The sequence below is a fragment of the Lygodium microphyllum genome, chromosome 19, assembly GCF_053477565.2.
Source record: "Lygodium microphyllum isolate KBCC chromosome 19, Lygodium_microphyllum_v1.1.10, whole genome shotgun sequence".
Lineage (NCBI taxonomy): Eukaryota > Viridiplantae > Streptophyta > Polypodiopsida > Schizaeales > Lygodiaceae > Lygodium > Lygodium microphyllum.
The window spans coordinates 59,105,581-59,177,669 of record NC_141153.1 but is presented as its reverse complement, the minus strand read 5'-3'; the positions used below and the strand labels follow the sequence as shown (position 1 = coordinate 59,177,669).

General features: G+C 40.0%; 1 protein-coding gene across 1 annotated transcript; it reads right to left on the bottom strand.

Annotated features, from left to right (window-relative positions):
* Nucleotides 1–22,249: 22,249 nt before the first annotated feature.
* On the bottom strand, nt 22,250–71,699 carry LOC148019924 (uncharacterized). Its single transcript, XM_087700137.1, has 9 exons — nt 71,370–71,699; nt 43,889–44,132; nt 43,616–43,765; nt 31,595–31,652; nt 31,386–31,478; nt 31,219–31,284; nt 25,752–25,843; nt 24,497–24,556; nt 22,250–24,118 (listed from the first exon to the last, which is right to left on the bottom strand). The coding sequence occupies exons 1-9, from the start codon at nt 71,600–71,602 to the stop codon at nt 23,807–23,809; spliced, it is 1,308 nt and encodes a 435-aa protein (XP_087556263.1). The 5' UTR covers nt 71,603–71,699; the 3' UTR covers nt 22,250–23,806.
* Between the last annotated feature and the right edge of the window lie 390 nt (nt 71,700–72,089).

The window sequence follows — 72,089 nt, the reverse complement described above, 5'->3', positions numbered from 1 at the left end:
TCAAAAGAGTGGAGTTTGTTTCGAATGTGTTCTATGTTCACGGTGCATCCTGGGGTCAATCCCCAAGGTGTAGGAGAGCCGTAGTGGAGCCGCGCTGATCAACCAAGGGGCACTCCCTTTATGTGTATTTGCACGGTGTATAACACCAAGATGTTTAGGGACTCCCTTAGCCCAACACTTGTATTTTTCACCAACAAATTACTACTAGTTAAACTAAATTTCTCATAATCCCTTTACATTGTCTCTAGCATGCTTATCATGGAGTTCTGTAACAAGCGGCTCTTCTTATGATTTCAACTCTTGTATGTCAAGTCATATGACATCTTTCTTGTGAACCTATTAGTGGTGGGGGATTTTTCCATATCCACACATGGGAAAAGAGCATGGGGGTGAATAAATTTTGCCACGTTGATAATTTGAGAAAAACAAGGGAAAAATAATTTCCAATAAGCATTTCATTTGTCCAAATAAACATTTCATCTTCTTAATGATTTCCATTACCATTCAACCATTTTCATCTAGTCATTTTGTTTTTTGAGGTGGGTGTTGTTTTTGGAACCTAAAATAGGTTTGACAGTGGCTCTAATGGACTAGCCGGGCATGTACTACTCACTTTCCCCACTCCTTGAAGAGGGAAAAGTAGTCAATCATGCTGGAACTTGAGGTAAGTCAAGTATGCTTGTTACCTGGAGTAGGAGATTTAAGGAGACTTAAGGATAGACTAACCTAGAGTAGGAAACTTAAGGAGAGATTAGTAGTGGATTTGGAAAATCTTTATGGGGGATGGTCTTTAACATGAAGAACAAGATCATGTGGACAATGCATGCCAGGAAAAAAGGAAAATTTTGCTAATCTAGGGCTACTTGCTTTGTGGGGAATAGGGGAAGAGAAGGGAGAATATTGGAGAAGGAGACAAGAGGGGTACTCCGAGGGACCTTCTATGGCAAAAGGTGAGCCATATCTCTAATGTATACAAGGGTTTTTATGGGCCAAAAAATGATAATTCATGGATGTAAATAGATTAAAACAAGGTCAACACTATTGCTATCCACATTAATTCTAGATCCGTAAGGTTCTCAAGCTTGTTCTCAAGCAATTTTTGTACTCGAGAAGAGGGTATTTGTGAATAGATTTGAGGATTTCTTTACCTACTATTGTAGGTGATGTTAGAAGGAGGGTTTTGAAGAGACTATGGCCTACTCTAGATAGGGTTGAAACAAGGTTTGTTGCTATAATAAATTTTTGTATACTTCTCTTGCTAATAGGGCTCAAAACATGAATCATACTCTTTGTATACACTCGATAGTTGCTTTGTATGTGAAAGAGGAGTATTTGACTGAATTTTGGGCATCATAAGCTTGAAGATGTGTGTAGATCAATGAATAACAAAGCTAAAGTAATTGCTTGAAGCAAAGAGTGGGTTTAACGTATTTCTTGTACATATAATCAGTTGGAATCATTCCTTATTATTGATAGTATCTGGCATATGCTAAAGTGAAGATTTGGTCATATCTTGTTGTATGAAGTCTTGTTTGGAATTGGTACTTATGTATAGAAAATGTTTTGATGTAAATAGAGTATTATTTGAGCCATTGACTAAGATTGGCTGTCATCCTAGTGGATAGATTTTGAGCTATTGTCTCAAATACATGCATGTAAGGGTTTCTTGACTAAGATCTAATTCAATGACTTCAATACAATTGATTTGAGGTGATTTTGCAATTTCAGATAGATTTTCTCTTCTTTTTCCTTGGACTTTCTTATCCCATTTTTTTGTAACTCTTCTCTCTAAATCACTACGATTAAGGCCTTCAACCTAATCTTCCCCAATATTTTTGGAAAACCTGACAATAAGACCATTAGAAGGGTTGCAAGATAAGTGATGCTTCAAGTTTCTCTACAACATCATCTAAGAATGTGAGACTGTTAGTGCATAGGAAGTAGAAATCTCTTATTACAAAGGCTTTATATGTTGTTTAAAGCCAATTGAAATTGTTTGATGATTGGAATGTTTTAGCCTATCTAAAGTCATGTGCTAAAAATATGCCTTTTTTGGGGTTCTAGAGATTATTTGGAGCACTATTTTGTATGGAATAACATAGTGCATAAATTGAAAACATGCATCATTGAATTGTGTATAAAAGATGCAAACTAGGCCAAATTCAAGAAAGCATTAAGAGAAGTAATTTGTATTGAGGTTGTATGCTTCACATTACTCAAAGGACTTTCATGGAGTAGGTGACCAAGCCTAATAAAGGACTTGCAATCATTACAGATTTCTTACATCAATTTGAGCACAGGTCTTTGAGCAATTTGACAGCTTTGAGTGGTAAGCTCTAGAGTGTGAGGTGTCCGCTAGGCTCATTCCAAGGCGCACCTTTTTGTAGTCCATCAGTAGGGTTTCCAAATGACGTTGCCCGGTGCTCCCTTGGAACATCATGGGGTTTGTCACTTAGACCCTGAGTCTACATCGCAATAGAAGAGTTTCGACCTCGAACCAACTAGGATCAACCTGAATTTTCAGGTTCATAAAATCATACGAGTCTCCTAACAACTAGCTAGCATTAGTAATTTTGAGCTCCCACTTCCTATAGGATTACTCAAACTGAAGCGGACTTGCCATTGCACTTGGTTCAAAGAGAATGGGAGACGGCGAGGAGTGTGGTATGTCAACCCTCCTGCCCATAAGGAAAAATCCCATTCCGACCCCCTAAAACAATGCAAGTCGGTTCTACCTAACGACTAGTTGGTCAATTTATCGTCTTCCTATTTCTATCACCGATTTAGAAAAGCTCCAAGCTAATTGGGACCGCCCTACCCAGCACACCCACCCACTTTCCTTTGGTGACGGTATCATCTTTATTTGTTTTAATTACCTATAGCACATTTATTGAAACATATACAACCAGCTTCCTTAATTAGTCCATTTAATCACAGCTTCCTTCACGTAATTTATTTCATGGACATGCATACAATTCAAACAATCCTTGAATAAAACAAACTCTTTTGTTATATTGGAAGTTTATTACAATTTCCATCTTTCTGTCTGTGCGAAAGATATACAGAATTCCATGAGGGTATTCTGCCTACCAAGATTCCACCCTGGTAACTAGTATTTAGGGTTCTAGGATCCCATGCTGGGTCACAAAGGGGCTTGACAAATTCTAGGAGTAATGCAGAATTTATGGTCGGAGATTCCCATGGCACCCACATCTCCTACTGCCCGAGGCTATACCTACAGAGGATAGACCTTTCACTACAAAGCCGTTCTAAGTCTCTCGAAGCGATAACCATGACCCCCTTGGAGTAGGGTCTCGTAGCTAGCTTGGGGGTAGCCTAGCACGACCTTTCCTTTTATCATGTTTTTCAATGTTTTTAATCAGAGATCTAGATTCTAGCAAACACAAACAGTCCTTTCAAATGTATATCAAATGATGCAATGGCAATAACACCATCATGCAGTTCACAGCTTTGCAGCATAGCCAAGGTAGACCTTATCACAATCTAATGAGAATTTTTCTCCCCAACGAGAAGTGTTAAGTATATTTTTTTCAACTTGTTAAGCAAGGCATGAATTTCCCATTTAGGCTATCTTACCCAACATAAGCAAAATTCCTTAAAGAAATATATTGCCCTAATAACTTAACGAGATGACTTACAAGTCCTTTAAATAGAGTTTCACTTTTTAAGAGTTAGTCAATATTTAATCTTATTGTGTTCAACAATAATTTTATCGAGTTATTTTACTAATCTTGAGTGTGCATAAAGTCATATGTGCAATAACCTCTTGCAACTATTTCCATCATAATTCTACCATTTAGAATCTCAATTAGTCTAACTACAAATCATAGCGATTTATTGTTTATGTGTGTACTAGTATGCTTCCTAGATGAAACTATTAATTCACGTAAGTGTAAAATATAGAAGCTAATATTTTATGTAATTAATTATTATATGGATGCTGTTCATGGTGCAATCTAACAAGTAACTCTTGTACCATTTGATGCAAAGGTTAACATTTTTTGTAAAAAATTGGCATAAACCTTATTATTTTATGTGGCAAAATAGTAGCAGCCTAATAGTGAATAACTTGGTTTGGTACGACGACATTGGGAACTTTGTCTTTGCTCGTGCTCGCATTCGCCACACCCCATGTTCCATTGGTAGTGGTAACTCCGACAACCTCAAGCACTCTTGTATCTCTGGTAATACCCATTCCTTGACCTGTTGTAGTGGTTTCCATGGTCTTTTCACCTTGTTGCTTTGGAGCCATCGTCCACCACGAGCATATTCGAGAGATAGGGAAGGCGGAATAAATTTGAGATGGGAAAGCATGAGAGAAAATGGCTTAGACGAAGTCCACAAGAGAGGGGGGTTTGAGCTAACTCGCTCCCTTTCTAATTTTCTCACTAACTCTCTCTCTCTCACAGCTTCTCAGGGTGTCTCCCTCTCTCTCTCTCTCTCTCACTCTAGCTTTCTTCTGCATCCTCTTGAGGTCTCTTGTGCCTCTAGATAGAGTAGAGGGCATGCCTTTTTATAGGCTTAAGGGAGTGCAGGTTGCCTCTCCCTTCCCCTCTCTTTTTTGCTCTCTTTGGGCAAAAGCAGCGGCTCCACTCAGAGCAGGGAGCTTCTTTCTCTCTTTTTTATTTTTCTTTAATCTTTTGACTCAAAAAAAAGGAGGGTATATGTGAGGCTTAAGGCTCTCGATGCTTGCTTATGGATATTAAAGGAGATATTTTTGTGCAAAGAGGATTTTGATGATCGTGGCGATGAAGAAGATGAAGAGTATGATGACATTGATGATGAGGATGTCAACGGTGAAGGGGATGATGATGTCGATGATGACAATGGTGGGGATGACAATGACGCTGATGAGGATGATGATGACAATGTGGAAGATGATGATTAGGAGGGGGGTGGCCTTCTTTTCGATGGCCATCAATTCAATGACTACCCCCCCCCCCCTTATTTCTTTAGTTAGTTTTTGTAAGCACATAAGCACATAGCCTCTAGTAAGGTGATAGATCTTATGGATGAATTAGTCAAAGGGATGTGTGAATTGTAGCTTAAGGTTGCAAAGCTTGATGAAAAGAGGTGGGCTAGAGCCCCTAAGGCTTTGATTAGAGAGGGATTTTTTCGACATTGTATTTGGTGTGATAGCCATTTGCATGAGTGACGAGAGTGTGATTTGCAATGGAATGCATTAGAAAATATTTGATTTTTTAGAAAGAGGGTAAATTTGATTCGAGGTAGACAAGTTTTCCACTTGACCCAAAATTTGAAAAAGGTGGGACATGGAAACACTTGAGGATATGGCTGCCAAGAATGCATATGCAGCTATGAAAGCTACCACCAATTTTGGACTACAAATTGAAAAGGCTCTTGGAATTGGCATTTTTGGTAGTGAAGCAAATATTTGGGCTCATGCAATGCACATAGTTGAAAAGGGTAAAGTATCTACAATTGAATTAGCTAGTACATGAAAAAAATTCATGAAATCATAGGATGGGACTCACCAATGATTCTTTTTCAATGTATGCTTATCTAACTAAGTTGCAAAACATGGATGTGATTGTGAAAGAGAAAAGAAAAATGGATGAGGATAATGTACATACTTCTAATAGAGTGAGTCAAGGAAATATGTATCAGCCTAAGGCTTCTGCTAGGCCTGCTCTAAGGCATGTGATGGAAGATGCATCTCAAGAGGAAAGGCAACATGGAAAGAAAAAGGGAAAACAACCAAGGTACAAACTAAGGGAAAATATTGAGATTGCAACCAACTTGAAGAAAGTGCTTGAAGAGTGCATCTTAAATAGCAAGATTGATTTTACTCTTGGAAAAGTGTTTGGCATTGCAAAACTATAATTCCATTATTATATTATCAATATCCTAAAGAGAAAATGATTGTTTCTTGGTGAAGCAACAAGTGCTATGGTACAGAAGGAAGAAAAGTCTAGTTTGCAAGGCATACAAGTAGACTATAAGGATGATACATGTGTTATTTTGGAGCTTATTGATGCTAAAAAAGTGATTGTTGAAGGTGCTATAGCTTATGTAATGGCTGAGAAAGCAATAAATTACAACTATACACATAGGAGAGTGAGGCAGATGCATTGTATTGAGGATGCTTCAAGATTGATTCCTAGAAGTCATTACACCTATAATCATTTGGCTTGTGCAATGATAGAAATAGTTGTGAAATTTGGGAATCTTGAAATTCCAAGTATTGTGCTTATTGACCATGGCTTAGAGATTAATGTGATAGTAAAAAGTTTATATGCAAACGGTTCATAGCCGATTGATTGCCATCACAGATGGAGGATGCAAGCAACAAATAACTCTTCACAAAATCTTTATGCAACTTGCCCAAATGTGAGGGTAACTATTGATGAGGTACAAGAATATCAACATTTTTTTGTATAGGAAAGTTCTTCTTATCCAATTATTTTGGAACTATAACATTGCTACTCTCGTATGGAAACAAAAACATTGAGTTAGAAGTAAATATGGGAAAATATATGTCCAATTCTTGATTGTATGTGTGATTCATCCCAGGAATTGAGATACATTAAGGGATTCTCTGTTTCCACCAAATGCAGAAGAGTTTAAGGGATTCTCTGTTTCCACCAAATGCAAAAGAGTTTAAGGAATCAAGTTTCCAATGAGCACTACTATAAGGCAGGACTATAATGGTGTTGTATGAATTGCAAGTATAGATGGCTTATCTACTAGTTTTACTAAACTTACTGCAACAAGTTCCATATGTTTTCAAAAGACTGAGTCCATGAAGAGGGCTGAAAGATTATATGTATTTAGAGATGAAAAGGGCTGAAAAAGCATGTGTTATTGGCAATAAATAAGTGCATTGCAAGCATGTTTGGTGGAAGAATGGTAGTTTAAGATTTATCCAAGATATGCAGCCAATTAATAGGACAGCCATTCAAGATGTTAGTATGGGACCTATGGTTGATGAATTTTTAGAAGAATTTGCATGCAAAGCAATCTATTCTTTGGAAGACTTGTATTCATGCTATGGTCAATTTTAATTGACATTGGAAAGAATGGATATTGCCACAATAAAGACACCCTTAGGTTTACTACATATGTGTTCATTTCCTCAAGGGGAAATAACTTCAATGGTACACATGATAGAAGCTATGAAAAAGGTATTGATGGATTATATTCCACATTTGACTATGCCATTCTTGGATGATATACATATTAAGGGATGTGCATAGGGCAAGAAAAATGAAGAGTTAAATGAGCAAGGTTGCATGAAGTTTTTTGCTAGTCACATTGCCTACTGTGACCAAATTTTGGATAGACTAGCTTATTCTCTATCAGACTCGAATGGTACATAGTTAAGGATACCTATTGTTGTAGGGAAGCGAATCAAATTATTCAAAATAAGAGAGTCTGATACTTATGAGAAAGAAGACTTTGGAGAAGTGTCGCATAGGATAACAAAGAGGATGATGAGGATGACTTTGTTGATGATGTATAGGGCTATGAACCTATTGAATACTAAGAAGTTTCAAACGATGAACCAAGACATTTCAAACGATGAGTTGGTTCATAGTAGCTATTGTAAGAGTGTTGTAAGTACAATACATACAAGTTTTGCAAAGTAGGTTATTGCAATTTGCATTTTTTAACAACTTTAATTATTTGAAGTTTGGTGTTTATTAGGAAGCCTATGATGATGTGCAACATATCTAAAATATAGTTTCACACATAAAGAAGATCCCTACCAAGTTTGGTAGCCAAATGAGGAGGTATGCCAAAGATCCCTACTAAGTTTGGTAGCCAAATGAGTATGTAAAAGATACATGGTTTGAAAGGTCGATGTCAAAATTTCCCTAAATTTTCCCCAGCATCCACATACTCTTATTCTTCAAGCTTAAAATAAGTCCCCTTCAAGCTTTTCCAAAGCTGCAACAAGTCTCTCCTCAAGTCTCCTACTCCAGGTTACAAGTAGACTTGACTTATCTTAAGTTCCAACATGACTCACTACTTAGCCCTCTTCATGACCAACCCAACATTTGTATTTTTCACACAGAGTACTTCTTGATGCGGTCAAATTCATCATGAAGCCCTCCTATACATTGTATTGTGCATGCATATCACTAAGTTCTCTGAGAGTGGTTCTTTTTATTATTTCAACTCTTGGATGTCTTGTTATATGACCTCACCCCCGCTAAACCTACACATCCTCTAGCATGTACCACATTGCTCAATCTCTAGGCCAATGCTTTTCAATTGGTGCTTTTCACCCAATTTGAATAGTCAATCCCTACTCTCAAAAACTTGTTAATTAGGACATCCATGTATTAAAATGCTCATAACTTTCTAATCACAACTTGGAAGTTTGAGCTCTCTAAATGAAAATTATAGTCCCAGTTCCAAACTAGAACTTCCCTAAAGTAGTAGTTGGATCTTGAATTTTGTGGATCGCTTACCCACATTTGGTTTTGGATTTACTATTGTATTTATTTTAGCATGCTATAATTGCAATTTCCAGCATTGTTTATGAGATCAAGTACTTTATCTTGACAGTTCATTGGTTGCAATTAGTGGGCAACTCGCTAATTTTGTTAGGCTCTCTTGCTTAGCCATTGTGTTGGTTGTCATTTTGGGGTTGATTTGCATTAATTTATAGTAGTGCATCTTCTTGTACTACAAGGGACCTTTTATGACAAAAGGGTGAGCTGTATCTCTTATGTACATGAGGGTTTTTGAGGGCTGAACAACAATAGTTCATTGCTATAAACAAAGTAAAATAGGGATAACACTACTATTATCCATATTAATTCCAGATATGTAAGCTTTTTGTCCTTGTCCTCAAGCAATTTTTTGTACTTGAGAAGAGAATATTTGTACATTGATTTGAGGATTTATTTACCTATTGCTAAAGGTGATTGAAAGGAGGGATTTGAAAATTCTATAGCTTGCTCTAAACAAGGCTAAAATAACCTTTACTGCTTTTTAATAAATTTTTGCATACTTCTCTAGTTCAAAATAGAAATCATCCTCTTTACACTGGATAGTTGCTTTGTACATGCAAATAGGAGTCTTTGGGTGAATTTGTGGCATCATAATCTTGAGGATTTATTGTTGTAAATTAGTAAATAATAGAGTTGAAGTCAGTGTTTGAAGGAAACATTGGGTTTTGCCTATTTCTTATACATACTATCAATTAGAATCATTCCTTATTGATAGCATCTTGCATACACGAAGTGAAGATTTGGTCATGAATTTTATGCTTGGAATTGCATCATATGTATAGGGAATGGTTTCATGTAAATAGAGTAATATTTGAGACATCAACTCAAATCATGCTATCATCCTAGTAGATGGAGTTTGAGTTATTCTCTCAAATACATACATGTAAGGGTTTATCTTTGCTAACTAAGATCTACTTCAAGGACTTCAATACAATTGATTTGGGATGATTTTGCAATATCAAATACATTTTCTCTTCTTTCTCCTTAAACTTTATTACCCCTATTCTCTATAACTCTTTTATCATATGCACATGTAGATGTTGTGCCTTGAGCAAACACAAAAGTTAGAAAAAAATCAACAGTCAACCCCCTGACACTAAAGATAATAGCCTCTTTTAACAGCACACTAGTATCTTTAGGTAGCTCCATGGACTATTTTTAGACAAACTTTAAGTCCATTCACATTGATTACCTATCCTTTGACCCTCTAGTCCATATATCCTTGTGCCCTAATTTAGACTATCTCCTAACCCCTTAAACCCATCAATGCCTTAGCATAGTGGCTCATTACCTACTATTAGCATTACGGTTGAGCTATCCTACAAATCGTGTCTCCTCTCAAGACCCTTATTCTGATACAATAGAGTTTTCATCCTTGAAAAAAAAAGTGGAACGTCACTTCTTGAGTATAGTAATGTTCTATGTTCTCTCAAGTAGAAACTTCTTCACATCTATCTTTCCACTTGACTAAAACTTGTTTTTAAATATGATGACATGTTCTATGCTCATGGAAATTCAATATTTTTTTAGTTCATGATGTTGAATTGATGGTTCAATAATTTCTATTAATGCTCCTTGTTCGACCAAACTATCATCATTAGCAAGTTGCCTTCACAATTGGCTAACATGAAAGATTGGATGGACTCTACTAGAGGATGATAGATCTTATTTGTATGCAACTTTACCAACACGTTTTAGGATTATAAATCTGCCACAATACCATGGAGATAACTTACAAATAGTTCCAAACTTTGAACTTTTTGAACGTTTGGGGAACACTTAAGTAGACATTATCGGAACACTTAAGTAGACATTATCACATTTTTCAAAAGTGACCATACATATATTTCCACTAGTATATTTTTTATGACGGTCATGAGCTTGCTTAATATTCAAGTGTGCAACTTTTAGCATATCAAAATGATCTTGAAGAAAGTCCTTGACATGTTGCATTTTCTCATTAGCTAATCCCACTACAATTGGTGATCAAGGTGGAAATCCATATATAAGCATGAATGAACTAAACCTTGTAGTCACATGCTTAGCACTGTTGTTAGCAAACTCTTATATGGGCAAATAATCTTCCCAATTAGATTGTTTTTCCTTACATATGCTTCTAACATATCTTCTAGAACTTGGTATACCCACTTGATTTTCCCATCTGTTTGAGGGTAATCCATAGAGCAATAAATATTCTCCACAAATAGCAAGGCTAATTCAAGTATCTGTTGAAATAAATCTATACATCTTACTGACTCTATCTACTACTATCCAAATGGCATCATGACCACGATAGTAGGAAATCCAACAATAAAATCCATAGGAAGACTTTCTCGTTGCCATTAGAAATCTCTAAAGTGTGTAAAATTCCACCTACCTTCAAGCTCTCGACTTTGTTCACTTAACACTTTTGGCATTGAATAATGTATTTCTCTATATTTTTATGCATTCCACACCAATAAAAGCATCTATGTATGTGTGCATAGGTCTTTCTTATCCTTGGATGACATGCACTAAGAATATTATGACACTCATAAAGATTTTGGTACCATGTGTCTAAGTCCAAGGATACACATATTCAACCTTTGTGAAACAAGTACCCATCATTAATGGTAAAGTTCTTCCATTGATTCAGCTCTTCACTAGTAAGAGAGGAGCCTTGTGTGAAATTCATATATTGTGTATGAGTTGGTGGAGCGATCCCTTCTTTTGACCACATTCCATACATTCTCACAAGATTGATCATGCTCACATTTGCTTCATAGGTATTCTAATAGATCACTTTCAATATTGTAAATGAGAGAGTGTCAATCTCATGTATTCTACTTAGAGCATCAATTACAACATTATATTGATCCTTGCGATATCGTAGCATGCATTCAAACTCTTGAAGATATTAAGCCCATCAATCATTTTTTTCCTTCAAACCCTTTTGGGTAGGAAACCATTTGATATTCTCTTGATCAAATACTACCTCAAATGTAGCAACATAATAATAATGGCACCACTTTTTCAAAGCATAGACAATTGTGTAGAGCTCACATTCATAAGCAAAATAATTCTACTGAGCTTTATCTAGCTCTTTGCTTTCAAAATCCACGGCTCTATCCTCTTGGAGGAGCATGTCTCCAATGGTTGTGGCACTAGCATCAATTTCCACCTCAAAAAATTTGGGTAGATCTACTATATCTAGGATTGGAGCAGTAGCAATAGCTACTTTAAGTTTATCAAAACGGCATTGTTGTTCCTCACCCCAAGAGAAAGTGTGATCTTGACCTTCGAATTGATTTGTCCTAAGAATAACTATCTTAGCATAATCTCTAATAAACTTACAATAAAATCTTGTCAAACCAGGGAATATTTGTAGCTCCTCTAGATTTGTAGGATGAGGCCATTATAAGATAGTTTGGACCTTTTTTGGATCCATTCTAATATCTTGTGCAAATATGACATGGCCAAGGTATTGATCTTCTGTCTTAGAAATTTACATTAATTTTTCTTAGCATAAAGTTTGTGTTGCCTAAGCAACTCAAAGACTAAGCAAAGATGTTCCCAATGTTCTTCTTCAAAACAACTATAAATAAGAATATCATCAAGGAAAACAATGATAAATTTTTTGAGATATGTGTGTAAGACACTATCTATAAGTGTCATGAATGTGGCATGAGCATTAATTAGATCAAAAGACATACCCTAACCTCAAGTCAATCTTTGTAAAGTATCGTGCTCCTTTAAGTTAATCAAATAACTCATTCACCTAGGAAGCAAATACTTATTTTTTATTGTGGTCACATCTAGACCATGGTAGTCTATGCATATATGCATGGACCCATCATTATTCTTCACCAACAATATTGAGAAGCCCATAGGGAAGAAGTAGGTTGAATAAATCCTTATTGGAGATAATCAATCAGTTGCTTCTCCACTTCACTAGCTTCACTAGCACTAAGTCGCAACTAATGGGTTTATTTCTTGGTAAAGCATCAATATAATATACTACATTATGTTTAGGGGTAAAGCTGGAGGCAAACTAGGAGGAAATATGATGTTGTATTCATTAAGCAATTGGCACATCTTCTTATCCACATGTGGTAGAGAATGAGAGGAAGAGCTTGTAAGAGAATGCTATGGTGAGGAATTTTCTTTTAAAGAGAGAGGAGAGAGGGCATGTACTTAATTTATCATTGAATTGTAGTGAAGAAATATCCACAACATCATTAATAGAAAACAAAAACTTGTATGAAGAAACTAAGTCTACATAACAAAAATAGAGATCCTCTATTCCATTATGTTGGCCAAATAATGAGGTCTAGCTATACATATAAGAGGGGATGGTGGAACATTCTCCTCACCCTGTAACAAAACATGCACACCATTGTCCTCAAATCCAATCATGTTATGCTAGTAACTACATGTTAAATCAGTCACCTAGATTGTAGAACCATTCACGGCCCAATTCCACATTTGTCCTATTCATGTTCATAACTTGAAATTTTATTTTCATAGTATACTCTTGTACTAATGTAGCATGGACTTTTGTATCCCACACATCTCGAGAAGAACCTTCAAAGGCATCACAAAAGAGATGGATCACATGGAAACAAAGAGAGTTATGATGCAAAAATAGAGGAAGGGACGAAACAATAACAATGAGAGGTATATGAAGAAATGGTCAATGTGCTCAAGGAACCTATGTTAGGAGTGGTGGACCATCCTCTCTTGACATGCCCCAATTCTCAAATGTAACACAAGTGGAGGTGCGAAAAGAAATCATTTGACATTATAATGGATGGTATGGAGTTGGCATCCCTATTATATTTGGCTTCAAGTACATGAGAAGATCAACTTCTAGAGAACACTTCCCTTGTGGACCACAGACCTTCTCGTTGTGATAGGGGAAAAAATAGCTCATAAGTGGCTTGCCCAATATGATGTTGAGGTCTTCTAGAAACACTGCCAATGCTAGGGGTTTAGGAGTTATTGTCTTAACTAGAAGCCTAGGGATACATGGTCAAGGTAGCAAGAGTGTTGATATCCTATCCTAGAAACTAACAACATCACTTGATTCACTTTTTTTTACTAAACTAGTCCTTGCAAGCAAACTAATCCTACTTACTACCCCTACCTCCATTATGACACAACTATTTTAAGTAGGAGCAACATGCGTGCCTACAATTTTTCGAAAGTGCCTGATATCTATGATCTCTAGAGGGATAAGGCCTACATCTTCCAACCTCTTGATTTGTTACCCTCTTTTTGCCATTTCGTGTAAATGTTTGCCAATCATCGTGATCCAACCTTCAGAACAACTTGTAATTACATATGGATGTTAGTAGAGCTCCTTTAATAGCTTGTTACCCCATATAAAAATGGATCCCCACCCCTATTTTGTGATGTAAATAATGGAATCAATTAGATGGTATCGGTGTGACTCCACCTTAAGGAGTTCTTGCTCCCATCTTTTTGTAAAATTGTGCTAGAGGACATGGTGAAAAATAGGTTCACCATTTGTACTCACCTACCCTACCAAGAATCATCCTTCAACCTTCTTAACATTGTGAAAAAATATATATTAGCACAAGATCATCTCCAACAAATACCATGCCCCCTCCCCAAGTAATACCAACCCCATTATGTACTATGTACTTTTTTTAAAATGCTTAAGTGAAAGTACTATCATGTCCATTGACCTAGGGCATGTGGTAGTCCCTCTCCCCACTCCACCACCCTAGGGCACATCAAAAATAGACACTAGGGCTCCAATCATCAACCTATCACCATGCGCACTACATTTCACCAACAATGATAGACCAATCGAGTCTTTAAGTGTGGGACAACACCCAGGCCACCAAGGTTCGATCCAACTCTTGATTACACTAGAACATGCATTGTAGTGCATGGTGAACTAATCATACTCCCATAGAGTGCACATGATTCTCATAAACTAGTTCAAATCCTTTAAAGTGCACATGATTCTCCTAGAGAATGCAACAGATGATTCTCCTTATCAATACATCAAAGACTCCAAGTGCACCCAAGGCAACCTTGTAGCAACACTATAGCTCAATGTCACCCTCAAATCCCTAGTGATGGAAACAATAGAATAGTTGAACACTAGAATATGAATCTTTGACTCGTTGAACCCATATGAAACCCAATGGAATCGATCTGATGAACCAAGTCTATTTGTAGGGTGGCCTTTTGTATGGGACCCCATGCTTTTCTTTCAATCGGATCCTAACCCTCCTTCCTCACATAGTAGTTTTTAAATGAAGCAAGAATTCCTCTAGAGGCTTTATGTGACTTACAGTATGAGAAAGAAGCATAAGAAATGCTTCTTGAATTCAAATATTAAAAATATTTTTCTCAATCATAGGTATGATAAAAAATTAATCAATATTGAGTTATTGAAGAAGCAATACCATAATGGTCATTCGGACAAGGGGCAACATTCCAATTGAGATACACTTTTCTTTTCCTTGCCAAAAGCATATACTCCAACAAACTCTTACAAGCTAGGAATTTCTCACTTTTGCTTCGGTATTATGTAAACAAATTTGGGATAGAGGGACTCGAACCCTCATGGTTCTACAAAAATCAACAAATTTGGGATAGATGGACTTGAACTCTCATGGTTCTACAAAAACCAACAAATCTTCCTTCTACTGCAACTTGCATCAATGTTTCCATGAACAATGTAGAATTGGACTCTACCTCAATTTGTGGCAATTTTCTAACAATCTTCACCTTTTCTAAGAAACCATTCTCTATTTGCAAAGAAAACGAATGAAAAATAACAAAACAAAACAATATAATGATCAATAGTAATTGGAGAAATTAAATATTTATTTTTTATTAACCAATCCTTTCTAAGAAAAAGTTTTTGCTTCTTCCTCTTCTTCCTCTTCTTCTTCTTCTTTCTCTTCTTCCTCCTCCTCTTCCTTCCTCTTCATCTTCCTCTTCCTATAAAGAAGAGGAATCTTCTTCCTCCTCTTCCTTCCTCTTCCTCTTTCTCTTCGAAAAGGAGGAAGAAGGTGATGATGATGATGAAGATGAAGAAGATGATGATGATGATGATGATGACAACGACGACGACGAAGATGATGATGATGATTACGACAATGATGATGAGGACGAGGACGAGGACAAGGAAGAAGATGATGATGATGATAATGATGATGATGATGATGACGACGATGACGACAATGATGACGACGAAGATGATGATGATGATGATTACAACAATGATGATGAGGAGGAGGACAAGGAAGAAGATTATCATCATCATCATGAGGAAGAACAAGAACAAGATGATGATGATGATGATGATGATGATGATGACAATGACGATGATGATGACGACGACAACGACGACGACGAAGATGATGATGATGATTACAACAATGATGATGAGGAGGAGGACAAGGAAGAAGATCATCATCATCATCATCATCATCATCATCATCTTGTTCTTGTTCATGAGGAGGAGGACGAGGACGAGGACGAGGATGAGGATGACCACATTAGATTCTTCAATTTCCGAATCGTCATCTCTTTTTTTCATCAATTACAATTGTGGCAATGGCCAATATGATGATCACCTTCTTTGTTGGGTGGTCCTTCTATTGTAAGAGGTATTGTGGTCACCTCTTTCTTCTTCCTTTGATTCTGCTTTAGGTGCCAGAACCTTGAATCCAACAAATTTCAAACCATGAATGCTTTTCTCACTGTCATCCTCACAAGCTTCATTCTCCATTATTACATAAGAAAGAGCATGGAAACCCCAAGAAGGGAAGATTAATCAACTCCTAACCACCACTTTTTCTATTCTTTTGATATTTCACAATACAATTTCAAACTAAGGTCTAGGAGACCCTTTTATTTGTATGAAAGAAAAAAATTGTCCCTATATTCTTGTTGGTAACTTTGAGCATACATCCATAGGGCCATGACTTTATAAATTTGATCCATGTCCTTTTACAATGATTTGAAGTGTTCATAAGTAAATACATAGAATAAATGATTAATGAGTTAAACATTTATCGCTAAAGACCTTGAATTGTGCTTTTTTATTGCACAAAAAGATGGGTTAATAGACTCTAACATGATCATCTTTGTGTCACACATATTCCCCATAGAAGTCCAACCCATCATCAGTAATAACCAGTCATCCACCTTCACCAACAACCACCTCACATTTCATTCACTCACCAACAAGCTGTCTACAATACTACACTTCCCCACCAACAATCACTACCAAAGGGATTGGCACCCATTTTCCATGTAATTTGTTGCAAGGTTGTTGGGGCATAAACCCATGCAAATTCTAAAATTTTCCCATGAAATCCTAGGAGGAATATAGTAATCCTAAAACAAAGAGTCTCAAGGCCAAGAGGCCACTCAAGAGCCAACTAGAAATGGACACCCAATGTAAAATAGAGTTCTCCCAAAGTGTCTTGTATATAAGCTTGGAAATTTATTAAAAGAATCATTCTCGTTTGTGTAGCAAAGGCTTCTTGCTCTCTTCTACTCTTCCATCATGTTCCCTCTTGTCGACTCCATCATGTGTGTGTGTGTGTGTGTGTGTGTGTGTGTGTGTGTGTGTGTGTGTGTGTGTGTGTGTGTGTGTGTGTGTGTGTGTGTGTGTGTGTGTGTGTGTGTGTGTGTGTGTGTGTGTGTGTGTGTGTGTGTGTGTGTGTGTGTGTGTGTGTGTGTGTGTGTGTGTGTGTGTGTGTGTGTGTGTGTGTGTGTGTGTGTGTGTGTGTGTGTGTGTGTGTGTGTGTGTGTGTGGGACAACACAAAGAGGGAGCAATTGAGAGAGGAATTGAGATTGGGAGAGTGTGAAGCATGAATGAGAAGTATTCTTTTACTTCTCAATCCCCATCTTCTTTGTCTTCTCCTCGTCTTCTAGATCTTCGTCTTTTTCTTCCTCTCACCATGTGGTTGGAGTTTGGAGCAGACTGAGAGGAGATCGAGCTAAAGAAGACTAGGATGCACAACAATCATGAGACCATCTTACTCTAAATCAGATGGATAATGACAACATGGAGCTCAACAAGTATAATCTTAGAACCACTAGTTTTCTTACTTGCTTGTGAACTTGTTGGATTAGAGACAAGAGGAGAGTGGCAAGATGAGAGCTAGTAGCTGGCCAAAGTAGGTTGAACTCCTAAAGTAATAGGAGGTCTAGTCTTGTCCCATTATTGAGCGCATGAATTCCTTAATAGTTATTTAATTAAGGTCCTACCAAAATATGAGGACACATAAAAATAACTTTGTTAATTAGCTCATTACACAAGGGTCATTCAATACCTTTTGGGCACAACATAAAAACATTTGAAAACAATATTGTCCAAATAGCTTTTAAAGTAATATTTTTATTTGATTAATGTTAATTGGCCTCAATCTGAGATTAAAGAGATGGATTAACCCATCCCTATTTCCAACCTTAATCTAACCCCTTCCTAAGTCCTAGCCTCAATCTAAGCACAGATATCCGACCCCATTCCAAGTTTCTCATTCTTACCCTCATCCAGAATCAAGGTCTCTCTAGTGCCCATATGCTGCACCCACCAAGGATTTCCTCTCTCATCATAGGACACACCTAGCATTATCGTTAACATGACCAAAGTCCCCATGTATCCCCATGTTTCCATAAAAGGGAACCTTTCTTATATATTTTACCTCATCATCCTAGGTGGCGATCTCACATTTCAATAGTAATATCTCATTAGGTTATCTCATTAGGTGATAAAGTCAACCTTAGCAAGTCTTAAGGGGAAAATACAATATTATTCTCACTTGTTCTTCATTTATAGTAGCCAACCTTTTGATAGAGCCATTACAATGATAGCTCTTGGTTGCCATCTTTACCACTAGAATAAATGTCTCCTCATAATCAATCCCATAAGTTAGTGCATAATCTTTGATACCTAGTCTTGTGTTATACCTACTTACGCTTCCATCTACATTGTGTTTTACCTTGTAAACACACTTGTAACCTACAATTTTTTTTCTTTTATACAATAGCACCAACTCCAAATGTGATTTACATCCAATGCAACCATTTCCTCATCCATGGCTTTCTCCCAATGCACATGACTAACACTTCCTTAGAATAAGTGGGCTCAATGTGATTTTATAATTTTTTTCATATACTCAAAATATTAAGCAATGTAACTAGTATATGTCCACCTCTTCAAAGGATACCTTAGTCTAATTTGCTTATGTATAGATGCATTGAGATCCCGTTTGATCTCTTCTGTAAGTAGCAAAGCAATCAACTCCTCAAAATCCGACATAAATCGTCAATGCCTTTACATCAACCTATAGAAGTATCCAACATACCAAGAGGTTCAATCACTCTTTCAGCACATTGGATAAATATTCTTGTCAATCTTATTGCTCCAACTCAAACTCCCACTCCCAAGGAAAACACAACCACGAATACACTTCTTGTCAAACATATTGTTTGCCTAATGTGTGTCAATGTAAGCAAACAATTGCACCATTAAATCAACGTCATAAAAGATGCAATAATCCAATGTGGCCTTAAGGTATTGCAAGGTACATTGCATACTAATATGAACAATTAGAATCCCAAATTCCTCATCCATACTCTAATTTGAGGTATCAACCTCACCATCCACATGTAGCCTACAAAAATCTCAACATACCAAGTGGTTCAATCACTTTTTCTTTACCCTTGCGTGATATATTTCTACACTTATAAGAGTGTTATATGCATGCAACCTCCTACTCCATGGTCTTTCAATAGATCTACTAGAAAAAGACAACTAACCCACTCAATGTAGTGTGGACCTACATATTTGCAACCACCTTTTCTTTTACATCATCTATAACAACCTGTTTTTTAGTAGTGTACCAACTACTCATCTTATCAAGTACTATATCTCTTTTCACCCATATCTTGTGTATAACCGAATTATAACACTTATAACCCTTTTGCTAAACAAAATAGCTAACGAATATATACTTTTCAACCTTTGGATCCAACCTCTTTCTTAGCTCATTAAACACTGCAACATATGTAATGCATCTAAATGCCTTAACATGTGAACATTTTACTTTCTTGATAACAAACTTTTTCTATGATATCACATCAAGCACTCCAATATATGCAATGCATCAAAATACCTTAATATATCAAAACTTTAATTTTTTACCAATAAATTTTATCTATCATATCACATCAAGCATTGCAACAATGGGAGTCATGGAAGTCATGGATATCCTATTCATAATATGCATGACTAAGAGAGCTTTTGCCACAAGGCTACTATAATTTCTATAATGTACCTATTCTTCCTTTCAAAAATATCATTTCATTGCAAAATATTACTACATGTAAACTGTCTTTGAATTCCATGTCATTTTAGAAAAATATTGAATTCATCGAAGAGGTACACATTGCTGCTCCATGGTCTCATAGTGAGCATTTTATGGTAAATGAGAAAGACCTCAAAATGTATATCACCAAGTACATAACAAACAAATTTGTTGGCCTCTGAATGGACCCACCAATTGGGGAATATGATGATCCAAAAAATCCCCGTTATCAAAAACAACTCAACATCATGCAAACACCACCGACAACTATCAAGCATCATGACAGCATGGCATTGATACAAACAAAGATGTAGCTCAAAAAAGAGTACAAAGCATTACTTCACAATACTTTAACAACAAAACCACCACCAACTCATCAATACAATGCTCGACCTATACATTGTCAATGACATGCCAAGCAATGAAGAAAGCTTCTTCATATGCTACTACAATTACAACCTTGTTGCTAACAATAAAAGCATATTATTGACAATGAGCAAGAGCGACCATAACCAAACCTTTCCACCATAATTCACTTTGGTTTAAAGATACTAATATGTAGACAATGATATGCAATATCGTTACAAGAAAGGGACAAGCAATTCATTTCTTTAAAAGAAGAAAACGCAATCATAAAATCAAGAAGATGCCATATTGGCACAAACAAGATAGTCCACTAAATAGTCGATGTCAAGGCTCACTACTGAACCAATCAGCTCATGATATTATTCGGTAACCTCACATAACTACCACCAATTCTCAACCACCAATGTAAGATGTGCCAACCATGGCACATTACATCATCAATTTATTGGACACACAGTCAATACTACATCCTATTTATTTCAATGTGATATGCACATGACTTGTCATTTCCATAATTTCCATGAGAATATCCAACAAAGGAAGACACAAGAATGCATACACGAATGTATTATAAATGATGACTTGCTAGATTTTGTGGACCACAAAACAACAATACTATGCAAATATAAAGAAGGCATAACTATAGCAAGCACCTTTTGCATAAATACTACACAAGAATAAATCTACACAATCAAAGTTCAAACGAATGTAAATGAGAAGTTAGCATTACAAAACTGCAAGACAAGAACTTCCCTAAAATAGAGGCAATAGCATTCAAAGCAACCATATTGATAACAAAATCATCCACCTCACCATAGGTAGTGCAAACAATGCAACATTGTAAAATTAATCTTATAAAAAAAACAAAGGGCAAAAGCGTGCCTAAATTCTAAGCCATAGTTCAATCAACCAACCAACCAACATCTAATATTTTGAGGTAGCAAATACAGACATAAGGCGATAAACAAGTGGTTCCACAAGTCCATGTTCTCAATAATCCTTGCATATGGAATCACCAATCACAAAGCATAAGGAATTATAATCACCCAAGAAAGCTCTTCAACACAAAAGAAACACATTCGCTCCAGAATCGGTACATGTGATGCTATCTCGAGCAGCCAAAAGAACGAACTTACAAATAGTCACAAACTCCTAGATGCATCAACATTTGTTCCAATATCACGTCCAAGAGTGCGACTCACACATAAACACAACATTATAGCACAATCAAGTGTACAACATGGTGTATCATACAAGAACCTTCCACACTTCTTCCAAGGAAAAATAAAGAACCTTTCAATTCCTCTTCCAAAGATTATTGCTTGTATCAAAATCCTTTTAATCATACTAACGTGATTCCTTTTGTGCATGTGTACAAACAAGCAATGCCTACATATGTAAAGATGAATCCAAACAAAGTATACACGACAAAAACAGTGGCTAGTAAGTCCAAGTTGGTAACAATATAAAGAAGTTTAATCACATCAAACTTTGCACAAATCTTCTTGATGTACACTAGAATCTGCAAGAATAGCCAACTTTAGATCAAGCGAGAGCCAATGGACACGACAAAATGAAAATGGCAAACATTGGGCAACATGACAATTTCAACATCAAGGTAGACCCAACAACAAAATAGCATACACAAGGCTATAAGCTTAGAACAATAAATGATCCCACTTTTTGTAAACTCCAAGCTATAATAGCTTGCTAGAACACCCAACAAGATGTAAAAAAATATAATTTTTGGAATGAAACTTGGTGTTGTACAAAAATCAATTGTCCTCGATGTAATCACACTTTTCAACTTCAATTAGAAAATAAATTTCCTAGTATAATAATTATCACCGCTTTTTAGACTATGCATGGCTTTAAAAAAGTGCATTTTACTAGTGTTTACATATAGACTACCATTAAGAAAACCTAATAGCACTTGTCTCACTAGCTAAAATGAATAACAAAACCAACCCGTGGTTCATAATCTTTCATGTTGAAAACAAGAGATAAGAAAGGCAAATATTTTACTCTATCCCCATAGCATAAAATTTTCTCAAGGAAACTCGTATCAATCAAGCATTTGAAGGTAATTCCAACTTTAGAATCAAAGTCACCTTGGTATCACATGGTATGCTTGCTTGAATAAAGGACTATATGGTGCATTGAATATCACTATACTTCCTGGATGCAATTGGCACTAGGGTAAGGGGGCTCATTAAATGACGGCTCCGATATTGTAGTGGCTATTGTGACAAAGAGCCACCAAATTAGTGACACAGTGAAGATAATTACTTGACATGTGGAAAAAAGAGCCAATGAACAATTGCCAGCACGATGTCTCTAAATCGGGGTAGATTGTGGGTTGCTTTTGCACGTCCACATCTGCATGGAAGCTCCAGACGCCTTTGCCATGGCTTCGCTGCAGCTGATTTTTTGTTGTTAGTTGGGGGATCTCCTCAAGAACATGGCTGCCGAGTCATTCTAAACAATTTCGTCATGTCACATGCTTTTCCGACGAGGGGCTGGTAGATGTCACTAAACCGGCCCCCCTTACCCTGTTAGCTAGCCAAGACAAAACACTACCTGATCCAAGAACCTCGGACCTTGAATGTCATATGAATGAGAATCTGTATCCGAAGAAAGCACCTTATGCTTCTGCTTACCAAAAAATATTGACCACTCGAAGTGATGAATATTCATGTGACACTACGCAGAGCGCAATACACCATAGGAGCACTAGTGATGCCGCAATGTCAACTGTGCTATGGACTGGAAAAGACACATACCAGAGCATCCAAATCTGATAGGAACGTTGCTTCGCCTGTTCACCAAAATCGCTGGAGCAACAGTCCACTTATGTTGTCACGTCAAGTTGCATATGTAAAGAGTTGCTTATGGTAAAGGATATACATCATATCGTGTTTCATCAAAATCGTTGGCCATATTGCAGTGTGTCAAATATTCTCTCAGTCTTTTTTCCCTAATGCCAGCAATCTGGATCGAGTATACACTGTCCAAAGTTGCACGACAGACCTGTTCACAAGACCCATCCACTTCAACTAGCACTCGTCATGTCTTCCGATCTATACAGACGAATCGGAGCTCTACAGCTCACCTGACACGAACATTGACTTTAATTTTTACATTAAAGACACAAAACTGACTCGTTGCCCTCTTGTTATCGACATACACAAAAAGCTTCACGGGTCTCCAGAGTCCACACAAGCAATTGATCACTTCCATCTGAAAGCTCTCACGGTCAATGCAGTCTGTCTTAAAAGGAGCGCCGCTCTACAATGAACCCACCTTAGAACAAAATCCACCCCATTCCGAGGGTTCCTTTAGAGGATTTATTTAGAACATGCTACACCTATTTCGCTCTTTACGTTGCACGAGAACCTTGAAAGGAATCCCTGCGTGGCCATCTTCAGCCACATGTAGCAATGTTTTTTGCCTAGAAAATTAGCTAAATGTTCTATCCCTCTGCCAACAAGAAGACAGCATTTGCTCATTTTCTCGTGCAACTATGAAGAAATGCACACTCGAAATGGGAAAAGCACCCATACTCGTATAAAGGGACAGCTGTCAATCTAAGATGGATCTTTTCTTTGAAGAGTGAAAGCCTCCCCTGCTGTATCAGGCGTGTAAGCAAAAGGACCATCCCTCACAGCCATCCCACTTTCCTCGCCATCAGAATTTCTGGCGTGTTCATCTCTTGCAGAATAGTCTTCTCTATGAATACCTCCATTTCCTGCGGCGCCCCTCTTGGCATCAGTAGCTAACTCCTTACCTGGATGCTTCGGCCCATTTCCAGCATTTATCACACTTTTATATATCGACAAAGCCTGCGCCACCATGCTAGATGGATCAGAAGCATTGCTTGGCAAAAGCATGGTTGTTCCCTGCAAGAATTCCAACAACTTTTGAGTTTTGGTACTTGTAATAGGAACTTAAATTGATGGCTTCCTCCCTTCAGACCTCCCCCGTCTGTTCCCCCGCCCCCCAAAACCCCAGAAAGAAAAAAAAGAAAAAAATGGCTCTGTATGATTGTCTGAAATTGATGGCTCCCTCCCTTTCCACCTCCCCAGTCTCCAGCACCCACCCAAGTCCCCCCCCCCCCCGGCAGCCAAAACACACACCCCGTTAGTATGCTCAGTTGTGCATGCAGTTGGGCGGACAGGCATGCAAATGCATTCACACCAGATGTGTACTTTAGGGACAAAGGACCCAAAACAGAGTAAGAGATTGGCATTAAATTTGCTGCAGAGATGTTTTTGTACCTGTTTAGCAATGCTGCTAAAAGCTTGAAGATACTGTTCTGCAATCCTCAAAGCAACAGCCTACACAAGCATATTTCAGACTTATGAAACATCTGTAACAGTGGACGTCTGAACAAAGAGGTCCTGTTGAACTAGTTAGGCAAAGTTGAGTGTGAGAATCACTAATTAGAACACGCAATACAGCTGAAAATGAAAAGCTTCTCATCCGCAATGCTCTTACTAGACCTGAATCCACAGAGACTAGTAAATCAAGTATCCAATCCATGTAGCGACCTATCTGTATCTTAGCAACTTATAACAGCTTTACAGTCTGTCCGTGTTGGGTAACAAAAAATCAAGTATGCAATCCACTGGACAACCTATCCGTACCAGGTTTACACAGTGCTTGTGTTTGAATAACAAGGAATATTCAGCATCTCAAGAATAATTGAATGAATCAAATAGATGAAATAACATTGTAAGTGCGATTCATGGAAATCCTTTCATTGCAAAACCAGGTTTTAAGACACGTTTAACAAAACAGATTCCCTACTGCACCAGGTCGGATTAAGCTCATAGGACGATTGTTAAGGCATTTTGATCAGACAGGTGTTCTGTGTCTGAGGTTCAGTGTTAAGAATCTCGTGAAATGCCTGACTGGTCCCCTATCTGAACTGGGCATGATAAATTTCTGAAAGCCTGATGGTTTCACACTTTTTTGGACTTCAGTTTTGCCGCACGCATCTATTACTCTAGAAATACGGGAAATGCTTTCTTTGGGTTCTTAAAAGTACATAATTAAATTAGGACTAGTCCTGTATTCTTAAATATTATGCTCAGGAGTAACCGGCAAGGATTGTATAATTAGGTTTACTACTAGACATGTATTTCAACGCTTCCAAAATCCTATCCTTTCGAATATCCATTGAAACAGATTCCTGCTGAACTGTAAGAATATTTGTAATATGCACCTAAATCTTTTGATTATCAAAAAAAATAGACGAATGTGATAGATCATTTATAAAAGATCCTTTGTGAGATTTTACACATCACTTGGGGGTCAGACAGGAACCATGGCTCTCTTCTAAAGCGTGAAAGTCAGACACTTGAGTTGCACCACCAACAGGAAAGGTTTAATAGGAACTTCTGAATTTGCAATTCATTATTGTACAATATGGCCATACTAAAAAATGCACAGGTTTTGAAGGATTAAGATACACATTCAAGAGAGCCACAACACAAACTCTTTAGTACAAAACTTTACAGATCTCAGTACCTCTTCCCCACCAGTTTCTCTAATAGCTTCAGCTATTTCTCGTAGACCCTTTGCTGTTGATTGAGCTTTAATAATAATTGACCTCCCTTCTCCTGCAAGTAAGCACATACAAACATGTAATGGGTTAATTTACAATTTAGAAGAACGTACAAGAATCACACAACTACTATCACACACAGCGATTGAAGAGATAGTAGCACACCAAGGAGCTAGATCATCCCTAGTAACAAGACTAGCACACAAGATGGTGCTCAAGTATCACAAAAGGAGACCTCAAAAACAACCAATATGGCTATGCACACCAAAGCAAGAATCAAAAATGAACTCCAACATCAGTAAAAACATACAAAGTGGATCTCCCTCCCTCCCTCCCCATAATTCTCAAGGGTTTTAGAAATGGGAGGTATGAAACAAGTTTCCAGAGTTTCATATGAGTTTCCAAAAATGTAAGAAACGGGTTTCATTCAAGATAAAAATTATGGCAATTTTATATACATATGAATATACTTTGGGCCAAAATAAAACATATGGTTGAACATGATTCAACATTGTACACAATATCTAAGTGAGCAATTAACATACCAACAATTTACATAATAGACACAGTACACTATATTCCATGATTCATAAAAATTCTGATCAGTTTCAGCTCAGTTTTTGTTCAACTTGAGAACCGCTTATGGTCACTTTTGGGATCAGTTTTTGCATTGATTGCTGGTCAATTTTTGCAACAAGTTTGTGATCAGTTTGGGTTCACATTTGCAACAATTTGTGATCAAATTACGCTCAATTTTCAATGGTTTATATCCGGTTCCATGGACAACAACATATATTATGATGCCATTGATGTTTTATCCATGATTTATGCTTGATTATGCTATGCTATGGTTTGATTTTACCAAATGAATTGAGCTCATGAAAAATACGCACAAATGTCATACAATAATCTAGCAATGTGTTTGAGATTCTTTGTGAGTCTTATGTTATGTTATGTTGGCTGGTAATTTTCAACATGTGTTGGGCATATGGAATGGTTGAGCAGCATTGCACAATGTTGTGTTAACTATGATGCCTTGTGAAAATTCCAATCCACTATTTTACTTTTGATGCATCTGACAATGCAATTGAGGATGATTCCAATGATCTTAAGGAGAAGGGCTGTCATGAGGAGATGTAATTTTGAAACCTCACTTAATATGTGGATTAATTTTTAATCACATAGTTAAGTAAATGTTACACATGTGAGGTGTATCTGAGATTAGAGTAAATTTGCGCGCCCAAGACCCAAGGAAATCACGGGATGTCAAAGGCAAAAGTTGCTATAAGTTATGCCAAATAGATACTTGGTGCTATCTGGTGCTAGTTGTTGGCCTAGGTCATTCATTTGACCATAAGTGTCAGTTGGTAATACTAGAGAAGTGGTGTTTATTAATGGTACCTAGTGCCAATCTAATCGTCAAAGATAGCATAGAGACACTCGAGAATGGAAGTTGCCTTGCCAATTTAATTATTGGCCAGTCAAATTATTTTTCAAGGTACCGAAATAATTATTAGATTAATTTTCAATGTTCAAAAACTGAATATTAATATTTAATTATGGATAATGCTGGAAAAACCATTTGGGAAGGCTGCTACTTGTCAAAAATGCCCATGTAAGACTGAAAAACGTCTCTAGAGGCTGGAGAGAGACATTTTAGTGCATTCAACCTGTAAGAGAGAGAGAAGAGATGCTACTGGTCTAATTTGTAACCACTGGAGGACCTTCTGAGGCAGTCAAGGCCAGAAGAAGACCAATCAACAGCAGGTGACAACATCTACAAGCTGTTAAGGCAAGGCAGCAACAATAAATGACTGATTTTCTTCAATTCTTCGCATCTACAAGCTATTGAGACATGACAACAACAATAAATGACTAATTTTCTTCACTTCTTCACGAAGAAAATTTGAATTTTCTCTCCTCTCAGCATTCTCTCTCATCTCCCACCCTTCCTACAACCTTGCTTCGAAGATTACACCATCGAGATCACTAGGGACTGAGAAACTTTAGATTTCTCTGTTGTAAACCCAAGGTTTAGCAACAGTCTCGAGAAGCATGCCAGAAATTGAAAGCTCCAAGACTTGGATTCAACAAGGCTCAAGCTGTTTCGATCAAATTCAAGTGGAGGGACTAGAAAATCAATAAATTTGGAGGATTTTCCATCTCCATCAAAGCAAGTGAAGGCCAATTGACTGCTCGAATCAAGGGGCAAATCAGATTGAAGACTTGTTGGTCATTTTGGACAACAAGGCGAGTTGGAATACCGAAAGAAATTGGAAAAATCCTATTGTACATCAACTTTTTCTTCAATTAAGTTAAAGAAATACCAAAAGGGGTGTCGGTTTTAGGAGCAACAGGGTGTCCATTGTCCAAGATTATAAGTTAATTTGTATTTCTCAATTTTTTAATAAATATTACTGTTGTAACTAAGTTGTAATCAAGGAATTACCACCCATTCACAAAAGGAAGGCTAGTTTTAAAGGGCACGTATTCCTCATGAAGTTCGCCACCCATCATTTCCTCTTTTGGGATGGCTGTTTTCGGACAATCATTTCTCCCATTGATACCCAAGATCTTCAAGAACCTAGATTTGGGCCTTGAAGGTTCAACCGCAACTTGGTGACGAGACCTTCGAATTCCTTCCAACATGGAGTTAGGAAGCTAGTGGCTTCTCTCTTGAGGTGGAGTCAGGTTCTACAATTCATCCCGTCTACTATTCCTTACTACAAGTTACCTTTCAAGTGGAAATCTTGGATCTCTAGGATCTCTTCTTCTTCATCATATCTCTCTTTGCTCCTCTTTCTTCATCTCTTCTTGGGCCTAAGGGGGGAACACTTCTTCAGTTTACACACTTCATTAAGGGTTTCACAATGACAATCCCAAAAAAGGCTGTGTCCACATTTTGGCCACTTTTTCAATGGCTACCCACATAATGGTGTGCCACCCTAGACAACTTATGCATAAAAAGAGGCAATCACTTCATTCATTCTTCACTTCTACTACCCAAGCACTCTCTTTAGTCATTCTTTACCACATTCTTCAATGACCACCACTACCTTTCTTCTCTCACCAAACCCTTCCACTACCCTCACACCCCTTCAAGAGGACATTGTGGTTCATGGCTCATGGCTGCCTTCACCCTTTCTCTTCTACTTTAGCATCACGCCTTGCATTTGGGGCATCTTTCACCTAGCATCGCCATCATCTGCTTAGCGTCAGCAACCTTCTCTATCAAGCTCCACCTTCACCTACGTTTTTCAATGAAAAGATCTTTTCCTTGCCTAGGATCATCATCTCCAGCTTGGTGTCAGCGTCCTAGCCTCTCACGACAATCTCCATTACTAAGCGTCAATGATTTCATCACTCATCTACCATAGGGGCTTGTTGGGACCTACCGTTTTGTAACCTGGCTTCTCCTCCATCACCTAGTGTCAGTCGTCTATCACAAAGGCTATTAGGACCTACGTTTTTACAGCCCAACTCATACTCCATCATCCTGCGTCATCAATATCCACCTAGCGTCAACATCTAAGCTACTCTCGGATTTGCAAACTCCAACGCTCTAGGATTTGCATTTTGCTGCCCAAGTCACTCCCTGGTATCAGAGGACTGCAGTTCGCTCCCACGATAGCAGGATTGCGGTTCACTCCCTCAACAACTATCCTTCGACTTCCAATGATTACTTCGATAGTCCACTGCTTAGAGGACTATGTTTCGCTCCCTTCATTGTGCAAATTTCCCACGGGATGCTACTGCTTGATTCAGACAGGACAATGCAATTATCTTTTGAGCTTCGACTATGTTGTATCAGCTTTTCTTCTCATAGCATGATTTAGTGTATCATCACTGTGTTCTTGTGTTTCTAAGTTTCTCTTCTCTCTCAATGTTTGCCATACTTGGTAGCATACTACTTCAATCACCTCACGATATGCTACACAAGAAGACTCGCCATACAAATGAGCATATTGAAAAACAATGGGAGAAAGAGCTGTACCAATTATTCTTTGGATAGGACTAAACATGAAGCCTCTTCCAAGACCCCCACCCACCAATGCAGACTACCTCACCACAGACCTAGCATACCATTGCATCAGGCCGTTTACCATATCCCTATGTAGCCACCCCCACCTCAGCCCCTTGAGCCATTCCCATCATACTCGTTCAGGACAGAGATGGTATCAAACGCTATGGGCAAACTGCTACACAAGAAGACTCGCCATACAAATGAGCATATTGAAAAACAATGGGAGAAAGAGCTGTACCAATTATTCTTTGGATAGGACTAAACATGAAGCCTCTTCCAAGACCCCCACCCACCAATGCAGACTACCTCACCACAGACCTAGCATACCATTGCATCAGGCCGTTTACCATATCCCTATGTAGCCACCCCCACCTCAGCCCCTTGAGCCATTCCCATCATACTCGTTCAGGACAGAGATGGTATCAAACGCTATGGGCAAACTGCTACACAAGAAGACTCGCCATACAAATGAGCATATTGAAAAACAATGGGAGAAAGAGCTGTACCAATTATTCTTTGGATAGGACTAAACATGAAGCCTCTTCCAAGACCCCCACCCACCAATGCAGACTACCTCACCACAGACCTAGCATACCATTGCATCAGGTCGTTTACCATATCCCTATGTAGCCACCCCCACCTCAGCCCCTTGAGCCATTCCCATCATACTCGTTCAGGACAGAGATGGTATCAAACGCTATGGGCAAACTGCTACACAAGAAGACTCGCCATACAAATGAGCATATTGAAAAACAATGGGAGAAAGAGCTGTACCAATTATTCTTTGGATAGGACTAAACATGAAGCCTCTTCCAAGACCCCCACCCACCAATGCAGACTACCTCACCACAGACCTAGCATACCATTGCATCAGGCCGTTTACCATATCCCTATGGAGCCACCCCCACCTCAGCCCCTTGAGCCATTCCCATCAAACTCGTTCAGGACAGAGATGGTATCAAACGCTATGGGCAAACTCCAAAATTTGAAAGCAGAAGACAATGACGGTCTGGTAGCAAAGCTTTTCCCATGCACCCAAGATCTTGGCACCTTTACTAGCACACATGTTTAATCGAGGCATATTTGAGGGTTTTCGAACTACTTGAGCAGCAAACACCATTACTCCAATCTTGAATAAATGCTTTGATTATAAGCCCTGCAACTAAAGAGAAAAATTGTGCATAAATTGTACTGACAAGGAGAATATATACCTCTAGCTTTAGCTCTGAAAGGCCTGTGAAAAACCTGTTGGTCCTAATCCAGTTCCCTCCCTCCCCCCACCAACTCTCACCTTCCAAAAATTGAAAAGAATAAAAAGAACCCCTCCCTGCTCAGACCCTCTTCTCCCACACCCCTCTGCCCTTCAAAAAACCTGCATTCAAGGCCTACTAGGACTTGGAGATTACCTTCCGATTGCAGTATTGCAGCACTTTTGTCTCCTTCTGCAATATTAATGTTTGATTGCCTTTCTCCTGCACATAGTCTCATACATCACATGTAAAAGATGTTAAGTAATATGGTTGTATGACCAAAGTGAGAAGTAAAAAGAAAAAATCAGATTCCATGAAGCTACCTTCAGACTCAAGAATCTGAGCTCGTTTCCTCCTCTCAGCTTCTGCTTGCATTTCCATAGCTTGTCGGACACCAGGAGGTGGTGATATATCCTCTGCTCAAATAAACATAAACCAACATTCATGTTACCTAATATATCAAGGAATGTAAGTAAACCTAAATGCAATTAGACTTATAAAGCATCCAAGATAAGGTTAATATCGAACTTACTTATCTCATAGCGCAGGCATTGAAGACCCCACGCTGTGGCAGCTGAATTGATTGCTTCCTGACAACATACAAAATGGCAAAACCATAAAACACAAACCACTGAGCGAGGAAAGAACAAGAAACAGCAAAGATACACCAAGAGAAACAAAAACTGTGTCACAAGAAAATGCAGGAGTAAGTACATATGTTTCTGCCTTGAGGATCTATGTGTTTGTTGAATTTGGTAAAAGGGTGTGTTTTGCAGCTCAGGGGTTTCATTAAGCTGCAATATAGACAAGTGCTTTTGGTCTGCCAATCTCTCCTCCAAAAGTATATGAATTTAGTAATCAATTTGACATACTAGGAAACGGACCACTACTCCCTTTACTTTCTTCTTGTTAATGTTGTTGCAAAATTTGTATACTAAAATGGGAGTTTTTCAGAAACAAGTTTTTTGTGCCATACACATGGGCAAACATTCTGTCCACAACTTTACAGCCACTCTCCACAACTATCATACCACAGCAGCAGAGGCAGGGTTATGACACTGTGGACCATGAGGCAAGCCAACCTCAGAGATGCATCTTTGCAATCATTTTTGAAAAGGTTGCTGATGGATTCATTAGTCCAAAGGCCAAGACCAGAAACACAATAAGTTGAAGGAAGCCCAAATGTCATCTTCCTAAACAGTTGAACAACCCATCAAGATAGTTGAATAACATAGTCCAAAAAGTGCAACCTCCACCTATCTTCTTCATGACCAGTATCACTGCACCAAAAGGGCCAAAAGCTCGCCCAAAACATCTCCTTTGGAAACAGCACCTCAATCGAGGAAGTCTGCTGGGCAAACTATCAACAAAGAAATTTTCATACTCAAAGAATAAGCATAATGAGAGGAAGTAAAAAGTGTTAGTAGTCATGTGTGTCTTGTGTGGTCATCTCCTACCTATGAACCTCGATTCGAGTCACCCAAGGACATTAGGAGCTCTAACATTGTATTTGTCTGTCATTTTGTGTGTTTTAGACACTTTAGATGGAGGGCACATTAGTGCATTTCTTTTTGGCCGTTTTTGGCCTTTTTTAGGGTTTCGACCATATTTAGGCTCTTGCCACTTTTTGCCTATATATAGGTGGCCTACCCTCCCACTTTCATTATCCATCATTGATCCTTTGTGATCAGCCAACCCTCCTCATTCTCTCATCCCACAGCAACCATTTCGCACCCACACTGCCGCATAGTGCTGCATGTTGGGGCTAACTATTGCAACCTTGTACCTTCAGCCATTGCAATCGCATTGTTTCTTCTCTCTCCTACATTCCCCCTTTGTCTCCTCTCTGTGCTCACTTTCCTCTTTCCGTAGCGCACTCTCACATGGTATCAGAGCCACGCATGCGACCAAAACCAGTGGGCGACCAGGCCTGACGATTGTCGCAAGTCACGTGTGACAAGACAACAGAGCTGACCAGGCAACAGGCCAAGCTAACACATGCAACGAGACAGGTGGATTGCGGACTGCAGACAACGGGCGAAGGGGCTGACTGGGCAGATGGGGCACGTCAAAAATTTGAAAAGTTTTCTTTAATGTGCAATTTCTCTCTCCTTTCTCTATTGGGTGTTCGCATGCACAAGCATACACAACACCATTTTAGTCGAAAATCTGGGGCCTTTCCCGGATTCGAGAATTGTGATCCCGAACAGGACAATCTGACCAAGAAATTGCAAAAATTGTGCACGTTGGCCCTGAAAATTTTAGAACTTTTCTTATATCAGTGAAATTTTGCTTAGCTGAGTCAAATTTGATGACATCAATGCACATTTGGACCTGAGAAATTTGGGGCTTTTTCAAGATTTTTGCAAATTTTGCCCGTTTTATGCTCTCAGGATCATGTATTAATGCAATCGGGGCAGATTAGTCGGTAAAATTTTGGGGCTTTTGCTGAAATTTGAAAGTTTGGCGAATTTGATGTCTGAAATGTACATTGGGAACATTGCTGAAGCAATCTTCGTGCTCTAAGCAGTGAGATTTACCTCAGTTATGAGATTTTTGAAGAAATTGCAAAGAATCTTGGTGTTTTTTGTCTACCAGAAGTTGACTTGGTCACATATGTATGCAGTACACATGTTGGGCAGCTCCCATTGAGTTGATATATTGCTGAATAGTCATGTTGCAGCAGTCTTAGTGATCACTTGCAGATTTGGAATTGTTGCACATGTACTTTTGGTGATACTGTTGAAGTGGGAGTCACCTGGCACTGATGTATGCTTAGATTATATGCTGAAATTTCAGTTATACTACTAAAAGTCATCCATTTTACTCCTGTTCATGTACTTGGACTGAACCTTGCTCTCATTGACTGAAAATTTGGGCTGATATTAGCTGAATATTCAGCTCATTGTTTGCTGTCATAAATTGCAACATTGATCTTTGGCCGCATTGCTGAAAAATGGCTGCAAATGCTTCAAGCAGCAATGACACTAAATCCCTTCTTGAAATCAAGAGGTTTGATGCTACTAGTTTCGACTTGTGGAAGGACAAGATGCAAGGCATTTTGTTTCTCAAGGATTGTGATGATGCTCTTTTGAAAGTCAAGCCTACCGCTATGACAGATGAGAATTGGGCTAGACTCAACAAGGTCATTGCATACATTAAAATGGTTGTATCTGATGATGTACTTACAAACATTAAGCATCTTGATACAACTTATGCCATATGGCAAAAGTTGATGGACACCTATGAAAATACAACTCTAGTAAATCAAGTGCATCTCATGCGCAAGCTTGTAAACATGGAGTTGGATGAGTCTAAGCCAACATCGGAGCATTTAAGTGCTTTCACAAGGATTTTAAGCCAGTTGCAAGACTCTAGTTTGTAACCCTTCAATGATAAATGGAAGAATATTTTCTTGTTGATAGCGTTGCTTAATAGCTGGGAGTCTCTAGTTGTTTCATTGAGCAACAACTCTGATTTAACCTTCGATGGTGTTTGGGGCTCTATTCTCAATGAGAAGATTAGAAGAAAGTCCACTAGAGAAAGTAGTGGTTCAACCTATCATCTTAGAGGTAAGCCAAAAAGGCTAATGCAAAAAATAAAGGCAAAAGCAAGAGTAAAAGCAAGGGCAAACAACAAGATGTTACTTACTATAAATGTAGATGTAAAGGGCATAAAAAGCCTAATTGTCGCTACTACAAGAAAGGGCAAGAAAGAAAGAAACAAAAAGGAAAGAAAAAGAAGGATGCCAAGAAAGATGATGACAACTCTCTCTCAAAAGAAGTTGCAAAGCCAAATGTTGCATCTAGTGTGGTCATTGAAGAGCTCTCTGAGACTGGAGAGATACTTGTTGCAGCCTCATGTAATGATGTAAATGTTATGGCAGCAGTAGGTGATATGCACATCACTAAAAAGGAGGTAATTGATGCGTTACTTTCAACTCATGATGGGCTATCTCAATCATGGATAGTGGACAGTGATCCCTCTTTTCATGTTACTCCCTCTTTGGAGTCCTTTTCTAAATACACTGCAGGTTGCCTAGGCAAGGTTTACTTGGGCAACAATTGTGCATGTGAAATAGAGGGTGCAGGTACCATTCACTTGGCCCTTGAAAATGGTCAAGAGCTGATTTTGCAAGATGTCAAATATATACCTAGCATAAAGAAAAGTCTATTATCAGTTGGACAGCTTGATGCAAGAGGGTAGAAGGTGTCAAAAGACGACATACCAACGAGACAATATGGTTTGCGGAAAGGAACACAGAGTGAACTCGACAAACACTGAGAAGAGAAGAGAAGAGAGAAGAAACTCTGATAAATGGAATGATGAATATCTGAATCATGGAGTGAATGTGATACAAGGGATGTGAGGGCGGTGGAGAGGCTAGAGAGAAGAGGCAACGGACTGGATGAATCAGCTGTGAAGAATGAGTGACAGAGGCAGCCTATAAATAGGCAAGAGACTGTCTAGGGTGGTGCTCGGAGGGAGGGCGTCAGCTGTCTAGGGTGATGCCCCACTATGGGCGCCCAGCCCCACTGTGGGCGCCCAGTCCCTTTTTGGGGCTGTCCATTGTGAAACCCTAAACGCAAAACGCAAAACTACGGGTGAAGGGTTTCTCAACAGAAGGTCCACAAGGGCTCTATGCTGATTGTTAAAGGCATCAAAAGGAGAACTTTGTATTATTTGCATTGTAAAGCATTACCTAGCAAGTTTTTGGCTATGGCTAAAGTTCATTCATAAATGGAATTTTGGCACAAAAGGCTTAGTCATATGAGCTAGAAAGATCTTCAAGTTTTCTCCTCTATAGGTAGATTTGATATAAAAGCCTCTACTTTGTAATGATTGCATACATGGAAAACATGTGAAGTCTCCTATTAATCTGGTGTCATTAAGAAATCCAATGCTCTTAACTTAGTACATTCTGATGAATGCTCTTAACTTAGTACATTCTGATGTGTGCACTATGCCTATTAATTCACAAGGAGGTACACGATACTTTGTCACTTTTATTGATGATTTCAGTAGAAAGTCATAGATATATGTATTAAAGAGCAAAAAGGAAGTATTGGACACTTTTAAAAGGTTTCATGCTTTTGTTACCACACAGAAAGGGCTTAAGTTAAAAGCTATAAGAACGGACAATGCGGGTGAGTATGCTTCAAATGAATTCAAAAAAAAAAAATTTGAGATGCATGGCATTAAGAGGGAGCCGACATCCCCTTACAATCCTACATCAAATGGCGTGGCTCAACAATATAATCGCACACTTTATGGAAGAGTCAGATGCATATTGTCCACAGCTAATCTCCCACAACAATTCTGCGAGAGACGCTCTTAAAACTGCAATTCATGTGTGCAATCGCTCTCCCAATCGTGCATTGGAAAATGGCTTTCCTAAAGAGGTTTAATTTGGCAAACCTACTTCATATGACCATTTGCATGTCTTTGGTTGTGATGCCTTTGTGCATATTCCTATAAATCAAAGCACTAAACTAGACATCAAATCCATCAAGGGCATTTCATGGGATATGGAGATGAGGGAGAGATAGGATATAGAGTTTGGTTTACTCAAGATAGAAAGCCGAGACGTAGTATTTAATGAGGCAAAGTTGCTGAAAAATGCTACACATGCTAACCTTGACAAAAAGAATGTCAAATTTCAGCATGAACTAACAGCCATTCAACAACCACTAGCTGAAGATTCTGTCCCTTTTGATGCTGAAAAGGAGTAGCAACCTATTGTGCTACAGCCAGAAGATAATGGACAGCAAATTGATGCACGTGATGGAATAGGACAACAAGAAGAACATGCCGAAAACAGGTTACAGCAACAAGAAAATGCTGAAAATCAACCACTAGGTGATGGTATGCACATACCTGAGGATGTGACTGTCAGAAGTGGAGCAGCGGTGGAAGCATAAACATGTGCTGAAATAAACTGCTGAAACACAAGACAAAAAGAGAAAAGAAAAGAACACGATACAGATGAGAACTCAGATGTATGCACGGGAAATGGAATCCATATATCTGAACATGAGACAGTCGCATACAACAGTGAGTCACTGGCTGCGTGGGCACTGGCACTGGCTCCTCTCTCCACAGAGTCTGCAGATGGTGAAATGAAGTGACTGACTGAGGAGGAGCCACTGAGTATAAATAGGCTGAAAAAGTGGGGAGCAATAATGCTGGTCGGACAGCATTAATGCTGGCCGACTGGTGCATAAAAATGCTCCACTGGCATAAAATGCCACACCAGAAAAATACCTAAAATACCTAATAAAAATGCCCAGCCCAGATCAAGCTCAGACTCACACATGAGCTGACAAATACTCTGCTAACACCCTCTCTCAGATCATGGGTGATCTGATACAATACAATAGTACAATGAAAAGGGATCAGAAACTATACAACATAGAACCACCAAGTAGAACCATGGATACCCAAGTAGTGGGTGATCAAGCCACCACCAAGGTGCCTCGAAGAGAACCTGATGTCGATGTCGATCGTACCAAACACCTGAAAATAGAGAAGATCATAGCATGTCTCTGTGTCCATCACCAATGTCTCGCAGTAGCATACAAGACCATCTTGTCAAAAATGCCTCTGAACATAGGTGACCATGGATTCTCCGCCTTTGGCCAGACCACCAAAGTGTCCCCTCATGTGAGCTCCAGACGAAAGCCTCCCGCTCTCTGTCAGATGACCAGCTCATCATGAACCTAGATGTCAATCCCAACTCCAGGATTTGATTCCGCCAGACTGAAGTCGATGCGTCAGGAACGTCCCTCTCTGGAACCTGTGCACCTGTATAAAAATATAGATGAGGCGCGGCCGCCCCATCTGAACACCCGCTCACACTCCCTCTCTGGCACAAGAGAGTCGTGAGGGATGACCTCATCACCACCACTAGAAAGCAGCCGAGGAAGGGGCCACCAAGCCCTTCCCGCAATCCAAAGAAGAGGATCCCTTCCGCGCCTTGGACTTCACCTTGGTCGGAGGATCGGAGTCGGAGGCTGATGAAGGAGAGGACTCATCGGTAGAGTCAGCATCCCGCTTCGTCTTCTGCTCCTTCTTCCTGGAAACCGCTAACTTCTTGCAGTCCTTCCGCAAATGTCCCTTCTTGCCACAGTGGTAACACTGGGCCTTCGACTTCTTCTTTCCGTCACCCCTCTCTGAAGCTACATAAGCCTCACCTCCATAATGTGCCAGAAGCCGCCCCTGTAATCTCAAGGATGCCTCATGCTCAAGAAGCATCGAGGTCATATGTAACTTATCATCAGTGGAAGTGTACGGAGGAGCCATATGGAGAGGATAAGAAGAGAAGCAGAGAAGAGATGGAATTTAGAGAGGAAACACAGCCAAAACACAAGCACAGACTACCGAAAATGAGAGTTCACATGCAATAGAACCCAAAATCTGATCGATAGAAGACAAAATCTGCTGCAGAAAGTCAAAAAATCAGTCAAAAACTGCCAAAAACAGCAAAAACGGCCTGAAGTAACAATCACCCAGCCATGAGAGATGCTGAATCAGCAAAACGCAGGCTGTAAACTGGAGAAAAACAGGTAGAAAACTGTCGCCAGCAGCTGCAGATGAAAAACGCAGGCAGCAGAGGGTGCGTAGGCAGCAGAGGGTGCAGAGGCAGCAGGCGATGGCAAAACTGCAAAAAACGCAGGCTGAAAACAGCCCCAAAACAGGTCGCCTGGCTGCGACAGCAGTCGTCTGATCAGCAGGGGTACAAAACAGTCCTGAAATCAGCAAGAAAACACAGCAGAAACACAAATCCTGAAAACTGATACCATGTCAGAAGTGGAGCAGCGGTGGAAGCATAAACATGTGCTGAAATAAACTGCTGAAACACAAGACAAAAAGAGAAAAGAAAAGAACACGATACAGATGAGAACTCAGATGTATGCACGGGAAATGGAATCCATATATCTGAACATGAGACAGTCGCATACAACAGTGAGTCACTGGCTGCGTGGGCATTGGCACTGGCTCCTCTCTCCACAGAGTCTGCAGATGGTGAAATGAAGTGACTGACTGAGGAGGAGCCACTGAGTATAAATAGGCTGAAAAAGTGGGGAGCAATAATGCTGGTCGGACAGCATTAATGCTGGCCGACTGGTGCATAAAAATGCTCCACTGGCATAAAATGCCACACCAGAAAAATACCTAAAATACCTAATAAAAATGCCCAGCCCAGATCAAGCTCAGACTCACACATGAGCTGACAAATACTCTGCTAACACTGACCCATTGCCTATCAATACAGACGATTGGGTAAGAAGGTCTACACGTATCAAAAGGCAACCACAAAGGTTTCAACCATCTTTGGATTGCATTTTATTGATTGATGAAGGTGAGCCTCTAACAATTAGAGAGGCACAATCATGTGAAAACAAGAGAAAGTGGGAGCTTGCTATGCAGGAAGAGATGAAGTCTCTGTATGCAAATAACACATGGAAGCTTGTATCTTTGCCCAAGGATAGGAAAGCTATTCCTAATAAATGGGTTTATAAGGTGAAATATATTGATGGGAAGCCCAAATACAAGGCACATTTGGTTGCTAAGGGCTATACACAGAAGGAAGGCATAGACTTCCAAGAGGTTTTTTCATTGGTGATGAAGATGACTACGCTCCATGTTTTGTTTACTCTCACTGCATCCTTGGATTTAGAATTGGATCAGATGGATGTGAATACTACTTTTCTTCATGGTGACCTTGATGAAGAGATGTACATGAAATAGCCCAAAGGTTTTGCTATTCCAAGGAAAGAGCATTTAGTTTGTAAGCTGAAACACAGCTTAATAGCTTATATGGGCTGAAGCAAGTCCCCCATACAGTGGTATAAAAATTTTGATACTTTAATGCTCAGCCATGGATTCAAATGCAGTCATGCAAATCATTGCTTATACACTAAAAAAGCTAATGATGGAAGTCTTATTGTGCTGGTCTTATATGTGGACAACATGCTGATTGCAAGAAAGCATAAGAGTACTTTATATGCTCTTAAAAGGCAGCTAAGTTCAGCCTTCTCAATGAAAGATTTGGGAGCAGCTGAACACATTTTGGGCATGCATATTAAAAGAGATAGAGAGCAGCACTTGTTTCTCTCACAAGATAAGTACATCAGCAAAGTACTTGACAGATTTAATATGGCTGATGCTAAGCCTCTTGGTGTGCCTTTACCGCCATATACAAGACAAGTGTTTATGCTATGGAAAGGGTACACTAGAGTTGCAAGGATTCTATGATTCGGACATGGCAGGAGATCTTAACACTAGAAAATCTACCAATGGATATGTCTTTACTTTGGCTGGTGGGGCTATTTGTTGGTGTTCAAGGTTGCAAAAAATTGCAGCATTGAGTACTACAGAGACTGAATATTTCAGCCACAGAAGCTTCTAAGGAAGCTATTTGGCTTGGCTGTTTGATCAAGGATTTTGGTCTTTCTTCACGTACTCCAGTGCTTGGTTGTGATAGCCAAGGCGTAGTATATCTGGCTAAGAATGCCATGTTTCATGCACGTACCAAACAAATAGATGTTCGGTATCACTTCATTGGACAGGTCTTGGATGATGGTCTTGTCACACTAACTAAGGTCAAAACCCAAGATAACCCTACATATGTTCACACTAAAAGCCTTGCAAAGGCTCAACATGAACATTGCATTTGATTAGTGGGAGTTGGATACCTTAAAGGTACCACTTCAGGCTTTTAAGTGGGAGGTTGTTGGGTGTAAAGTCCCTTCAGGTGTAAACTCCCATTAACTCCCGTGTGTATAAACTTACAAGTGTGAACACACTTGCTCTCAGATCTCAGCTCTATCCCTGCCCATTCCTGTCTCATACTCCATAGCACTCTGGCACAACACTTTGTATTTTATTTCAAGAGTTTTTGGGCTATTTAAAGCCACTCTTTGGTTCTCAGTCAGTCATCAATTGATCATGTATCAAGGTCATCCTTACGTGACAACAGCAAGGACGTGAGTGATGAGTCAAGAGCATGAGTAAGGGAGTTTATGGCTGATTGTGAGTCTACCCAATTCTATCCTGGACAAGGCAGCAAAACATCCCCATTTTCGGGTTCTCTTATCATCTTTGAAATGTGTAGTTAGAAGACTAGTGTATTGTAGCATGTATGATCAGCCTCTAAGACTCCCATCTGTACTATTGCTACACTTGAAGTATTTGTGGGTGGCATGTACATCAATTGGACATAAAGACTGATTTCTTGAATGGGAAATTATGTTGAGGAGCTCTATGTTGTTGAGCATGTATGTCATGTTCATGTCAAAAAAATGGTACAGCAATAGAAGCACAGACAAGTGCTGAAATAAACTGTTGAATACAAGATAAAAGAGAGAAAATAGAACACTACAAAAGAAGAGAACTCAAAGATGTGCTCGGGAAATGGAATCCATATACCAAACACAAGAATGACGTGTACAACAATGAGTCTCTAGCTCCTAGGCACTCGCAACGGCCACCACCAAGGTCTCTGGCTACAACAAACCACCAAAGAAACCATAGATACCCGAGCAGTGGGTGATCAAGCCACCACCAATGTGCCTTAGAGAGGACCTAATATCGATGTTGATTGTACCAGCTCCTAAAAATAGAGAAGAGTCATAACAAATCTCTGTGTCTATCAACAATGTCTCACAGTAGCATACAAGACCATCCTGTCAAAAATGCCTTTCAACATATGTACCCATGGATTCCCCGCCAAGACCGCCAAAGTGTCCCCTCATGTGAGCTCAAGACTAGGAGCCAAGCCCACTCTCTATCAAATAACCAGCTCATCATGAACCTAGATGTCAATCCTAGCTCTAAGATTTGAACATGCCAAGCTTCAATCGATATGTCAAGGACATCGCTTCCTGAAACCTATGCACCTGCATACATGTATAGACGAGACTCGGCTACCCCACTCACCGCCCTTTCACACTTCCTCTCTAGCACCGGAGAGTCGTGAGGGATGACGGCATCACCTGGACTAGAGAGCAACAAAGAAAGGGACAATCAAGCCCTTCTCTCAATCTAAAGAAGTGGACCCCTTTCGCGCCTTGGACTTCTCCTTGACTGGAGGATTAGGTCGGAGTCTAAGAAAGAGAATGACTCATCAAAGGAGTCCGCATCTTGCTTCGCCTTCATCTCCTTCTTTCGTGAGGCTACTAACTCCTTGCAGTTCTTCAACAACAAGTGGCCCTTCTTACCACAATGATAACACTAGGCCTTAAAAGCCTCAATGGAACGTCTATAATGAGATGGAAGCCTCCCCTATAAACACAAAGATGCCTCAGGCTCGAGCAGTATCAAGGACATATGTGTAAAGCTCATAGATATAAAGGATATCTACACCCTCAAAGCATTCGCCACTCCATCAAACTCCGAGGGGAGCTTATACAGTATCATTCCTATAAGATGTGCCTCTGGAAGAGTGGACTACATGTATTGAAGCTGGTTCTATAACTGTGTAACACAAAGCTAAAAGGACTGAATGGTGTCCTTCAGCTCAAACTTCATCTACTAAAGCTGTCCATAAAGGGTCATTGCATGCATGGTGAAAGGTGCCTCATACAACATCTGAAGCTTCAACCATATTTCTGGGAATGTGTTGCAAGAGGTAACCGCCATTAGAACTTCTTTAGAAATACACTGAAGCAATGAAGAATATACACATGTATCATCCGAATCCCATGTAAGCCCAACTTCCTCATGGTTGTCCGCATCAAAATCTTCGAGAAGAAAGAATTGTGGGTGGATGAAATGCTTTCAACTGAAGTAAATGAGCAGCATATTGCAGCTTGTAGAGTTTATTTGCAGCACTCTCTATGTTTGCAGCATGGGAGAGGATTTGATTATCTTGATATATTTTGTGGGTGGATGAAATGCTTTCAACTGAAGTAAATGATCAGCATATTGCAGCTTGTAGAGTTTATTTGCAGCACTCTTAATGTTTTCCATGATTTGCCATGTGGAGAGACATTAACCACAAGGTTGTGCTGCCATTGACATGTTGCAGACCTAAGCTTCATATTTGTACAAAGGCCTTTCCTGCATCCATCAGCTAGATTTCCTTCTCCACTAATTTCTTGATCATTGGAAGGTATAAAGTATGTTGAATATACTAGTCCCTTGCATGGTCACAACTAGACCCTCAAACTAAACATTACTTGCAAATAATATATTTTTCTAGAGCATACAAGAATTGACATTTTTATATGATTTCATCATTCTTAACATCGAACTCTTTGGATCATTTTGACAAGTGCGGATAAACTCCCTGCAGCTCAGTTTGTATTTCACACTGTTTTTTATTCTGTAGCTCTACTGCCCAAAAAAGAAAAAACAGTGATTATCATAGGCAAACATATGAGCTAGCAACATGACCATCCTCTAGCATAAGCACATAATCAGAGGATGAGGCTTGTTGACACTAAAGCATCAGTACATTACTGTAAGAAGAACTCTGGAAATAACTTGCATATCTACACAAAGGACTGCTAAGACACACTGTCCAGGAAGTTGGGTCATGTATTCATACCACAATTTTCTCATTTAAAGTATCCCTTTCTTCAAATGTTTTATCCAAGGTGATTTTACCGAGCTCGCTTCTCATCGTAGTTTGAGCAAGTTGAATTACAGCATATAGTGCATTCTCAACACCATAAGATGCTTTGAATGGATCTACTATCTGCAAATTATCAGAGATGCATGCAAAATCAAGAGTAAGTTTTGCCCAGTGATATGTAAAGGAACCACTCATCACCCTCTTCTGTCATTTGAAAAATCAATCACACATATTTAGGAGACTAACCTTCACATAAAGAACTCCATCAATCGAAATGCTGACATTATCCTTTGTGATTGCACTTTGATCAGGTATTGTGATTGCTTCCTCCTTGAGAGAATGAACATATGCAATACGATCAACAAATGGGATTAAAATATGGATTCCTGGATCCAGTGTCTTCACATATTTCCCAAACCGCTCTATGACAAAGGCAGTTTTTTCTGGAACAATGCGTATTCCCCAATTCGTTGGCGTTGGCATCACAAGCCTTCATGAATTAGCCCAAGAAAAAAATTTCAAACTTAGACCTCAATATAGAATAGCAAAGGAACCAAATGTGATAAACGCAGAAATGTGTAACACAGAGAAGAATAGGAACAAAGTAGTGCAGTCCTCAAATCAAAATCTCTGATAATCTACACATGGAAACATGCAAAATATCACCATACTCATGCAGCTGTATATATTCAGATAAATCTGATAGAGCTCACATCACAAGGTTCTTGCAGAGATGTGCAGACTTAAATCTATAACCTATACTTGCAACACATCTGACCCCAAAACACATCTGCCAGAAACTCCTCACAGCTGGTGTCCTACATATTTACCAGACTGGTCCACTAACAGCAACAAAAACCACAAACCTGATTGCTATGTAGCTCTGTAATACTGATTCAGATAAAGCAACTTAAATAATGTACACTCCACAAGGCCAGACTGGTCCACTAACAGCAACAAAAACCACAAACCTGATTGCTATGTAGCTCTGTAATACTGATTCAGATCAAGCAACTTAAATAATGTACACTCCACAAGGCTCCGTACTATATACCAACATCCTAGAAAAAATGCAACTTAATGTTATGATAATTAGCCAAACCCAACTGATTTATTTGGCACAGGTTCTCTTTTCAGCTAAAAGAGTGCATATAGTTTAACTTTTTAGTATTTAGAACATGAGACAACTATAAAATCTTCCATCAAGATTGCAGAGGCATAACAAACAAGAGCTCAAGAAGAAGAATGAGGAATGACTACAGTTGAGCTAAAACATGCATTACTTGCTGTTCTTAAACAGCCCCAAAACAAACTAAAAAATGCTTTTTTAGAGTAAAACCCTAAAATGGGGAACGGTTCGAGAGAGTTTAGAGGAAACCCTAATTTTTGGGGCGCCTTTCCACATCTATAAATAGACAAGCTGCCCCCATTCAGCCTCATTCCGTCTTTGCAGGTTTCTCACTCCACGGGCAGATTTCAGCCATCAGCATCCTCCCACATGGCTTTCCAACCCTCGAGACTGTTGCCACTGCATCCGTGTTTGCTCCTGCTGCTAGCGCCTTCATCCATGCTGACGTCAGCTGCTGGCGACATCATCATCTACTGCGATCTGATCATCCAGTCATCGCCAACCACATCAGACATTGTTTCAGCCTACTGTTTACAGCAAACTGTGCACAGTTTCTAGCCTCCGATCGGTGGTACACTGCTGCATTTACCAGTTTCCAGCCTCCAGACCGCTGCGTTTTGATGACCAGCCTACTGCCATTCACTATTCAGCACTCCTACACTCCGACTAGTGGTCATAGACTTGGGATCCGTCTCCGATGGATGTCACACTCCGACATTGCTCTGCCCTTGAGCACACTGTACACTCTTACATTCATTTACAGCATTCATTCACTTCAGAGTTGTGTTCTCTCTCCCCCTTCTTCTATTTGTGTTTGAGTTTCTATGTTTGAGTTGAGTTTTGCCCTCTGTGTTTGTGTCTATCTCTTTGTGTTTCTGCCGTGGTTGTACACTCTGTGTGTCCTTGGTGCAAACCCTAGCAATTTTCTTCACATGGTTTCAAAGCCGGCACTCTTGTAAAGAGTATCCTGCGGATATTGTGGAGAGCTAGTCTTTGTGCGAGGCACACAATACGACTCGTAACCAAATCACAATATGCCAGACACCTTCTTCTACAGTTCAGCTTCTCCATCATTGGAGGCCCTAAGATGGCATTATGGACTCCATGAGAAGGATGGCACTCCACCTTCACCAAATTTCACTAACATGACAAAGGAGGACTTTGAGGAGTACTATCACAACAAGTACAGTGATGTTTACACCCCTCCCACCAGTTTTGCTACCACATTCGAACCAGTTGGTGAGGCTAGCCACCTCTCCGATCATGGAGGACATATGGCATTCGGAACGTCTGGCGATCCATCTTCATCATCTCAGCCAGGTCCAATGTCAGGTTTGTACAATTCTTTTGTGTTGCACGAATCAAAACCCCCGCATGTTTCTTCTTTTGAGGTACAGGATCCAGATGGCTTTGCGAGTATGAACTTCAATAGAGGGGGCTCACGAAGCAGACGGAATTCAGGCACATCTACAGCTTCAGTTTCATTTGAGCATATCACACACACTTCTCACTTCCCTCCCATCCCACCCTCTTCTATATCACACTTGATCACCTCTCATCATCTTTCCTAAACCTTGGCTTACACTCCACATCTGCATCACACACCCTAGGGGTTGGATCTTCCATCTCCGCTCCTAGCACCTTTTCCTTCTCCACCCCATTCTCTACCTCTTTGCACCATGGTACTTCGTTAGGGAGAATACCACCCTTTAACACAGTGCCTCTCACCTTTCACCAAAGGAGCACACCCATAACTCCTCGATCGACTGTGATGGTAATCCCCCTCACTATCCCAAGCTTCACATCTCACATGACCACTGAAATGCAGGGGTTTCTATCCTCAACTTATGATGCGTCTTCACACTCTCCATGGGTTACACCTACGCACAGATTCCCATCTTCTAAGTTTTGCTCCCCGTGTTCACATCCCATCTCCTTGGGTTTCTCATGTGGCTACCATGCCCATGCCTAGTCAGTCCATCCCTACCTATGGATCCACCTTGCACACTACCCGCATGCTTGGTGGGCACTCTGGGACCCATTCCCAACTGTACTCCACTCCCCCATCCTATCCACACTACACTTTTTCACACTATCCATCTCCGAGCACTACCACTCTTGTTGCAACGGCCAAGAATGCCTTCACGGACAAGACACATTTTATCAAGTCAAATTTCACCACTTGGTTTAATTTCATGCAACAAGTGCTTGAGTCTCAAGGTCTTTGGGACCTCGTCATTGGTCTAGAGCCTATGCCGAACCCTCGACTAGCTCACCCTAACTACATCCATCAATGGAGAGCCAGCAGTGCCACAGCCAATGTTGAGCTGATGCACAAATTGCTTCGTGAGTTTCACTCTCACTTGCAGCACTTCCCGCTCGCGTCAGAGCGTTGGAGTCACCTTCTCGACCGCTATGCGGCTCGTGATCGTACTCAGCGCATCAATCTTGACTTTGAGCTTCAAGAGTTCTCCATTAAGGAAGGGGATGATCTGAAAGTCAAGCTAGCTGAATATAGGCGGTCACTTGCCGAGTTCGCCACTACTGGCTCTCCAAAGTCAGATGACGATCAGGTTACATTCTTCTTGAATAAGTTGCCCGAAAAGTACTTTAATTTCATTCCACACATCATCTTCCAACTTAGATTGCCAACCTTCTACGAGTTTGAGAACCAGTTCTTGCGTTGCATGAGGCTGCATGATCAAGTCCACAAGAAATCCTCATCCCAGTCTTATTCATAGCAAAGGGGGTTGGTTGCCTCTTCTTCGGGAGGGAAAACCACCAGTGGCAAGAACTCGCAAGATGTGAAGGCAAGCCAATCAAAGGGTGACTTCTCTTCCTCAAATGGGACCAAAGAATCTAGACCTATCTGGCAACAACTCCGTAAGAAAAACCGATTTTGCACACATTGCCAGAGAGCAGGCCATGTGAACGAGGAGTGTCACTCCAAGGCCCAAGAGCTTCCACCTAAAAAGCCTCAACACACCACTACACAGTCTAGTGGGGCTACACCTTCTGCTCCTGCTTCATCTACTCCTTTAGCACCCATTGTTGCTACAATACATGTGGCTCAAGTATAACCTTAGCAGCCCATCTCTTTCACTATCCTTCAGGGATTGGCTGATTGGTCTGTAAGTTTTAATCCCGTTGCACTTCATGCATCTATCTCACCTTCCTCCCCACCTCGTCAAGTGTTCCCTTGGCAAAGCCCTGCTATTGGACATACGAGATGGTGGCCACCTTCTTAGAGTCGCATGTCTCTAGGTCCTTTCGGATACCCTAGGTCAGTCTAGGATTCATTTTTCGCACTCTTAGAGTCGGGCCCACACACACATACACATTCATTGCATTTCTTTTGAGTTAGATTTTCTTTCTGTTATGTTTTACTTTAGAGCATCTCACCACTAACCTTTGTGTTTGCATATTCTTATCTCTTTTGCAGGGTTTTGTCTTTCAGTGTTGGGCTAACTTGCAGATTGCTTTGATCCTACCTGGGCTAGAGACGTGGGGATGCGCACCGTTCCTTTCATGGTTTCATCATCCTGAGAGTGCTTACTCTTCTTCCAACATGGCGGATTCCCTTCCCAAGGCAGATCGTGCAACATCTCTCTCAATGCTATCATGGTGGTGACTTCTACCTTGCTCTTCTAGCGGGGTGCTTCATCCACTTCCTCTTCTTTCATTCTTTATGGTTCTCGGCACCATACGAAGACCGACATCAAGCTCCTCTTCCTTCTTCAGCATCTACATCCAGGTTGAGAGGGGGTTCCTACCCTTCTTGGTATTCTACAAGCTTCAGCACTTTGTCTTCGACATCAACTTCTCCCCCCTGTTGTGCCTTACCCTTTGTATTGCATGTTTTCATCATCTTTGTACTAGGACGCTTAGGCAAGTGAACAATTTTCCCACGAGGGACACTATCCAAGTGGCACTTGCAACATGTAGCATACTTTGCGCAGAGCACCACTTGAGCGGATCCTAGGTTGTTTTCACCGGCGGCAGCAGATGTCACCACACAACCATCCTCCTTCATCATATGGATACCTCATCGCCTATTTTTCCTCGTCATCAACACCCTAAGTGGATGGGTTAGCTTGTACTGTTTTGTGATGTGTTGGGTGTACCCTATCTACTCCCGTCTTCTAGGTCACTATTACTCAATCGGCCGCATTCCATAAACTTTACCTCACTTATTTTAAAAAAAAATTTAAAATTAAAGTTTCATGTGATTCCATCCGCCTTTGTAGAGCTTGGTAGGCCACTGGGCAGCCACCATGCACCCTTTGTCCAATGCCATGTCCTCTCTAGGGTGACTACTTAGATTCCCTTGGTACGATAACCATCGCCTCTGTAGTCTTGGTAGGCCACTGGGCAGCCGACGTGTACTCTTTGTCTGATGCCCTGGCTGCTTTGATGTGGGACACCTTGGGGTCAATAAACATCACAATGGTTGGCCTAACCTTTCGGCTCAGTTTTGGGCCTCAGAGGGGATGTTGAGCTAAAATATGCATTACTTGCTTATTAGCCTCTTAAACAGCCCCAAAACACACTAATAAATGTTCTTTTAGAGTACAAACCCTAAAACGGGAAGCAGTTCAAAAGAGTTCAATGAAAACCCTAAAACGGGAACCATTTCGAGAGAGTCCAATGGAAACCCTAATTTTTGGAGCGCCCTTCCACATCTATAAATAGACAGGCTGCCCCCATTCAACATCATTCCGTCTGTATAGGTTTCTCACTCCACGTGCAGATTTCAGCCATCAGCCTCCTCCCACGTGGTTGTCCAGCCCTCGAGATTGTTGCCACTCCATCCGTGTTTGCTCTTGCTACTAGCGCCTTCATCCGTGCGAACATCAACTGCTAGCGACATCATCATCTGCAACGATCTGATCATCTAGTAATCGCCAACACACTCAGATTGGTGGTCACAAACTTGGGATCCGTCTTCAGTGGACGTCACACTCCGACATTGCTCTGCCCTTGAGCACACTGTACACTCTTACATTTATTTACAGCATTCATTCACTTCAGAGTTGTGTTCTATCTCTCCCTTCTTCTGTTTGTGTTTGAGTTTCTGGGTTTTGAGTTTTGAGTTTTACGTTTAGGGTTTGAGTTTTTTAGTTTTGCGTTTAGGGTTTGAGTTTTGCCCTCTGTGTCTGTGTGTGTATTTCTCTCTTTGTGTTTCTGTTGTGGTCGTACACTCTATGTGTCCTCAGTGCAAACCCTAGCAATAAAAGAACACAGTTAGGGTTAGGTTAACTCAAACAATGAACACAGTGAATGTATGAAGTAATATGACTATTGAATATACGATGCTCATGCAGCAAACACACTATGTAGTGAATGAATACTATACCTCGAACTCCTGTATCTCAAGGATCAGGGCAAGGGTAATGAGCAGGAGAGTGTGTCATACTCGAAACGGATCTCGAATCGCAGCAAGGCAGCCTCTGGATGTGAAACACCAACAAACTCAACAGTGAGAAACTCGATCTGATGCACACAACAGTGAGGAGAGAAGAAGACAAAACGCAAGCAACAAGTGAGAGAAAGACTAAAAACGCAGGTAGGATAGCCTGCAAGAGAGAGAAATACTAAAAACGTAGGCAGCAGATGAGAGAAAGACTAAAAACGCAAGCAGCAGGACTGTGATGACGTGGCCGGCTGTAGGATAGCAGGTCTACACAAGAACAATAGTCGCCTGACTGGAATCAACTCCAAACTGCGTGAAGAGGGCTGGAAATCAGGCGTCAACTAACGGAGACAGCAATGGGCAGCTTCAGCTAAGATGTCCTCCACAAACGAAATGTGGGCAGCAAGCTGAAACACCTAAAATCTGCAAAAACGAGATTAGAGAAGAGTGGAGGGCTGGCTGCCTATTTATAGAAAATTAGGGTTCTACCAAAACCCTAAAATGGGAAGTGGATCGAGAGAGTTAAGTGGGAGCTACCAAAACCCTAAAATGGGGAGCGGATCGAGAGAGTTAAGTGGGAGAGGATCTAGAACCCTAATTTTCTATAAATAGGCAGTCAACCCTCCACTCTTCTCTAATCTCGTTTTTGCAGATTTCATGTGTTTTAGCTTGCTGCCCACACCTCGTTCGCGAAGGACATCTCAACCGAAGCTGTCCATTGCTGTCTCCATCAATTGGCGCCTGATTTCCAACACTCTCCGCGCATTTTGGAGTTGATTCCAACTAGGCGACTGTTGTTCCTATGCAGACCTGCTGTCGTGCAACCTGCCACATCATCACAGTCCTACTGCCTGCATTTTAAGTCTTTCTCTCTCCTACTAACTGTCATGCCCGCGTTTTTAGTCTTTCTCTCACCTACTACCTGCGTTTTTAGTATTTCTCTCTCCTTACTGTTATCTGCATCAGATCCAGCTTCTTACTACTGTGTTTGCTGGTGTTCGACATTCAGAGGCAGCCTTACTGCAATTCGGGATCCGTTCGGAGTACGACACAATCTCCAGCTCGTTATCCCTACCCTGATCCTTGAGATACAAGAGTTCGAGATTCAATATCCATTCAGTGCATAGTGTGTTTGCTTTTTGAGCATCGTATCATTCAGTAGTTATATCACTTCATTTAATCACTGTGTTCATTGTCTCTGAGTTACCCTAACCCTAACTGTGTTCTTTTATCAGTCTGTGCTTTGTCGTACGGTTTCCGTTTACGTTTCTGTGTTAAGAGAGCATATATTTTAACTTTTTAGTATTTATAACATGAAACAACCATAAAATCTTCCATCAAGATTGCAGATGCACAAACAAGAGCTCAAGAAGAAGAATGAGGAATAACTACATGGTTGCCTTCATAGCTCAAGAATAAGTACAAGGAATAACTCCACATGTGAAATAAGCCTTGAATGTTTTTTGTACCAAGTGGATCAATTAAATGATCATTTCCTAATTTTTAAACTATCGAAAAAATCATTTGCAGCTATCTTTAGGCTTGACTAAGTCACTAACTAAAGCCTTTTGATCGAATCTAAGCTTGTTTACAAGCATTATTCTAAGAAAAAACAAGGCCTCTAATAACAAACCAAAGCCATCAATTATAATCAATGTCCTACACAATGTATTGCGAAATACAAATCATACTCATAAGATTCTATCCTGGGGACATGAAATTTTGAGATGCTTTCATCTTGTTGATAACATTTGATTAAGTTATTAATCAAATTGCAAGGTTGTTTAAGCACATGTGATGCACATGACAAATATTCCATAGTAACAGGCCAAGGACCCCAAGGATGCAGTGGGTGTCAAAGGCAAAAGTTGCGATAAATTATGCCGACTAGATTTTGTTGGTCAATTGGAATCTCATTCAACCCTAGGACAATGGTTTGGCCAGTAAGTGTCAATGGTGACACTAGGGACTAGCAGTAATTAATTAATTAATGCTAATCTAAGGGTCAACAAAGGTTATGGACCACTTCAGGTTAAAAATAGCCTAGATAATTTAATTATGCATGGGCACACTTAATTTTGGGCAAGGTTAGAAGGGTTGAATTTAATTTTCACAATTATTTAATTCTAAAAATTAATTAAATGGCTGGATAATGCTGAAAAATAGGTTTCAAAGGTTGCCACTTGGCAAAAATGCCCATGCAAGACTGAAAAAACGTTTTTGCAGGCTAGAAAGAGAGATTAAGTTCATTTAGGTTGAGCAAAAGAGAAAAAACTAGCTGCTAGTCTGAGTTTTCTGCTGTGGAGGACCTTTTGGAGCAACAAGAATCAAGCCATCTGAAGTAGGCGACAAAAATTCTAGGACCTTCAGGAGTTGGCAACAGCTGATTGAGTTAGGCGACAACAGTTTGAGGCCTCCTAGCAGCTGGTGACAGCATTTAATGTTGTCTAGTACAGGCAACAATCAGATTTCAGGCCTTTCTCGCATAAAAATCAGAAATCTCTCTTCTGACATTCTCTCACCTTCTCCAACTTGTGCTCAATCATTCTCAACATTTCTCAACCTTTTGATTATATTTCAATCAAATTTGGTAGACAGCAGAGTGATCTCTGCTGTAAACTCTAAATTTTGGCAAAAATTAGGGTTTGACAACCACCTCAGGACCCATGCCGATTGGTGAAGGCATCCCACACTAAATTCAACACCTGAAATTCATGTAATTGTCAAGGAATTCAAATGCCAACCCATTCATTGTAAATTGGGATAGCATTTGGCTAGTTGGTGGTTCCATTTGTGCAAGTCCTAGGTGAAGTATCAAGGTACAATTGGCCTGAATTGATTGTTGATTGTTGCTATAACAAGGGGCTTTTGAAACAACAAAGAAGATAGTGAATCTCAACTTGTACACATTCCATTAGCAATCGAGTTAAAGAAATACCAAAAGGGGCACCATTTTTAGGGCCAACAAGGTGTCCAATGTCCAAGATTATTAAGGTAATTTGTGCATTTCAAGTTATACGTTGTAGCAATACAAACACACTACCATCAATTGTGTAGTTTGTACAATACATCTAATGTATTGCGTGATGGATTCCATTGCCCGTCTATTCACGCTTTGAATTCTTGTGTTCTCTCTTATATCTTTTGTTGAGATGTTTGCAATCACACCTACTTCAGTCTCTTTGGAAGGAGCAGTGAGGGCTCAGGACTAGAATCCTATAAGCACAGTAGAAGAAGTGCTACCTGTAATAAAGCAATTTTCATGTTGCTTTAATTAGGAAATTAGCCTAGTTTGGATTGGAGTATAAAAGGCAAGAGGGTGCCAATGTAAATCATCTTTTAATCATTCCACACATCTCCACTTCTTAGAGCTTGAAGATATTTCCTTCCCCACCATTGTAAGGGGTGAGTTCTTTGCAGCAGCCATCATCAATTGATTCTCAAGCTTCCATGGCTTCAACATCTCTTGTAATTCTTGGTTGTAAGACATCTTGAATGAAGAAATGGCAAGCTGTGGTTTCCAGCATTTCTTGTTAATTCAGTATTTCTTGTTAGTCCTATGTTAATTTCCATTGAAGTGGCAACCTTCTTTACATTGGTGTCAAAGCATGGACTTTGATCCATGGGAAGAGTCTTTTTCGTGGAGAATTTAGTCACAGGGACTGGTAGCAGGTAACTGGAGTACCAAGATTTGGTCACAGGGTTTGGTACAGTTCAAACCGTGAGTAGTCTAAGTTCTCTGTAACAAGTCAAGATTAATTTTGGAGATTTCTTAAAGGAGATCTCGAGGAAGATGGAAATTCTTGGCCGAAATAGCAAGTCATGGTCAAATGGAGTCCCATTTTGAAGATTCTTGACTCTAATTGGAGTCTAAACTGGGATTACAGAAGTTTAACCTTGATTACTTTTTGGAATCGGCTTCTCTCTCTTCCTTCTCTCAAGCTTTCTTCAAGCTTTCATGGTGGATCTTGGCTTTGTCCTTCTTCCAAGCCTTTCAATGGCTCAAGTGACCTCCAAAGCTATAATCTTCATGCATTAAGCTTCCTATAAAGTAGCCATATGCCTTGATTAAGGCAAATTTCGTTAGGTGGTACACGAGGCTGAGTTTGCACTTTTTGCGCTGAGCTGATATTCTCTTCCTTCATGAAAAATTTCAGCAAATAAGCTTGGCTATGGCTGAAGCAAGCTTTGACAAGGATTCTTCAAGTCTTCCAACAAGCATACTGAACTATCTCTCATTCTCTTAATCATTCTTGATCTCTCAAACCCTCGCTATGGCAAAGTTATGACAGCAATGAGTTTTCTTAAATTTCTTCAAAAGTTCAAAGGGCTTTTACTCTATCAAGCTTCCTAGAGCTTCCTCAACACTCAAGGGACCGACATTGATGCATTCTTGGACTTGAAGCTTTAAAGAATGGTGGCTATGGAGTCAAAACAGGACAGTAAACTTAAAGAATCCAATTCTTGGATTATTTTCTTCAATTTCATGGGGCTTTTATTTTAAACCACTCCAGGGATCTTCCTTCCACTTCAACCACTCAAGATATTGAAGAATCCAAGCAATGTATTCAAGATTGAAGCCCAATCTTCTCTCGGATTGCAACTATGACAGGGATTGAAGAATTTTATTGAAATCTTCATCAAATAGGCTTTAAATTTCAGGGATTATCATCTATGTTGTTCAATGGAGCTGAAGACCTAATCTAAATTCCATTCTTGGATCGAATTTGGAGCTAATGAGTTGGTCATGGAGTTATTCTTCTCTTGATCAATGGTTGTACTCAAGGAGAAGATCTATCAATCTTTGTGACTGAGAATTAATTCAAACAACGTATTCTTCTTCAATCATTGAAAGAGGTATTCCTACTACTCTTCTTTAATCTCTCCAACCCCTCATTCAATTGTTGTTGTATTTCCTATTGCTGAAGGAGAGGTTAAGTAGAGTACTATTACATTGTTGATTGATCATTGATTGATTGCATTGAGCTTCAATTTCATCATTGATTGATTGAACCATAATGCTCAAGTAACCAAGCATGAATTGATTGATAAATCAGTCCATTGCAATCAACCCATTGAAATTGATTGAATCATTACTCCTTGCTTTGTTGCTTAATCAGCCCATAGTATAAACCCATGCAATTTCCTTTTAATGATGCTAAAGAATTGCTTAATCTCTAACTTTGGGATCTTTTGTGATTCAACCCATTGAGAATACCCAATAAATTTGTAAAAGGTGAGCATAGTAAATTAGTGAGTCACTAATTACTATAGGTAAGCCTTTCTCATCCTCATTTTCATACATTTTACTTTTCAATTCTTGAATACCATGAAATGGCAAAATCTTGATTTAGCCATGCATATCATGCCTTGATTGTTAGAACACTAGCTCTGCCATATATATTCTAACCGAGGAAAAAGATCGAAGCCAGACAAAATAGCAAGACAGTAGAGAGGTGACTCTCCCTTGCTATCTACGACTCCGTAGGGGTACACAACCTGGCCCAGAAGGAACTTAGCACACCTTCCGGAGCTTCAGAGCCCATTTAAGTACCCGTCCTACCGTTTTATCCCTCACCACAAGTGGTGGACCATGAAAGACCACTTGGAAAAGAGTGGATGAAGATTTAAAGACTCATGGTACCAAACAGAGCAAAACAGGGCAGTTAGTGACAATTTTGATCAAATATACAGCTCTACAAGTACTTTGCAGTTGACTCTAGGTGGATAATTGAGCCTCTAGGTCATACTTCAATGCCCACAAGTGGTTCTTGATGATCTATGACCAAAGGGTTTGAAACAGGGTCCAAACAGTGAATTTACAGGCTATTACAGATTGCTGTCTAATCCTGGACAGTCATAAAGAATCAATTACAAAAATGGAATATTTCACTCTGAAATGTTGTTTCTTATGCTCAATGCGTAGAGGACGAAGTTAGCTTCGACCCTAGCTATAGAACACTTCATTTGGACCAATGGATCAAAAGTTTTGGCCATTTTAGTGACAGGTGGTCACTGTAGACAGCACTGAGACTGGTTGACAGGGTACACTGTTTTGATCTGAAGCAACTACATACCCCTTCCAAACTTGTTATTTCAGTAAATCTGGTATATCTACGTGTTATTAGCTTCGTGTGGAGCTATCAAGCACTTAGATTGGAGGAGAATAGCTTTGGATATTGACCATTCTTTAACAAGCAGTCCTGAATTACCACAATTTCCCGAATAGCAAGGAATAAGAAGGAGGAGCAGGTATTGCAGCACATTAATGAGGGTTTAGAAGATTACCATGCTAAAGCTAATCCTACCATTGGAGCCACAAATCAAGGACAAGAATTTATGGGCAAATAGTACAACAAATGAAGAGGCCCATTAGCCAAGGATTCCCTATGACAATGAGCCCAAAACTGAAGCAAACATTACCCATGATTCCAATGACTTCCAACAGTTATCAAAGCAAATTGGTAACATGAATGAAGGTTTAATCCAACTCGCACATTCAATGAATGACAAATTGGGTAAGATGATTACACACATGGAACAGCAAAGCCATAGAATGGATGCCAAATTTGAACAGCTGGTCACAATATTCAACAAGTTGGGTAACAAATTGCAAAGCAATCCACTTTCCCATGCTAAAGATGTACCTATTGTTCATGGTAATGTGAGGTTCACAACAGGCCATCTGCATATACCATCAACTTTTGAACATGGAGGACCTTCTAAGGTGAATGAAACAGTTCAACCTCATACCAATTCCTGGAATAGGAACAGGCCCAACTTTACTAGTTCAAGAGATAAAGGACAGCAAGATTATTCCCTGCATGATGACAAAAATGAGTTTGTACATGGATGTCATCCCTTTTACAAAGAGTTTGGTTCTCAACATACCCAAGTTCCTCATACGAGAGATGAACAAGGGCAATATGCACAGGATAAAACAAGGAAAGGAGACAGTTTCCAGCATGCTGAAGATCAAGAAGATAGGTTGCCACATGGGATATCCAGTCATAACCAACATTCGCATAGAAACTCATTGTTTGGTCGTCAATCTTTTGGAAATAATGGAAACGGGCAGCATTCATCTACTCCTAATCATGGACAGCAAGCAATGAGTGATCATTTTAATAGACAACAATCTTCTGGATATACCAACCATAATGGGCAGCACTATCATTATAATAAGGAATACAAGGACAAGATCAATATATCCAATTTCAAAGGAGATAACCCTTCCCCGACCGAACTTGAAGAATGGCTCAACAAATTGGAAATGTATTTCACTCTCTACCCACGCAATGATCACGCAAAGATTTGTTATGCAGCCCTACACCTCAAGGGTTATGCACATACGTGGTGGAGATACATGAGCAAGATTGGAGAGAATTTTCAGTCTTGGAAGGACTTCAAATCAGCCATAACTCAAGTATTTGTGTCAACAATAGAGAAGGAAAGGCTTGAAAGGAAATGGTATGATCTTAGGCAAAGGGGTTCTACTGTGAGGGAGTATTCCAGCCAATTCTTAAACCTTTCCATATATGTGGAAGGCATTTCCGATTCAACCAAATTGAACAAATACATTTTTGGTCTTGATCCAAATCTTTCAGCTGAAGTAGGGGCAGCCAAGCCTACAAATGTTCATGCAGCCATTCAATATGCCGAGAGATACAGCCAAAAGTATAGAAGAGATTTGACTTCATTTCAACCCAAAACAGGAATGAATTATCAATCAAATCAGCCTATGAGATTTGGACAGCAATTCAGTCAAATAAGAGAAGGATTTAGAGCTGAAAACAGGTTTCAAAATCATTTCAGCAAGGTTCCAATCTATCCTACAGCGTGTGCTTCAAAACAGGGCAATAATTTAATATATAATGCTGATCCAAAAGGAGATTTCAAAAGGGCTGAAGGTGCAAATAGACAATATCCCAATAACAACAATAGCAAGGCATTTCCTAATGATAAATCCAAGGGTCTATGTTACAAATGTAGGGAGAAATGGTCTCCTGAGCACAAGCAAAAGTGTAAGGGATATATGGCAAAGTCTAATATGCTGAATATTGAAGACTCTAATGAAGAGAAGACACAAGAAAGACATCTTTTGCAAGTAGAGGCAGTTCCTACTTGTGATGAGATGCATGAGCATGATGATCAGAACACACAGGAGGAATTAGAGCCAGTTAGTAATTTTCCTTATGATCTAGGTGGTCCATTTGATCCTAGTGGATCAAAGATTGATGATCCTTCTATGGTTTCTTGTCAGCCCATGTTATGTTCCATATCTCAAGATGCTTGGATGGGCTGTAAAGGTGAAAGTACACTTCGGCTTAAGGGTACTATAAATTCAAAGGTTGCCTATATTTCATTGATACGAGTAGCACACATAGTTTTGTCAATGCCAAATCATTATATGAGCTAAAGTTACTACCTCAAGAAACAAAAGCTCTACTAAAGGTACAAGTAGCTAATAGTGCCCAAGAGTTGAGTAAAGAGATATGCCGGCAGACTCCTATTGAATTATCACAAACTTGCACTATTATGACGGACTTGATTGTCCTAGATATGGGTCCTATTGACATCATCATTAGCTGCGATTGGCTTAAACAGCTTGGAAAATTTTCTTTGAATCTAAATCAGATGTTCATGGAGTTTATGGGCAACAAGTAAAACTTAATGGCATAGAGAGAAAGCAAGTGGAAATAATCAGCAAGAAGAAGATGAAGAAGGAAATTAATGCTATGTCTTACATTTTCACATTTTTTTCTATCAAAGGCAAATGAAAATCAGCAATCTACTTCACCTAAGGAGCAAGATCCATGTCTATGTAAACTTTTGGAAGAGTTTAAGGACATATTTCAGCCACCTACATCATTGCCTCCTCAACAAGAAGTAAATCATCCTATTGATCTAATTCCTGACTCTAAACCCATCAACAAACCTCCTTACAGGTTATCCAAGTATTAGAGAGAAGAAGTAGAGAAACAGGTTAAAGACTTGCTGGAAATGGGGTTAATTCAACCTAGTCAATCACCTTTTGCTTCTCCCGTACTACTTGTCAAAAAGAAAGATGGGTCATTCAGGATGTGTATTGACTATAGAGACTTAAACAAGAGCACCATAAAGAACAGGTACCCAATTCCCCGCATTAATGATTTGTTGGATGAACACAAAGATGCAAGAGTTTTCACAAAGAATGACTTAAGGTCATGATATCATCAAATCAGGATGAAAGCAGGGGATGAGTACAAGACAGCTTTTAGAACAGAAAGAGGTCTCTACCACTGCCTAGTTATGCCATTTGGACTTTCAAATGCACCTACAACTTTCCAAGATCTTATGAACAAGATTTTGCAACCATTCTTGTATAAATCAGTCTTGGTATTCTTTGATGACATTCTCATCTATAGCAAGAATAGAGATGAACATCTGAAGCATGTCAGAGAAGTCCTTATTACCCTAAGAAGACACAAGCTTTTTGCAAAGGAAAGCAAGTGTACTTTTATGGCTGATAAAGTAGAATACTTGGGTCATATAGTTGGTGAGAAAGGGATTATGGTTGATCCAAAGAAGGTTCAGTGCATCAAGGATTGGTCTATACCACAGAATTCTACTTCACTATGAGGATCTCTTGGACTATCTTCTTTCTATAGAAGATTCATCAAAAATCATGCCCATATAGCAGCTCCTCTTACTCATAGATTGAAAAATGAAGCTTTCTTTTGGGATGCTACAGCCACTAAGAGTTTCAATGAGCTGAAAAGTCTACTCATTTCAGCAACTATTTTAGTGTGCCCAAATTTTTCCAAGGAGTTCACTATATTTGCTGATGCTAGTGGCAGAGGTATTGGGGCTGTTTTATGCCAAGACCATGGTGTTATTGCTTATGAAAGCAGGAAATTAGATGATAAAGAAAGAGAGCTCCACGTCTATGAGCATGAAATTTTAGCCATTCTTCATGCGATCAAGAAGTGATACCACTACATTTATGGCCGCCATTTTAAGGTGAAGAGTGACCATCATGTGCTGAAATATTTCCTCTCTCAGCCAAATCTTTCTCCGAAACAAAGACGATCGTTAGCTACACTTCAAGGATATGATTTTGAGATTTCTTATATGGCAAGCAAGAATAATGTAGTAGCGGATACTTTATCCAAAATGTGGGCATGTTCTGTTTCTAGCATTTCTACCATACTAAGGATTGCATCCAGGATATTCAAGAAGAATATCTTTTTGAAAAGAACAGTGCCAATATCATGAAGAAATTACAACAAGATGATGAATCTGAATTTCCCAATTTCAAATGGCAAAATGGACTTCTTTGGCTTAAAGGGAGAGTATATTTGACCCCTCACTCATCATTTAGATCTCGAATCTTACAGGAGATGCATTCTTCTCCTTTGGCAGGACATATTGGATTGTTTAAAACCTTTGACAAGGTCCATAAATGCTTCTATTGGAAGGGACTTTGGAAAGATGTCAAGGAATATGTGATGCAATGCTTACCATGCCAACAGAATAAAGACTCAAATCTATTGCCTAGTGGTCTACTTCAGCCTTTGCCTATTCCACATGGCAAATGGACTGATATCAACACGGATTTTATTACAGGACTTCCTACCAATAAGCAGGGCTGAAATAGCATTTTTGTTGTGGTTGATCGTCTTACAAAATCAGCCCACTTCATACCTACCAAAGTCCAATATTCAGCCAAACAGATGGCGGATCAATTCATGGAACTGATTTTCAAACTTTATGGATTATCTATGAAGATTGTTTCTGATAGGGATTCCAAGTTCATGAGAAATTTTTGGAAAAGTCTTTTTACTTCCATGGGCACAAAACTAACTTCAAGTATTGCCTATCATCCACAAACAGATGGCCAAACTGAAAGGGTCAATAAATGGTTAGAAATCTACCTCAGACACTTTTGCCATGATACATAAAATGCATGGAATCATTGGATTCATCTTGCAGAGTTTTGTTATAATAATACTCATCACATGAGTATTGGTATGTCACCATTTGAGGCATTATATGAATATAAAGTCCAAGTACCTTCAGCATTGTTTCATGATGAAGTGAATCCTCTTGCTCAAGAAGAGTTGGAAAATATGGAAGCCCTAATGAAACAGTGCAAAGAAAATATCAGAAAGACATTTACCTTCTACCACATGCATTCACAATGTTTTTCATGTGTCCCAACTCAAGAAATACATTGGACCTAACATACAAGTTTTTGAAGAACTACCTCCTCTTGATGAAGATGGCTTAATCATCTATGAGCCCAAAAGAATTGTTGGCAAGAGAGAAAGTTCTAAGGAACCGTATTGTTATGGAATATCTTGTCAAGTGGAAGGGATTGCCTAAGAAAGAATCATCTTGGCAACATGCTACTTATTTGGATTAGTTTCCATGACTTCTTCAAGAAGATATTCAGTTCATTGCACAGTGGACAACTTGCTGTATTAATTTTTTGTCATAAAAATAATTGACCTACCAACATCAAACTTAGATTTTGATGATATGGATGGATACCTTATGAAGTACACTTCATTTCTATCTCTCAAATACAACAATCCGCCATTTCAATCAAAAGTTATGGGTCATTTATTATCACTACCCTGTTCAGGACAGCATTCCAAATTTCCACTATTTTGAGCTTATTTTGAAGACTCTTTTCGATGGCAGATTATCTTCTTCAATGGACAACTTCAACAAAGATATTCAGCATTGGCCTCTCATTTCTTACCACTTACCATTCATTTGTCCTTTCACCCTTCCAAAGTTTTGAGGACAAAACTTTTTGGGCAGGGATGGATTGTAATAAAGTAATTTTTATGTTGCTTTAATTAGGAAATTAGCCTAGTTTGGATTGGAGTATAAAAGGCAAGAGGGTGCCAATGTAAATCATCTTTTAATCATTTTACACATCTCCACTTCTTGGAGCTTGAAGGTATTTCCTTCCTCACTATTGTAAGGGGTGAGTTCCTTGCAGCAGCCATCATCAATTGATTCTCAAGCTTCCATGGCTTCAACATCTCTCGTAATTCTTGGTTGTGAGACATCTTGAATTAAGGAATGGCAAGCTGTGGTTTCCAACATTTCTTGTTAGTCCTGTGTTAATTTCCATTGAAGTGGCAACCTTCTTTACACTACCATCCAGTTTCCTATAAAGCATTGTACTTGCTCTCTTTTCTAATGCAATGTCATAGTACTTTTGTGCTTCAATAAAGTCTCTGTGTCATTGTCAGTCTATACACAAGATTGTGTTTATGATTCCAAGCTTCCATCTTGGAACCTAATTCACTTGTGTAACAGTCAATAATGTCAGTGTCTCCATGGACTCACTCTTTCTCTTCCAACCTCCATAGCTTTTGCCTCAAGCCATGTTCTAGATCCATGTTTTTACGTCTTTCACCATTCACTCTTCTTAGTATTCAATAGTAGTGTTCAACTAATTTTGTTCAGTTGATGAACACATGGCTACTACATTGACTCTTGACCCATCAAATTGACTCAAATGGTAGTTTCATGCCAATGAGGAAAGCCAATTTCTCCTACTACATGGCTAGGTTGGCAAGTTTGCCTATGCAAGATTTGGCATTCCTTGATGTCCTCTACATTGACATATATTCTCCTTCAACGCATGTCTTGGCAAGGAGTATTGAGCTAAAACACACTTTTCAGCTTATTAGCATTCTTAATACAGCCCCAAACCACACTTAATTAATGAAAAACCCTAAAAAATGGGAGTAGTCCGAGAGTTTCAGTGGTCCCCCAAAAACCCTAATTCTTTGGGGCACCCTTCAACATCTATAAATAGACAGGCTGCCCCCATTCAGCCTTATTCCGTCTATGCAGGTTTCACACCCTTGAGTGCAGATTTCAACCATTTGTCCCCACACACGTGGCTGTCCAACCCCAGAGACTGCTGCCACACCTTTTGTTGCTGCATTTGCTCCTCCAGTGTGTAGGCGACAATTGGCAGCCCATCTCCATCATCAAGCGACAACTTCCTCTATCAAGCAGCAGCTTCTCCACACCAGGAGACAACTCCAGTGGACATCACTCTCCAATACACTGCTCTGCCCTTGAGTATCTGTACACTCTTACATTCATTTGTAGTATTCATTCACTTCAGAGTTGTGTTTTTCTTTCCTTGCTTCTGTTTGTGTTTGAGTTTTGAGTTTTGCATTTAGGGTTTGAGTTTTGCTTTTTGTGTCTGTGTTTGTCTCTTTGTGTTTCTATCATGGTCGTACACTCTATTTCCTCATTGCAAACCCTAGCAGTTTTCTTCACATGGTATCAGAGCCAGTGCTCTTGTAAAGAGTATCCTGCAAATATTGTGGAGAGCTAGTCTTTGTGTGAGGCACACAATACAACTCGTAACCAAATCACAATGTCCCAAACACCTTCTTCTCCAGTTCCTATGATGTCCTATCAGGCTTCTCTATCACTGGAGGCCTTGAGACGGCATTATGGACTCGGTGAGAAGAACAACACTCCACTTTCACCCTCACCTTCTTTTTCTACTCCTATTCCAGATTTCACTAACATGACAAAGGAGGACTTTGAGGAGTACTATAGCAATAAGTACGATAATGTTTACACCCCTCCTACAAGCTTTGCTACCGCATTCGGACAGGTTGGTGAGGCTGGCCACCTCTCCAATCATGGAGGACATACGGCATTTAGAGCGTCTCGCGATCCATCTTCATCATTTCTGCCAAGTCCAATGTCAGGTTGGTACAACTCTTTGGAGTTGAATGAATCAAAACCCTCACCTATTTCTTCTTTTGAGGTGCAAGATCCGGATGGCTTTGCGTATGTGAACTTTAATAGAGGGGACTCACGAAGCAGACAGAATTCAAGTACATCTACACCTTTTGTTTCATTTGAGCATGTAACACACACTTCTCACTTCGCTCCCATCCCACCCTCTTCTACCTCCACCCTTGATCATCTCTCTTCATCCTTTCAAAATCTTAGATTACACTCCACATCCGCTTCACACACACTAGGGATTGGATCTTCCATCTCCACTCCTAGCACCTTCTCCTTCTCTAACCCATTCTCTATCTCTTTGCACCATGGTACTTTGTTAGGGGAAATCCCACCCTTTAACACAGTGCCTCTCACTTTTCTACAAATGAGCGCACCCATAGCACTTGGGACAGTTGTGATGGGCATCCCCCTCACTATCCCCAGATTCACTTCTCACATGACCACTCAAGTGTAGGGGATTCCATCCTTGGCTTATGGTGCATCATCCCACTTACCTTGGGTTACACCTACACAAGGATTTCCATCTTCTACTCCACGTGTTCCCATCTCACCTCCACCATGGGCTACTCATACGACTACCATGCCCGTGCCTAGTCAGCGCATCCCTACCTATGGATCCACCTTGCACACTACCCGAATGCTTGGTGGGCACTCTGGGGCCCATTCCCAAGTGCACTTCCCTCCCCCATCTTACCCCCATTACACTTTCTTCACACTATCCATCTCCGAGCACTACCACTCATGTTGCAACGGCCAAGAATGCCTTCACGGATAAGACTCGTTTTAAGGGGTCGAATTTCATGCAATGAGTGCTTGAGTCTCAGGGTCTTTGGGACCTCGTCATTGGTCTAGAGCCTATGCCGAACCCTCGACTAGCTCACCCTCACCACATCCGTCAATGGAGAGCCCGCAATGCCGCAGCCAACGTTGAGCTGATGCAAGGATTGCTTCCTGATTCCTAAGTTTCACTCTCAGTTACAACACTTCCCGCTCGCATCAGAGCATTGGAGTCACCTTCTCGACCGCTATACAACCCGAGATCATACTTGGTGCATAAATCTCGACTTTGAGCTTCAAGAGTTCTCTATTAAGGAAGGGAATGATTTGAAACTCAAGCTGGTTGAATACAGGCAATTACTCACCGAGTTCGCCACTACTAGCTCTCCAAAGTCAAGTTATGTTCTTCTTGAATAAGTTGTCCGAAAAATACTTCAATTTCATTCTGCACATCATTTCACAATCTTGATTGCCAACCTTCTATGAGTTTGAGTGCCAATTCTTGCGTTACGCAAGGTTGCATGATCAAGTCCACAAGAAATCCTCATCACAACCTTATTCCGAGCAGAGGGGATTGGTTGCCTCTTCTTCGGGAGGAAAAACCAACAGTGGCAAGAACTTGCAAGATGCGAAGGCAAGCCAATCAAAGGGTGACTCCTCTTCCTTTGATGGAACCAAAGAATCTAGACCTATTTGGCAGCAATTCCCTAAGATAAACCAGTTTTGCACACACTGCCAGAGAGCGAGCCATGTGGACGAGGAGTGTCGCTCCACGGCCCAAGGTCTTTCACCTAAAAAGCCTCAATAGATTGCTGCAACAATGGAGCTACGCCTTCCGCTCCTACTTCATCTACCCCTTTAGCACACGTTGCTGCTGCTGGACATGTGGCCCGAGCACAGCCTTAGCAGACAGTCTCTTTCACTATCCCTAAGGGACTCGCTGATTGGTCTACAAGTCCCAATTGCGTTGCATTTCATGCATCTATCTCACCTTCCTCTCCACCTCGTCAAGGGTTCCCTTGGCAGAGCCCTGCTACTAGACGTACGCGATGGTGGACACCTTCTTAGACTAGTATGTCTTTAGGTCCTTTAGGATACCCTAGGTCGATCTAGCATCCATTTTTCGCACTCTTAGAGTAGCACCCATAGGATTCATTGTCCTTAGCTTTTCCGTTCTTAAGTCTTCCGCTGCATTTACTCACACACATACACATTCATTGTTTTTTTTTCCAGTTAGATTTTCTCTCTGTTATGTTTTGCTTTGGAGCATCTCACCACTAACCTCTGTGTTTACAAATTCTCATCTCTTTTGCAAGGTTTTGTTTTTCAATGTAGATCTAACTTGCAGATTGCTTTGGTCCTACCTAGGCTAGAGACGTGGGGATGCGCACCGTTCCTTTCATGGTTTCATCATCCTAGGAGTGCTTGCTCTTCTTCCAACATGGAGGTTTCCCCTCTGAGGCGGATCGTGCAGCCTCTCTCTCGATGCTATCATGGCGGTGACTTCTACCTTGCTCTTCCAACGGGATGCTTCGTCCACTTCATCTTCATCATCTTCTTCCATTCCTTATGGTTCTCTGCACCACACAAATACCGATATCAGGCTCCTCTTCGGCATCAATATCCAGGTTGAGAGGGGGTTCCTACCCTTCTTGGTATTCTACTGGCTTCAGCACTTTGTCTTCGACATCAACTTCTCCCCCCGTTGTATCTTCCCCTTTGCATTGCATGATTTCATCATCTTTGTACTAGGGCACTTGGACAAGTGAACAATTTCCCCACAAGGAACACTGTCCAAGTAGCACCTCTATTGCATGAGCATTCTTCAATATGTAGCATACTTTGCATCTCATAGTATAGAGCACCACTTGAGCGGATCCTACGTTGATTCCACCAGCAACTATTGACACCACATCACCATACTCTACTCTCTCATCATATTTTTCCTTGTCGTCGATATACTTGAGTGGATGGGTAAGCTTGTATTGTTTTGTTATGTGTTGGGTGTACCCTCCCTACTCTCGTCTTCTGGGTCACTGTTACTCAATCAGTCGCATCCCATTAAGTTTAACTCACTTTTTTTCTTAGTTCAATGTGGTTCCATCCGCCTTTGTAGGGCTTGGTAGACCACTGGGTAGCCGACATGCACTCTTTGTCCGATGCCATGTCCTCTCTGGGGTGACTACTTGGACTCCCTTGATAAGATAACCATCACCTCTGTAGTCTTGGTAGGCCACTAGGCAACTGACGTATACTTTTTGTCCGATGCCCTAGCTACTTTGGGGTGGGACGCCTTGTGGTAAGTAAAAATCAAAGTGTCTCGCCTAAGCTTTCAACTCCGTTTTAGGCCTGAGAGGGGATGATGATCTAAAACACACTTTTCAGCTGATTAGCATTCTTAAAACAGCCCCAAAACACACTTAATTAATGAAAACCCCTTCAAAATGGGAGTAGTCCGAGAGTTTCAGTGGTCCCCCAAAAACCCTAATTCTTTGGGACACCCTTCAACATCTGTAAATAGACAGGCTGCCCCCATTCAGCCTTATTCCGTCTATGCAATTTTCACACCCTTGAGTGCAGATTTCAGTCATCTATCCACACACACGTGGCTATCACACACGTGGCTATCCAGCCCCAAAGACTGCTGCCACACCTACTGCTGCATTTGCTCCTCCAGTGTGTAGGCGACAGCTGGCAGTCCATCTCCATCATTAAGCGACAGCTTCCTCTATCAAGCGACAGCTTCTCCACACCAGGAGACAACTACCCACTCTCTTTGTCATCTGTCCAGCTTGCGTTTGGAGCTCAAGGTCCTCCTAAGACCTGTGTTTGCTACATCCTCTCTATCCTACACTCCAATAGGTGGTCATAGACTTGGGATCCATCTTCAGTGGATGTCATTCTCTAATACGCTGCTCTGCCCTTGAGTATTTGTACACTCTTACATTCATTTGCAGTATTCATTCACTTCAAAGTTGTGTTCTTCTTTCCCTTCTTCTGTTTGTGTTTGAGTTTTGAGTTTTGCATTTAGGGCTTGAGTTTTGCGTTTTGCGTTTAGGGTTTGAGTTTTGCTTTATGTGTCTGTGTTTGTCTCTTTGTGTTTTTGTCGTGGTCATACACTCTGTGTTTCCTCACTACAAACCCTAGCAGTTTTAGGTGCTCGTCTTATAGTAGCAAAGTGGCACTCCTCATGTATCCCCATGCTAAAGAGGGATGATTCTAACAAGGCAGATGTAGGGCATATTAACACCTACCGTTTCTACATGCATCGACATCGTCTGAACTCTGGCAATTTCACTTAACTTTCAAGTCAATGAGGGAATGGTTCAACAACGAGTAGTATGTTTGCTCCTAGTCAATTTCCAATTGGGGGGGACACTTCAACCATTTGGTTGGACAAGGAAATCCATGATCATAATGTGTTTCTCCAAGGTTGTTTGTGTCAAACATAAACATCAAGTTATTTCCACTTTCTATGGTCATGGTTTGAGTATGATCGATATCAAATTTGGTGCATTCTTCAAGGTGCATCCAACATTGGTACATGATGTTGAAGTATCCACGGTGCATTCTTTGTCATTGTGTGCATTATGTGGTACAAATTTCAGCAAATCATTCTTGCAGTATGGGATATGGTGATTGTTCCTAGGGCCATGTTGTTCCCCATCACTGTATATTCATGGGTGTTAACGGATGTTATTTGGTCACCTATATAAGCAATTGGACAACTCATGTAGGACTAGCCTATTTCTCTCTAGTCTAGTCTTATAGTCTACATATACTCCACTCCTCAAATCTTATTGTATCCAATATAGTCCACTTGGTGAGACGGAGACTAGAGATATTCATTCATACATCTTTTGAGTTATTGCGTTCTCTTTCATTATTCATTGTTCTCAGTATTCAACAATTGTATTCTCACTTCCATTGCTCATCCTCACAACTAGATCTTACAACCAATGACAATTACATTTCTAGGCAATTAGCCAAAGAGCTTGACCTAAATGATAAGGAGATGAAGTCTCAAAATGATGATCAAGATTGTTGTTCTCATTTTAACATTAATGTGAAATTTCATGTCCAAGGGTAAAACAACCAAAATACATTTTACATCACGTCTTCATGGTTCCAACGTAATTCTCACATCTTGAAATTACAAGATAGACTACATTGTCTACTCTCAGAAAAAGAAGATGGAACTAGCACAAAATAATTTAAGTACAAGATTCATGGAGTTCTTGCTAGCATTGTGGACAATAGGTTGAAAAGTTTCACAACCATTTTGGGAGGATTCTACTTGCTAGGTTGATTTCACTCTTAGCATGTGTATGACCAACCATCTAAAGACTCAATTTCACATTGAGAATGTTCACCCGACTTTAGAGGACATGCTAAGACCGCACAAAGAAGCATGTCCTCTCACAAAGAAGCAATGCAAACTGGAAGAATATTTTAATGATGATAGACAAGAGTTAAAAGCATGCACCTACAAGACAGTCCATTAGTGCATAGGTCCAGGTATCAATCAAAAGCATAATTTTTTACGGGCATGGCAAAATGAGAAGGTTCATTGCACCAAGGAATTCTTAACCGCAACATATCAAAATGCTAACATTAATGTCTAAGAATACACTACACTAATTAAGATCTTTATCTAGACTCAAGGAAATCATCTAAAGACAAATGTCCCACTGAGAGGGTTCACTAGACTCTAGAGGACATGCAAAGGCCTCATAGATTCTAATGAGAGACCAGTCCAAAGCATGCACTTACAAGATATGGTCCATTTATGCTTAGGTCTAGGTATCAACCTAAAATGTCATTTGCACGCTAGAACTCCAAAATAAGAAGGTTTTATCACACTAAGGAGCTCTTTAAGCCCATTTATGAACATGTTAAAATCTTATGTAGGTTATTATTAAGAAAGCACTACATTAGTTAAGAGGATTATCTAGACAATAGAAAAGCATCTAGAGACTAGTGTCGCATTGAGAGGATTCACTAGACTCTAGAGGACATGCTAAGACTTCATGAAAAAGCACATATATTGGAAAGAATCTTCCAATGATACACAAGAGGCGAAGCATGTACCTACAAGTTGTAGACCATTCATGCTTCGGTCCAAATATCAACCTAAGGCACAATTCACACAAGAGCTACAAATGACAAGGTCCATTACACTCAAAAGCTTTTAAATGTGATTAATCAAAATGTAGCTTTACATATGTCAATGTTAAGAAAGGACTAGATCGATCAAAGAACTTATTTGGGCTTTCAAGAAAACCCCCCTCCCTTTTTTTTAAGGGTTGAGAGCTAGAAATTACGGAGGAGCAGGGTCCAAAACAATAGCTTAGTAAACTCAAAGGTTTCCAAACAATTGAACTCATGAGGTATTGTCCTATTGTGAGTGAGAAATTAAGCACTCTTTATAGGGACTCTTTAGTTAAGTGAAAGGAACAACCTAAAGGGTGAGTGTTATCTTATAAATCATCTTTGAGAAAAAAAGACACTAGATATACAACAATCCCTATCAATATAGACTAGTAGATGGAAACTTACAAGACAAGACAAGAAGGAAACATGGATTGAATAACAAGAAGCCTCCTAGTGAGACAAGCCCGTAAGCAGTTAGGCATCAACTCCATCATTGGCATACTCAATCAAAGCCACAATATCAAGTTTAGCATTGCCGTATCCTAAGAAGCCTATTGTGGAACCATTAAAGAGTGTTTGGATGGTATTCATGCACATACTCAGCTGAACAGAACTGCTGTTCTACCTGCTAAATGCAGTCAGGTGGATAGAAGCTTAGGTAAAATTTACCAAAATGGGACAAAACGTAAAGATCATTGTTCCTCTTTACAAGGTGACCTTTCATCTAGTATAACCCACCACTCCCCACCTTCACAAATAAGTCGCATAGGCATGCATGCCCTGCTCAGTGTCACAAAATTTTCAGGTGCAAAAATGAATGGGCAAGAAGAATCTAGACAAAATTGCGTGAATTGTTGCAAAGCAGGATTGAAATAGATGGACGTCCCTTAGATGATAATCTTGATGCGAGTTGTCAAATTCAACACCCACTTCTATTACGTTCCACACAACCTCCCTTTGTTGTATAAAAAGGAGGGATGAATCTCTTACTGCAAGCTTTTCCAACGTAGAAAAGATGTTAGAGGTGACTATTTGTATGATAACGAGCGAGAGAAAAAGAGAGAGAAGAGAGAGCACTTAAGAAGGCAAATGAACTTAAAGGAGCAAAAGGCAGATGCGGCGTTCGACTTGGTGAGAAGTACTTTGAAAGGACGATGCAGCATGAAAAAGATGCATGAAAAATCGATCCAATGCAAAAGAAATGGGATGATAGTACCCTACGTGAGCAGGTGCATCAAATGGCAACAATCGAACCATTAGCACGCACAAAAGCTTTCAATCTACAGTTCATGTTGCGAAGTAACGTTACAACAAACCAAACAAACCAAACCAAAAACAAGAAAACAAAAGCAAAACAAAATGCCAGTAGCAAACAAAACCGGACCCGGAAAAACGATCACAGAGAGCACCATATCAGGACCGCATTATGGTGAGAATGGAGAGCGAGATAGAGAACTACAGTTGCGTACCTTCTGCTTTGGTCTTCAAATCGGCCGCTTCTGAAGCCATGAGAAAGAAGAAAACGGGATGGGATGCTGTGATCAGCTCGTGCTCGAATGGATGCGGAAGGAACTACAGCTATGGTGTGCCGTGCGCCTGCTAGCCCTGGCAACAGCTGCTGATTCGATGTCAGCGACGAGAACTGCCGACACCAAACCGAAACGGCAGATGAAGCATTCCGCCTGCGGAGGAGGGCCGCCATGCTCTCGCGCGCTCGCTCGCTCGCTCGCTCGCTAAAGTCTCCGAAGTTGGGAGGTATATGGCTTTAAGGGGTGGCTCGACGTTTTGAGTCGTTTCGTCATTAGCTTGCTTGTGTAATGGTTTAAGCACCTTTGTGGGGCAAAATCATGAGCATTTGCGGGTTGGTCAAAGCCCAAGCACTTAAGACGCATAACATGCCTAGGCACATTTTACTTCGGCAAGTTTATATAGTTAAATTTAATAAGGCATGGATGGTTTATTTCACCGTGCTTAACTTTTGCATTAGAATGTTTGGAGCAAAATGCTTGCAAAAATAGAGATACTTCATGAACTAGCTAGAGTTTAAAAGATCCGGCGATCATGCATTGGTATAATTGCATTTTCTCTCACCTCTCTTTCTCCTCTGTATAGTTGCATTTAGTCTCTCTTTGCCAATTGACTAGGGTCCAAGTTAAGTTTGCAATCATGTGATTGCAATACCTTCACTC

Excerpts from the sequence above, each read along its gene's own strand:
- LOC148019924 (XM_087700137.1), bottom strand. The coding sequence starts at position 71,602 with ATGGCGGCCCTCCTCCGCAGGCGGAATGCTTCATCTGCCGTTTCGGTT. Across the intron at positions 31,285-31,385 it reads TCAGATTCTTGAGTCTGAAG|GAGAAAGGCAATCAAACATT; the intron begins GTAGCTTCATGG and ends GACTATGTGCAG. Across the intron at positions 24,119-24,496 it reads TTAGCAGCATTGCTAAACAG|GGAACAACCATGCTTTTGCC; the intron begins GTACAAAAACAT and ends GAATTCTTGCAG.